Below are 72,089 nucleotides of genomic sequence, written 5' to 3' on the forward strand. Positions count from 1 at the left end.
CCTATGAAGCTTATGGAACTCGAAGACTTAGATCCTTCGTAGTTTTATTTCATTTATGTTGTGTCATAGGAACCACTGTACTGTTAAGTGGGGTCCAAGAGAACCAGTCAGAATGACTGAAGTGATGCCTAATTCAAAACCTATGTCTTCGAGCGAAGACTATGAGAGCAAATCTTGTCCAGAGTCGGACAAGTCAGCTTTACTTGCAGCTCAAGTAAAGTTGCCATGAGAGTTCGAAATCTGACCGTTGGAACACGTGTCAGTTCCTTAGTGACCCAGGGTCATTTCGGACAAATCAGGTCGGGTTGCCAAGTGGCTATATATAGCCCACCCCCTACAACCATAAACGGTTGGCTGCTCAGATTTCAGTGCACGACTTTTGTCGTTTGAGAGCAACCCACCTCGAAGCCTTTGAGAGAAAATTCCTAGCGAGGAGAAAAGCCCTAACCACCCAGTGCCAGAGTAAATTGGGCATCACTTAAGTCTTCGTGTCTGAGTGATCTGAAGACTTATTACACTTGAGGACTGTGCATCCTCCAGACGGTTAGGCGTCTCGTTCTGAGCATCCAAGAGAAATTGTGGATTGCCGGTGAACGAAGTCTGTGAAGGTTTGGGAGTCTACCTTGAAGACTTACCAGAGTGATTGGGCGAGGTCTGTGTGACCTTAGCTCAAGGAGAAAACGGTGAGGACTGGGTGTCCTGAGCTGCGTGTTCAGGACTGGGTGTCCGGGACTGTGTGTCCTTTGGTTTAAATACCTAGCCGCTCCAACCAGACGTACAGTTGTCACAGCAACTGGAACTGGTCCAACAAATCATTGTCTTCAACGTGTCACTGGTTTCATCTTCACTTCCTTTGACTTACTGTTATTCATTGTGAAGCCATTGCATGCTTGCTCTATCTTTTGTCTTCACAACGTAACTGTATGAGTTGTTTGGCTTCATAACTTCTTCCTACCTGATCCTTATTACACTGAAGCTGTTTGTCACTGTGCTTTCACTATATTGAATACTTGACCATGGCTTGCCTTGTGTAATCTAACTTCCGCTGCATAGTGATAGGCTTATCTATTCTGTTTGTCTTCATAACTTTCACGTTTTGAAGACTTTCACAAAAATCGCCTATTCACCCCCCCTCTAGTCGATATAACGCACTTTCAATTGGTATCAGAGCAAGGTGCTCCCTTGTTCTGTGTGATTCGGTTTAACCACCTGGAGTTTTAGCTATGTCGACTGCAGGGATAATCAAAGTCTCCGCTGCGTGCCCCGTCTTCGATGGAACTGAATATCCCTACTGGAAGAATAAGATGCGCATGCATCTTGAAGCCATTGACGTCGACCTATGGTATGTCGTCGGAAACGGCGTTCCCAAGGCTGGAGAAGGTGTCACTGCTGCTGATGTCAAGAAGTTCACTCAACTGGACTCTACTGCCAAGAATATCATCTGTGGTCATCTGACCAAAGGACAGTATGGCCGTGTGAGTGCTTTGAAGACATCCAAGCTGGTCTGGGACTGGCTCTCCAAGGTCAATGAAGGCATCTCAACCCAGAGAGATCAGAGAATCAGTGTTCTTCGCAACCTCTTCAACCGCTTCAAGCGAAATGACAACGAGAATGTTCAGCACACCTTTGACCGGCTCACTGACATCACAAATGAGCTTCAAGCCCTCGGCGCCACTGAGATCACCAAACATGAAATCGTCAAGACGCTGCTGAGATCACTTGATAGTTCGTTTGACATCCTAGCCCTGATGATTCAAGAACGTCCTGATTTCAAGACACTCGATCCGTCTGACATACTTGAGAGGCTCAACACACATGAGTTTCAGTTTTCTGAGAAAAGAGATATCTACGGTCCAAACTATGGGCGAACTCGTGCCCTGAAGGCAAAAGCTGTGTCCTCATCCGAAGAAGAATCTGACAGCAGTTCTGATGATCCTGAAGACATTGGAAGAGAACTTGCAATGCTAGTGAAGAAGTTCCAGAAATTCACCAAGAAGAAAGGCTTCAGAAAGTCCTCACGATCAAGCTCAAGGAATGATGAAGCTTCTGCTCATGACTACAAGAAGAAAACATGCCACAAGTGCAAGAAAACTGGACACTTTATCTCTGAGTGTCCACAGTGGGACAATGAGAACAGAAGGAAGACGAAGAGCAAGGAATATGACTCTGACGACAAGAAGAAAAAGAAATACTCCAAGTCTTCATCCAAGTCTTCCTCAAAGTCTTCATCACACAAGAAGAGCTCATCTGGCAAGGCACGTGCGTTTGTTGGCAAGGAAATGGATTCTGAGGAGGAGTCCGCTTCTGAGGAGGCAGAGGTGGAGTCTGAGGAGGAATCTAATTCTGGCATTGCGAGTCTGGCTACAGCATACGTTGCCAAGTCCATCTTCAACACTGAAGACAATGACTTCATCACCAACACCGATGCAAATGACAAGGACGACTCCACTCCTACCTACTGCTTCATGGCCCGTGGTGCCAAGGTAACCAAACGCACTACTCACTATCAAACATCCAGTGACGATGACTCTGATTGTGATTCAAAACCCAGCTACAAAACACTTGCTAAAATTGCAACTGAACAAGAAAAGGCCATGGAACATATTCAAAAACTGTTAGACAGAAGCGATGATCTGTTGGGTGCTAAAATGACTCGTTCTGAATCCTTAATTGAAGACATAAAAAATCTTCACGTTAAGTATCAGGAACTTGAAGATCGTCTTGAGACTCTCTCAACTACTCATGAAAAGCTTTCCTATGATTATCTTCAAAAGAAGCAAGATCTTGAGAAGTTGAGAGCGGATCATGAAGATCTTTAAAAGGAAAATGAGTCACTTCGAGCCGAACAGATCAGTTCCTCTCAGGAAGGATTTGAACCACCATGCCTTAAATGCATTGAGTGTGATAATGCTACTTCTGTTGCTGAATGTTCCACTGCTACTGCTGGTGCAATATCTTCAACTGTTGAAATGGTAACTAACCCCCCTGCTGAGGATACCACTGCTATTGCTGATGAGAATGCTAGGTTGAAGACATTGCTTGAAACAGGGATGTACAAAAGTCTGAAAGGGCATCAGACACTATGTGATGTCCTTAAGAAGCAGATTCTGAACCGAAACCCTAGGAAAGAGGGTGTTGGGTTCGTGAGGAAAATTAATGCAGATGGCTCTTACTGGAAAGCTGAGCAGTACCCCAAAACCACATGGGTTGCTGCAAAGGAATCCTCAGCAGATCCATCCAATCTATCTGGCTTCACTTGTGCTAACCCCATTATCATTGATGAATCCTTTGATGCAAACTACAAACTATTTAAGAGTCAGAATGGTGAAGTATTTGCCAGGTACATTGGTACTAACTGCAGGAATGGACCGCCTTTGAAGAAGATCTGGGTTCCGAAAACATGTCTGGAAAATCTTCCTGTGAATGTCTTCTTGACACCTCACTTGAAGAAGACAAACCTCAGACCAAAGGCTTCATATGGTCCAAAGGCTTCATACAGACAGAGGACTCACCAGAGTCGCACTAATGCAAATGTTTTGCAGGGAAACCATAATCAGGCATATGAAAATGAGAACGGTTCATCAAACCGCCATGTTCATATGAATAAGAACTATTCTGCCTATTCTTATGATTACTATTATCCCCCTGCTAGACTGTTTGCTAGGGCTCCAAAGCCAAAGTTCTCAGATGCTGCACTTAGACTTATTGCTTCTAAGCCACCCTTGAAGATGTGGGTGGTTAAGAAAGCTTAACTCTCTTTTGCAGGGAAAGGTCTCCAGCAGAAAAACAAAATCTTCTGCGCTATTGCTGGGGACCTTAAAAATCTTGCATGGCGCAAGATAAAATGCCCTAATGGCATCACTATGTATTTCGTTCCTGAATCGCATGCAACTCTCCCTATTAGTTCTAATCTGGATCTAAGTTTTCATAACCCACTGGTTCGTCAAATGTTTTTGCTTCACAATTCTCTTCGTGAAGCCTATCCCCCTAACTGCACTCTAGGGTACGACACCAGCGTCTTCAGAGTCTTTAGAATGGATTATTGACAGTGGGTGTACAAATCACATGACTGGCAAAAGAAGCCTCTTTATGGACTCAACCTTACGTCCATCCGACAAGAGTCACATCACATTTGCTGACACTGGTAAAAGTAAGGTATTGGGTCTAGGTAGAGTTGCAATCTCAAAGGATCAACACATGGATAAAGTCATGCTTGTTGAATCCCTTGGCTTCAACTTAATGTCTGTTTCAATGCTTTGCGATTTGAATATGGTCGTAATATTTGGAAAATATCGTTGCCTGGTACTAATGGAATCTGACAAGTCTCTAGTGTTTGAAGGGTATTGAAAAGATGATCTGTATGTGGTAGATTTCTCAGCAGGGCCACAACTTGCAGTGTGCCTTTTGGCAAAGGCTTCAGAATGCTGGCTTTGGCATCGGAGACTTGGACATGCTGGCATGAGGAATCTCCACACCCTTGCAAAGAAGAAGCATGTCATAGGCATCGAGGGCGTCAAGTTCAAGAAAGATCACTTATGCGGTGCCTGTGAAGCAGGGAAGATGACAAGGGCAAAACATCCTTCGAAGACAATCATGACCACTACTCGACCCTTCGAACTGCTTCATATGGATCTTTTTGGTCCCACTCACTACTCAACCTTTTCCACTACTGCTTGCCTCTATGGCTTCGTAATTGTTGATGATTATTCTAGATATACTTGGGTGCACATAATCCTTTTCAAGACTGAAGTGCAGGATGTCTTCAGACGCTTTGCAAATCGAGCCATGAACAATTATGGCGCCAAGATAAAGCACATCAGAAGTGACAATGGCACTGAATTCAAGAACACTGGCCTTGACACATATCTTGATACATTGGGCATCACTCATGAATTCTCAGCTCCGTACACGCCACAGCAAAATGGCATCGTCGAACGCTAGAACAGAACACTCATTGAGATGGCCAGAACAATGCTAGATGAATACAAGACTCCAAGAAAATTCTGGACTGAAGCTATTGACACTGCATGCCATACAATCAACCGCGTTTATCTTCACAAGCTTCTGAACAAGACATCTTATGAACTCCTAACTAGCAAGAAGCCAAATGTCAGTTACTTCAGAGTATTTGGTGCAAGATGCTGGATCAAGGACCCACACCACACCTCAAAGTTTGCACCAAAAGCACATGAGGGATTCATGCTTGGATATGGAAAGGATTCGCACTCCTACAGAGTCTTCAATCTCTTCCACTACAAAGTGGTTGAAACTGTGGATGTGCGGTTCGATGAAACCAATGGATCACAAAGAGAGCAATTGCCCAATGTGCTAGATGAAGTTCCAGCTAGTGAATCAATCAAGCTTATGGGAACTGGAGAGATTGTACCTTCTGAAGCTCATCCTGAAGAAGAACTTATCATCTCAGCACCTGATCCACATGAAGACAATGCTCAGCCTGAAGATATACCTCCAAATGACAACACACATCAGCAAGAGCAAAGTCTTCGCCCTATACATCCTCGTGTTGCCAATGAAGTGCAGATTGACAGAATAATTGATAGCATCAATGCACCTGGTCCCCTCACTCGTTCAAGGGCAACTCAACTGGCAAACTTCTGTGGGCACTTCACATTCGTCTCAATTTCAGAACCCAAGAAAGTTGAAGAAGCCTTTATGGAACCTGAATGGATTCAAGCTATGCAAGAAGAGCTTCAACAGTTTGAGCTGAACAATGTATGGGAACTGGTTAAGCGTCCTGATCCACGGAAGCATAACATAATAGGCACCAAATGGATATACCGCAACAAGCAAGATGAGCATGGTCAGATCGTCAGAAACAAAGCTTGCCTCGTTGCTCAAGGATATACTCAAGTGGAAGGCATTGACTTTGATGAAACCTTTGCTCCTGTGGCTAGACTTGAAGCCATACGTATACTGCTGGCCTATGCAAATCATCACAACATAATTCTGTATCAAATGGATGTGAAGAGTGTCTTTCTCAATGGCAAGATTGAAGAAGAAGTGTATGTTGCACAACCACTAGGGTTTGAAGATCCAAAACATCCTGACATGGTTTACAAGCTCAATAAGGCACTGTATGGCCTCAAACAAGCCCCTCGGGCCTGGTATGATACACTCAAATACTTCATGAAGAGCAAAGGCTTCATACCTGGTTCCCTCGATCCCACTCTCTTCACGAAGACATATGATGGTGAACTGTTTGTGTGCCAAATATATGTGGATGACATTATCTTCGGCTGCACCAATCAGAAGTACAGTGAAGAGTTTGGCTATATGATGCAAGAGCAATATCAGATGTCCATGATGGGGGAGCTGAAGTTCTTCCTCGGTCTTCAAATATGGCAACAACGCAACGGCATTTTCATATCTCAAGAGAAATATCTTAAAGAGTGCCTGAAGAAGTTCGGTATGCAAGACTGCAAAGGCTTCACAACACCAATGCCAGCCAAACATCATCTGGGTCCCGACGACAATGGTAAAGAGTTCGATCAAAAGGTATACCGCTCCATGATTGGTTCTTTGCTTTATTTATGTGCATCTAGGCCAGATATTATGCTTAGTGTTTGCATGTGTGCTCGATTCCAAGCGGCACCAAAGGAGTCGCATCACTTAGCTGTGAAGCGAATTCTTTGATATTTGGCTCACACACCAACTCTAGGATTATGGTATCCAAAGGGCTCAGAGTTTGATCTGGTTGGATTCTCGGATGCTGATTACGCTGGTGACAAGGTTGATCGGAAGTCCACGTCAGGCACATGTCACTTTCTGGGCCGATCACTTGTATGTTGGTCTTCAAAGAAGCAGAACTGTGTATCTCTCTCCACTGCTGAATCTGAATACATTGCTGCTGGATCCTGCTGCGCTCAGCTTCTATGGATGAAGCAAACTCTCAAGGATTATGGCATTCATCTGAAGCAAGTGCCACTTTACTGCGACAACGAAAGCACCATCAAGATTGCCAACAACCCAGTTCAGCACTCGAAGACAAAGCACATTGAAATTCGTCATCATTTTCTCAGAGATCATGTTGCAAAGGAAGATATTGATATCATACACGTCAACACTGAAGAGCAATTGGCAGATATCTTCACCAAGCCTTGGATGAGAAGAGATTTTGCAAGTTATGGTGTGAGCTAAATATCTTGGAATCCTCAAATGTCCTGTGATCAGGCACACATCCTAACACTTATGCATATTGATGATTTAGATGTGCAACACACGAAGTAACGTATATCTTCAATCAATGAAGACATACATTCTAAGTGTGAATACATTAATGTGGAATTTGACTTTGGAGCGCCACGATAATTGTGCGCCATGTCTGGGTCTAATACTTCCTATACGGTGGGTAACGCCACCACCAAACGTTCTATTTTGAAGTGTTTCACTCATGGCGTTACCTCGCAATGTCTTCACATTTGGTTTGGCTTCAATCTCAATATGTCTTCATGATTATCTTCACTGCGTTGATTATATAGATATATATATGTACTGGTGTTCTGTCCTCTACAGCATTCACTTATAGCTATGTCTTCTTGTTTGAATCTTTTGAACTAAGTGAATGTGATCGGACCCTAACCTCTCCATGCTTTCTACCTCAAACTCTATCTCTCCAAGTCGTATGCATTCTATTGAAACTGTCGAATGTCTTCTCTGCATCCTTGTCAGCAGAAGACACAGAGACAAACTTTAAAACCGTTTTGAATGCTCATTCATCCACAAGAAATCCGGAGAAGTAGGAACGACACCCGACAATCAAGGCATGCGTGGGATGTGGAACTGCCCCCAAAATACCGCATGATGGCCACGTGCTGTTCAGATGCGAATCGCCAGGGGAACCTGAGTAATAGCACAGTGCCGCCTCTATCCCTATAAATACACGATTCACTGCGGTCATTATCTCTTCTTCCACCCTCGCACGAACCCTAGCGCCACCGCTAGCTCTCGACGACGCTGGCGACGAAGCGCTTCACTGCCGCAACCTCTCCGACGCCGTTTTCACGCCGACAGCGGACATCGCTCTCTCCGCCGTCGCCGTAGGTGTCTTCCGTCTCCAAGTTAGGGCACGGAGGATCGAATTGCTCGGCCTCAACTCCCACTTCGTCTAGCAGTTCCAAGTGTGGTAAATAAAACCTCTTTTTACAGCCTCTCTTGATCCTATAGTTCAGTCACTTTCTGCCATAAGAAGTTTCTGCTCTCACAAGTTACATCTCTCTCAGTCTGCATCTCATAACCTGCCTAGAATATTCACTTGTGCATTACGAAGTAGTTAGATTCCTCACTTGTACTGATCTGTGGGTTCGTACAAATCTGGAACCAACTTCTTATCTATGAGTGAATGTCTTCGCACGATGAGGTCAATGTCTTCTAAACCGATTTATCTTCAAAATCTTCTGAGAATGCATATGACCTCTTCCCCTTCCCTCGTACCTTAATGCTGTGACAGGTACATGTCCGTGGGAGAATCCTTTGGTTCTCACAGTCTGCATTCATTTGCAGAGTACTTGCAGCATCACATCAACTCTCCTGAAGCCAGTTCTTGTTGGTCAAGCAAAAGGAAGCCTTTGAAGACTTTGAACATCTTGAAGCCTTCCAAGTTAAGATTCGTGGCTTCAGAAACAGCAGCAAGGAAGGGAGGCAGACAGAGACGTGGTGGAACGTCCAAAGATCTGCCCGATGAATTGGCAGAGATGTACAAAACTGATCCTGAAGAAAACTATGGTCAGCGCAAGACACGAATCCAATGGATTCGAAGATATTGGGCAGAGCAATGGTTTCAATACTGCTTCGTCACTCAGGAGTATGCCGAAAAGTGCGCCATCAAGAGACCGTGGGGAGACGTATTATACAAAAATCTCGTACCCAGGTCCAGAGACGAAGCCATTGCTCAAGGCTTCTATCCATGCATGGTCAGAGGACCACAGCCAGCTGAAGCACATCCGTCATCACTTCTCTGGTGTCGCGATGACAATCTGTTCAAGCGCAACTTCCAATTTGCTCAGAACTCTGCAACGCAAAACAAGAAGAAGCTGGGATTAGACTTCAACCCTGGTCCCTCTGAACCAAGGGCAGATGGCACACGCGACGCCGATCCCAATATCATCGGGCTGTATGCCAATCTTGCAGGCCTCATCACTCGCATCCTAGTCCAAGGGACTGCCGTGAATGACCCTCCAGCAGATACTGAGTTTGATGACGCCCCTGCTGCGCCGAAGCCAAAGCAGAAGAAGCCAAAAGCTTCAAAGCCAGCCGCTTCTCCCAAAATCTCAAGAGCGAAGCCATTGGCAACTGCACCTCCTGAAGCCAGTGTGCAGTCTGAAGACTTATCACGAGTCTCCAAGCCCCAAGAAGCCAAGAAGCCTCAGCCACACACAGGCAAAGAGCTCACAGCTGCTGCCAGTCTGCGCTGCGAAACCATTGATCTATCAAGCGATGAAGATCTTGGAGATGACGCTCTTGAGCAGCTCATCAAGAGCAAGGAGGAGGCTGAAATCTTCAACAATCTGCCTCTGTTTGATGTCGCCATCATCCACAACTTCATCGATGAATGGTTTGCCTCACCGGACATCAGCTTCAACGATCTGCAGCTGCCCATAGGCCTCAGCGTTGCCTTTCAAGGCGCAATTGCTTCAGAACTTGCAATAGCCCAGTGCATTGTTGAACTGAAGCAGAAAATTGATTTTGAAAAGGCTCAGTTCAAGAAGCACGTGGCCAAGCTCAGCGTGCAAGAAGTGAAAAACTTCAAGATCATGTTGCACGAGCTGAAAGAGAACTTTCTGAAGACGCGTGCCGAAGCTCAAGGCTCGCGAGAGCGCATGAAGACTCTGGCTGATCGCTGCGTGCAGGCCTACAATGAGGCCGAGAAGCGCAAGGCACTTGGGCGTCCCGGCATTGACCCCAGGGTGGCCGCGAAGAAGAAAAAGAAGCCTGCTGTGCCTGAACCAGAGGCGCCAAGGTCAAAAACTGCTCCGATTGTCTTCCCCACTGGAATGATTGGCTCGAAGCCAAAGAGTCGATCAACCGCCTCAGAGCTCAAGAAGACACGGACTACAAAGGCTGAAGCTAGGAAGAGGAAACACTCTGAAGCCTCTCCTTCTGACCCCACCATCAAGAAGCGCAAGACCAAGAAACCTCGGGCTCCTCCCACAGAGCCCTTGATAGTTGAACCCCTCTCCGTCTGCTATCCTGACGCAGATCGTCAGTTAACAGTGCATGAGCCTGCTTTCATAGAGGCTCCGCACGCTGAAGACATTCCAACAGCCGACCCCAACGCTGCTGAAGACATTGGTCTCCAAGACAATGTCCAAGGTGATGCAGCCCTTCCTCAGCTTGAGACAAGCGAACTGATCAGCATTGGTCGTCCATTGACGCCAATCACACAAGATGCATCGTGGGCAGATCGCCCACAGGAGGAAGATAATGAGCCCCAGCCCACTGCAACTCCACCGGCATCGCCTACATTCCGTAGGCTTCGCAAAGGGCCAAGGGCTCAGGCTGCTGACGACATTCCGGCTGCATCAGCCGAAGAGCATGCAGAAATACCACAAGCTCCAACTCCCCCGCACCAACAAGAAGCAGTTCTCCAGGAGAACGTGCCTGAGTTCGTCCCTCCCACTACACGTGTGGAGGCTGCAAATGTTGAGGCTGCCACAAACAACGGCGAAGCAAATGTGGAGCCCTCCCCAACAACAGCTTCAGAAGACACTGAAGCTACTGCTCCTGAACCTTCTGTGCCTGAGTCTGCTGCCGGTCCCCAATTCAACTATCATGTTGCGCACAGGCCCCAGGTCCAGAAGCCGATCCCACGACTGCCAAGGTTCCCAGGTCCTGCATCAGCTCCTGGCTCCTTCAACATCAACAGCTTCAGGGTAGACAACACGTTTTTCAACAGCTCCAAGAACCCTTATTCAAGGGAACGGATTGTATCAGATAGGTTCTGGAGCTATCAACAGCGCAGCTATTATTCATGCATCCTATACAACCAAGGCCGCATCTTTCCTCACAAGCGCCTTGAGGTTGAAGCTGTTGCTGGCCTGCCTAGCCTGGAAGACGCACTGGATTGCTTCAAGCAAGTGGGTCTGCTGCCGTTTATCACCGATGAAGAGCACTGGAATGAAGAGCTTCTGCTCCAGTTCTATGCCACCCTGCATATCAAAGTCTACAACAGAGATCCGAAGACTTGGGTCCTGGAGTGGATGACCGGCAATGTCCATCATGAAGCCAATGCTTTCGATATCATTGAGCTTACCGGCCTTCCCACTCCTGGCGAATTCTTCGAAGAAGGCTGCCAACCCCATGCTGAAGCAATTGAGAGCATATTTCAGCGTCCTGAGCCAAATATGAGTCAAATGCTCTCAATGATGAAGCCATTGCCTCATGATGCACCCTATCCAACTGAGTTCTTCGTTGAAGACTTAGAGTACCTGCCCAGAACCATTAAGGGGCACTCTCCATATGCCAAGGTTGAAGGTGCAATGAAGACTCTCATCTTCTGTATTCTGCATGGCAAATGCTTCAACGCACAGGATCTCTTTATACGCCAACTTGCAGCATCCGGCTCAGATCTCTTTGGTTTGAATTTTTATGCTCCTTGGGTTATGAGGCTGATCAAGATTCACTCTGCAACTTCATATCAGCCCTCAGCCCGCAACCATCGGATCTTCTTGCCAGTTGTGGACACCTCTGCTGAAGCAATATACCCTGAGCCTGCCAAGCAACCATTAAGTCTTCAAAATGCCGAACACCAGAGCTTCACTCAGAATGTCGAAGGTGTTGAAGCCATCTCAAGAGTGTATCCGTTGGCTGGCACCACACGTGCCCCTGCATCAACTGAAGCCACTGACAGCACAGCTGCAAAGAGACCCAAGAAGCGCGCTCGTGCACTCAATGACCGAGAGCTTCTTGTGGCTCTTCACCAAAAGCAAGATAGGCATCACGACTGGCTCAAGAGGCAGATGAGAAGCATCATGAAAGACGTCAATCGCATCAGAAATCTGGCAACCAAGAATGCATTCATCGCACACGAAACCTGTTGCCGTACTTGGAAAGGCCTCACCATGATGTGCACTGAAGCTGAACTTCAAGAGGATGGCTTCAAAGATCGATTCAAGTTTGACTCCACACCTCCTAGAAGAGCTGTGATGCGAAGCACACCATCTCTTGAAGATTCAGAGTTCTCTTCCTCTGCTGCCATGGTGTCCGCCCGGATTATCGAAGAAGAAGACGATGCTACATCACCTCCACCTACTTCAGCGCGCGTCGAATCTGCACCAAGCTCGTCTGCACCGCCACCCACCTCCACCGACCCTGCTGCGCCTGGGAACGCGTAGAAAACTCTATGTCTTCAAACCTTTTTGGTCATCACTGACAAAAGGGGGAGAAGCATATGATGTTTATAGTCTTCAAGCGGGTCACTATGGGCGGCTGCCTTTATATTTTGCTACATTTTGCTTCGTGCTTACAACTCCCGTTCTGCTACATTTGCTTCTTTGAGTTCTAACACTTAGACTCGATGGTCGTCTGCTACCTGTTTGTCACTCTGTCATGCGAAGATAAATTCCGCATGTGCAACGATAAATTCCGCACTTAGATCACTCTGCAGACGTCCATTTTCCATTACGCATGTCATTATCTTCGTATACTCTTACATGCACAGTGGATTGTCATCATAAGTTGAAGTGGATCTCCACAAGTACAACCTGCCATGTGCATTTGCATTCAAGAAGCAAACTACTTATATGCACATCTTCAGGGGGAGCCCTTGCATCTTATGAAGACAATCCCTTTACAATTTCACAAATTATATTCCCCGTTGAAAACTTCAACTAGTTTGTCATCAATCACCAAAAAGGGGGAGATTGTAAGTGCATCTAGTGCCACCCCTAGTTGGTTTTGGAGTATTGACGACAAACCTAGTTGAGGGACTAATGTGTTTGTGAGAATTGCAGGATAACACAGGTAGAAGTCCCTCATTGATTCGGTTTCACTACCAGAGATGACCCCTAAAAATGTACGAAGACATTGAAGACAATGGTGGTTTATGAAGATATTCATATTGAAGACAATGACTTGAGAAGACTCCCTATGAAGCTTATGGAACTCGAAGACTTAGATCCTTCGTAGTTTTATTTCATTTATGTTGTGTCATAGGAACCACCGTACTGTTAAGTGGGGTCCAAGAGAACCAGTCAGAATGACTGAAGTGATGCCTAATTCAAAACCTATGTCTTCGAGCGAAGACTATGAGAGCAAATCTTGTCCAGAGTCGGACAAGTCAGCTTTACTTGCAGCTCAAGTAAAGTTGCCATGAGAGTTCAAAATCTGATCGTTGGAACACGTGTCAGTTCCTTAGTGACCCAGGGTCATTTCGGACAAATCAGGTCGGGTTGCCAAGTGGCTATATATAGCCCACCCCCTACAACCATAAACGGTTGGCTGCTCAGATTTCAGTGCACGGCTTTTGTCGTTTGAGAGCAACCCACCTCGAAGCCTTTGAGAGAAAATTCCTAGCGAGGAGAAAAGCCCTAACCATCCAGTGCCAGAGTAAATTGGGCATCACTTAAGTCTTCGTGTCTGAGTGATCTGAAGACTTATTACACTTGAGGACTGTGCATCCTCCAGACGGTTAGGCGTCGCGTTCTGAGCATCCAAGAGAAATTGTGGATTGCCGGTGAACGAAGTCTGTGAAGGTTTGGGAGTCTACCTTGAAGACTTACCAGAGTGATTGGGCGAGGTCTGTGTGACCTTAGCTCAAGGAGAAAACGGTGAGGACTGGGTGTCCTGAGCTGCGTGTTCAGGACTGGGTGTCCGGGACTGTGTGTCCTTTGGTTTAAATACCTAGCCGCTCCAACCAGACGTACAGTTGTCACAGCAACTGGAACTGGTCCAACAAATCATTGTCTTCAACGTGTCACTGGTTTCATCTTCACTTCCTTTGACTTACTGTTATTCATTGTGAAGCCATTGCATGCTTGCTCTATCTTTTGTCTTCACAACGTAACTGTATGAGTTTTTTGGCTTCATAACTTCTTCCTACCTGATCCTTATTACACTGAAGCTGTTTGTCACTCTGCTTTCACTATATTGAATACTTGACCATGGCTTGCCTTGTGTAATCTAACTTCCGCTGCATAGTGATAGGCTTATCTATTCTGTTTGTCTTCATAACTTTCACGTTTTGAAGACTTTCACAAAAATCGCCTATTCACCCCCCCCTCTAGTCGATATAACACACTTTCACTAAGCAATGGCATGATAAGTTTAATACAACTCTGACATCTGTTGGTTTCGTTGTTAATGAGGCTGACAAATGTGTATACTATCGCCATGGTGGGGGCGAAGGAGTTATATTGTGCTTGTATGTTGATGATATACTGATATTCGGAACTGACCTCAAAGTCATTGAGGAGGTCAAGTCGTTTCTGTCTCAGAACCTTGAGATGAAAGACCTTGGTGTGGCTGATGTTATCTTGAACATCAAGCTACTGAGAGATAATGAGGGTGGGATTACACTTTTGCAATCCAACTATGTTGAGAAGGTGTTGAGTCGTTTTGGATATTCGGACTGCACACCATCTCAAACACCATATGATCCTAGCGTGTTGATTCGAAAATCCAAAGGCACGGCTATAGATCAATTGAGATACTCTCAAATCATTGGTTCACTGATGTACCTAGCGAGCGCAACGAGGCCTGACATCGCGTTTGTTGTGAGGAAACTGAGCCGGTTTGTTTCCAAACCGGGTGATGTACATTGGCATGCTGTTGAAAGAGGTATGCACTATCTGAAAGGTACTATGAACTATGGACTTCACTATACCGGATACCCGTCGGTACTTGAAGGGTATAGTGATGCAAATTGGATCTCCGATGTTGATGAGATGAAGGCCACAACTGGGTATATGTTTACTCTTGGAGGTGGCGCCGTTTCCTGGAAGTCTTGCAAGCAAACGATCTTAACGAGATCGACAATGGAAGCAGAATTAACAGCATTAGACACATCTGGTGTCGAAGCAGGATGGCTTCGAGATCTTTTGATGGACTTGCCATTGGTTGATAAACCGGTTCCGTCTATCCTTATGAACTGCGATAATCAGACTATCATCACCAAGGTGAAAAGTTCAAAGGACAACATGAAGTCCAACAAACACATAAGAATGAGATTAAAGGCTGTCAGAAAATTAAGAAACTCCGGAGTGATAGCGTTGGAGTATGTCCATACGGCTAAGAATCTGGTAGATCCCTTTACGAAAGGGCTATCACGTGTAGTGATAGATAATGCATCGAGGGAGATGGGTATGAGACCCACATGAGTTGCCATGGTAGTAACCCAACCTATGTGATCGGAGATCCCGTGAATTAGGACCTGAGAAAACAAGCCAGTGGTGAACTGAGGATAGTAACTATACTAACCCACTCCGTTGGAGATGCAATACTCTCGATACTGTATGGTAGGATGACTACTATCTTAATGTGTTCCGAAGCTTATATAAGCAAGATGCTATCCTACAGAGCGATCTTTGGAGGAACACACCTATATGAGCCCGACTGCTAGTCACAGTCTATGAGATTGGGGTGATCTCTAGTAAGCTCATGAATAGGCCCGGAGTGTGACTTATATGCTCAATCCGAGGGGTCAGCCTTCGACAGCCTAGTACTAGTAAGACATGTGGTGACACTTCTTTACGCCAAACTGACAATTCAAGGCATAGTCCATTGTTCAGTTGTGAAGGAGTGTAACTACTTGCTCTAGGTGAATCTCAACCTTAACAGGTCTTCACTGAAACACTGGTATATCGAAACAGTAATTGGAATAGAGGACACAATGGGCCCTCGAGATCTGGTGGGGGATTGCTGAAATTTGAGATGGGCTCTAGGCCATATAGCAATTTCTGAAAAATCTCTAAGGGCCCATGTGGGTTATATGGCACTAGGTGTAGTGGGAAGTTTAGTCCCACCCCGAAAGTGGAAGAGGAGTTGGACCTCCTTATAAGGGTTTCTCTTCTACATGCTATTGGAGCTTGAGAAGAGAAGAGGCCCTCGCGCACTCCTCCGCCGCCGCCCGCCTCGCCTCGTCACGACGCGCCGCGCCGCGCCGCGGGTTGCGAGATTGAGCCGAGCCGAGCTCACACCTACGCGCTTATTTTTGTCAGTCACTAACGGAGAGTTCTCTGACAGCTGGGCCACGATCTGAGACGTCGGATCATGGGCTGTCACGGACTCGGGCGTGAGTTGAGCCCACGTCTCTCCACCCGTCTGCGCCTATATAAGTGTGCGGTGTCTCCTAACCCTAGCCGCCACGAACAGATCACATCTGCTCCCACGCGCACGCCCACCGTCGTTCCCTTGCTGTTGCCGCCGCCGGTGACTCCATCCGGTCCGCCGCGTACACGGTCGACGGGAGAGCAGGTCTCCGAAACCACACCCTTCTGGTTCCTGTACGGGGTGAGGGGCGAATAGGTTTTTGGTCAGCGATTACGCGACTGCTCGCTTCCGATCGTCTACTTCCTCTACGTCTGCGTCGCCTTCATTATCACCATGTCCACCGACGCCGAACGTGCCGCCGCCGAGAAAGTTGAAGCCGACAAGAAGGCCGCCGAGGACGCCGTTTCTGCCACCAAAGCCGCGGCCTCTGCATGGCCTACTGGAGGGTATAACTCGTTTATCCCGCTCCTACTGTTTTCTGTTTTAGCCATGCTAGCGTTATACGTAGATCTTTTTGTAATTAGCGTAGTATGTGCTAGCTTGACTGAATATCAGTATGTGTTTATTTGTGTCAATGCCATGCTAGTGATTTACTCGTGGATTAATTTAATCGAGAAATTGCCTGTTTACTCAACAACTGTTTTGAACCTTCTGGATCAACATACAACCATTCATATCATGGCTCGTTCATATGTAATCAACATACTAAGATCGATTGCAGTACATGTTGATAAGTTGCACTGCTCTTATACTTCAGTTTTACAATAAAAATGTACAATTTTTTCAGGAGAGAAGTGTAAAATTTGAAGAGATAATCAACTCAGAAATAAGAAAACTAAAAGAGTAACACAAAGTAAAAGAAAAGGAATTAGGGCACTATGGAGAGGTACCACCCATACAAAAAAGACCATGGAATAAAGACAATTCACACCTGTAACTTGAACTGAGAAATCATTAGGCAACAACTCTTAATCCGACTCAACCACAGAGGCAATTTATGTCAGATCATCTGTACTCGGGCTCGAGAGGTTGGATTCAAGCTCATGGGACGAATGCATAGCCGTGTTATCCATGGTCGGCCTTCCCGGCCGATTAATCAGCGAAGCAGTGCTTGTTAGCATGGCGACAATTGTAGACATGGTTGGCCTGTCGCTGGGAATATCCTGGACAGAAAGAAGTCCAATCTGTATGCATCGTTTGAGCTCAGACAAGAGCTCAGGCTCAAACTCAGAAAGTGGCAATGATATTGTTGTGTCGAGAAGTTCTATAGTCTTGTTTTGTTCCCAGAGACCCCAAGCCTGCAAAAAAGAGATTTCCTTACTTTATTTTGAAAAATTGTGGAATCTTATATAATGTTCATAGTTCATCCCAAATGAAAATGGTTAATTATGTCAGCCAATATCGGATTTGGGTGCATTGATGCTCATTTAGGTCCACTAAAAGTTCAAGGTATTATACCTTTACCTTAGAAGCATTTGTATAGCTTATAAATTTTTTCTACTTTTGTGTGGCAATTTGTAACAATATGATATAAATAAATTCACGACAACATGGTTAAGAAACCGCAAACAAGACCACGCTTACGTTCAAAAGTAGCCTCTGCATGCTGCCATTCCTTTGCCCACTTAGTGTCTCCAAGAGGATAACTCCAAAGCTATAGACATCACATTTTAGCGTCATCTCTCCTTGCCTCTCATACCCTGGCGCTGCATATCCCCTTCATGAAAGTCAACAATGTGATATATATTTGGTTCTCATATTCCTCCTATTTCTTCTAGAAAAGATAAATTTTCTTACGGTGAAACAACGACTGTCTGATCAGGCCCTGTTTGATCAATGGCGAATAGCTTGGCAGTGCCGAAGTCCGCTATCTTAGCCTTCCATTCATCGTCTAGAAGAACATTGCCTGGTTTGAGATCCCTGTGGATTACACTCTCGCTTGATCCACCGTGAAGGTACGAGATACCATGCGCGATACCATGGATTATTTCAAGTCTCTTTGCCCAGTTCAATGAAGTACGAAGGCTAGGTGTGCCTGTTAGTACGAAATAAATTGATATGCGTTCCTGAATATACTTGCATCTCGTAGTCTACTCTAGTACAAGTGTACAACAACAACTAGAATTAAAGCAAAGGAATTTCGAACAAAAGTGAAGTAAGAGTGCATGATGTGTTTTGAACGCAGGAATATTTCATGAGATAGTTGAACGTCCATAACACAATTGGAAAGAAAATTCTTTAGTTTCAGCGAGCAGCGAGTACCAAATATGTAGACGTTCAAGCTCTTGTTCTGCATGTATTCGTAAACTAGTATCCGCTCTTTTCCTTCATTGCAGTATGCGAGGAGACGAACGAGATTGTTGTGCCGGAGCCCGGCCATCACTTCAACTTCTCTAGCGAAATCTTTCTTTCCTTTTCTGGTGAGAGCCGACTGTTTAAGCCGCTTAACAGCAATCATTCTTCCGTCAGTGAGCTGGCCCTGGTGAATCAGCAAATTAGAGAAATTATTTATGAAGTGAGTCCTCAGTTTGTTGAGGGTTGTTCTCTATATGTCAATGTAACCATAACGAAATCCCCTCCCCGCCCGCGCGAAGTGCACTTACGTCAATTCAAGACCAATTTTATTAAGTCACGCATAAAACGTCCAGTTGATATGATGTATGTCACGATGTCTAGAATGAGTAGTGGAGGAAGAGCGAAACGAGCCCCGTGTCGCTCCCCGCGAGCTAACCCTAGCTGCCGGTCGCCGCCGCACCTCCAGCCTTCCTCTCCCCGCCGCCGCCGGCGAGCGCCGCCGGGCAAAGCATGCGCGGTGTCGGCGGCGGCGGGTTTTCCTCCCCTGCAAGCGAGGCGGGCTGTGCGGGGCTGCTGCGCTTAGCGAAGGCGAGGGGCGCTGCGGCGTGTGACTGGGCGAGGGCTGGCGCTGCCCGGCGCGCCATGGCGGCGAGTGGTGGAGCGGGCGCTGCCGGCGAGAGAAGGTCGCGGGTCCGACAGGCGCGGGGTCCCTGCGGTCGGTCGGGGCAGATCTGGCCTCTGCTGGCTTGTGGAAGGGCGAGGCAGGGGTGCCAGCGCGCGTCGTTGGCGCGAGGAGGCCTCTGACGCCATAGGAACAGGGTCGGCCGGCCAGATGTGGCCGTTAGCTCGCTCACGGCGGGATGGTTTGGCGCCGCGGGCCTGCTAGTCGGATGGCTGCGTTTCGCGCCTGGGTCGGCTGCGTTTTTGGCGTGTGGAGGCAGTAGCGGTGGAGTCGGGGTTGCTGGTGGTGTCTCTCCTTCAAGTGCGTACACGCCAGCTCCCTTGAGTGGTGGCGCCTTCCAGTTTGCTTGGTGCTTCACGAGGCTTGCGCAGACCAAATCCAGCACGAGCACTCTTGGCCTTGCGCGCGGTGGTGCGGACGGCACAATTTGGCTTGGATCCCGCCCAGTTCTGCGCGCTGCGGTGCGGACCGGCTATGTCCGGCTTTCCCTCTGCATTCTTTGTGCGCTGCGGTGCGGAGGATCGCCCAGTTCTGCGCACGGAGATAGAGAATGGCCAGATCCGGCTTGGCTCGCCTAGGGTTTGCGAGCGGCTGTGTGGACCGGCCAGGTTGGCGTGTGCTCGCCGAGTTTCTGCGTGCGGCTTCGACATACTCGTTATTGGTAGTGTTCGCATGCGGATGTGATGCTCCGTGGCGCTGGTGGCCTCAGATCCTGGATTTGTTGGTGGAAGACTCGGCTCCGGATGAAAATCATGCATCGACATTGTCATTGCCGGCGGTAGCGGCATCCACGGATGTCGTCGTCCTCCTTGAAGGTATCGTTGTGGAGCCGCTTGCCCTTCCTACCCAATGGCGTGAGATCTCCGGGTGAAAACCTAAGATCAGGCAGTGCCAGATCGGGTGACGGCGGTGTTCTCAACATCGTTTTCCTTCTTGGGGGCGTCACCTTGGAGAATCCCGACGATGGATTCGATGGTGTTCACGATTGATGGTAGAGTTTGGGTTCATGGTGCTGCCGACAGGTCCTTTTTATTTCTTTTCTTTTCGCACTGTTTTTTCAGTGCTTTCCTCCTCTGAGGATTCTTGTAACACCTTCTTCTGATCAATGAATTTGGCAGTTCTCCTGCCAATATTCAAAAAAAAAAGAATGAGTAGTGGAGGACTAACCTTATAAACAACGCCAAATCCACCTTGACCAATAATGTTACTTTCGGAGAAATTTTCAGTGACATGGTTTATAGTAGCTAGATTAACCGAAGGGACGACTCCCATAGATAGATTTTGAGGAATAGCGCCTGAAACAAGACAATTATGATTATTAAGTCCTTTTCAAATGGAATGATTAGTTTATCATTAAGTTTGAAACTGTCTTATATATATAACAAAATATTGGGTCTCATTATCTGGAAAAAAGTAAATATTAGGCTAGCTTCACTGGTAGAAAAAGGGCCTGTTGTCCCGGTTCTGGAACCGGGACTAAAGGGTCGGTACTAATGCCCTGTCCCTTTAGTCCCGGTTCAATCCAGAACCGGGACAGATGTGCCTCCACATGGCCTGTGCGCGGAGCCCAGGCAGGAGACCCTTTGGTCCCGGTTGGTGGCACCAACCGGGACCAATAGGCATCCACGCGTCAGCATTTCTGTGGCTGGGGTTTTTGGTTTTTTTGAAAGGGGGGGATTTGGGGGTTTTGGGGGGTTAATTTAGGTGTTTCATATATTGTGTTAGCTAGCTATAATTAATAGAGAGAAGTGTCCTCTCTTATGTCCGTGCTTGGTCGACGCTACGTACTATACATATGTATAGAGAGGACTAGACACGCTAGCTAGCTAGTAAGCAAACGAAGGAAACAGAAGATCGTCATGAACATATATGCATACAGAGAGAAGTGATATCGACCACCTCTCCTTCTCCGAGAGATTGGTCGAACAACAAGTTCTCGTATATCTATCCGACACTACCGGCTACATATATACAATAATTATCTCTTACAAATATAATCATACGGACTCAGGGTCCACATAGTATTCTCCGTCTTCAGCGATCACGTGGTCAAGAAAGAATGCCGCCAATTCCTCTTGAATTACTCGCATGCGAGCTGGTGCTAGGAGTTAATCCCGCTTCCGAAACATCTAATTTAAAGAAGGGGGTCAATACATATATATATGAATGAATGAAACTCAACACAAATGATGGTAATAAAATAAAATTGTGAATGTTGTTATTTACGTACTTCATATTGTTCGTCAGTGTAGCCCCGCTCACAGGTCGTGTGGCGGATGGACTCGCAAACGTAGTATCCACAGAAATCATTCTCTTGTTCCTGCCACAACCACTTTACAAGAAATAGAGGTCAATCAAACTGATAAGCAAGAATGCCAAATGGTATTGATGAAACTAGCGCTTGAATCACTAGTAGATGCGCGGAACATGCTACTATAGTACTTACTTTCGGGTGTCTAAATTGCAGCTCCTTCGACAGACCCAGAGCTTTTCTAGTGAATTTTCTCCAAACCCTGCCGGACAAAGAAAACAATTACTTAATATATCAGGAAATGAACAAAGTTGCTGATATGGTGGATAATGATCGATTTAACTTACTTCTCGAGTATTTGAGTCATGTCTGCATAGTCCTGGGGATCTTTTCGTCTTGAGTCTAAGACGGTTACTAGTCCCTGCTCAAGCTTAATCTCTAGGAGAATGTAGTGGAAACTGCACATGCATGCATAACTCATCAATTACATTACTATAACCTTGACTAATATATAAGGGAAACCGAATACGCACAAGACAGTAACACTCACTTGAAGTTGTAAGGAAAGAGTATTATATCTTTGTTTTCATTTATTACCAACGATCGTAGCAAGTTGGCCTCGGTAGCTGCGGCATGAAATTTAACCTGAGTTGCATCTATGAGATATGTGTTAATGAACCCAATATCACCGACTTGTCTTTTCTTCAATTCGGCGATCTTCAATCTGCATAATATAGTGAGGATGATTATAAATACATACAATGAAAGGGCTGAGCTATATAGAGAGACTTAATGACAGAAGTAGTACTACTTACAGACATTAGCAGGCGACCGTTGTTTTATCGAGGGCCAATTGATTGAAAAACTGAAAGAACTCCTCAAATGGAACAGGCAACAGTTCAATTCCAACGAGGTCATGCTCCTTTTTAACTTTCACATACAAAGTACTCCTCCCCCTAGAGTCTCTGCAGATTTTCAAGTACCAATCATGCAATCTTTGCATCATCGTTGATAGAGATCTTTCATCTTTAACGAGAGGCTTCCCGTACTCGTATCTTTGTATCTGCACCTCCATGAAATCATAATGTACATCGTCGGGCAGGTAATCGCCAAGATTGCTATAACCGGGCACCATCCTCGGATCATTAGCGACGTTGTCGCTAGGCACCTTGAGCGGGCGGCACGATTGCTTCGCTTGTTCACCGAGCTGGGCAATTTGTTTCCCAGCTCGTCGTTCTTTCAGCCTTTGATCACTGACAGTACTTCCCGACCGCTTCGCTTCGGCAAATTCCTTTCCAATAATGCGCTCATAGTTTCCTTTCGGCGGAGACTTGGGTGGTTTTGTCAGGGCAGCCAGAGTGCGCTTCGCTTTCACCGGATCTACCTTCTCCTCCGGAGGTGGATGTTTCTTTGCTTTCACCCCTTCAAAGTAGTTCCTCACTTCTTCTTGTGCGATCTTGGCTTTCTCCTCCGGGGTCCTCTCGTATGGTAACTTCTGTGGAGTCTTCAGAGAAGGACCAAATCTATATTTCCTCCTGCCTCTGGCTGTACTGCTAAACGCCGGTCGAGCAGACAGAGCGGCTGTCTTCTTTACTTGCTTACGAGGCGGAGGAGAAGGACTACGACGCGCCGGAGCAGCCGGAGCGGCGGCAGGTCTCTTCCGTCCTTGTTGACAAGGCGGAGAAGGAGGAGGCTGGCTTTTCGGGCGCGTCGGCGCAGACGGAGAAGGAGGCGGAGTGCCGCCACACGCTGGAGAAGGAGCCGGTCGAGTGCCCTGATCGTCACTCGCCGGAGGAGGAGGCGGTGGAGGAGGCGGAGTGCCCTGACTCGTCGGAGGATGAGGTGGTGGAGGAGGCGGAGTGACCTTACTTGCCGGAGGAGGAGGCGGAGGCGTCTAGTTCGGAAGGTTGATGAGCTCCTTCCACCATAGGCATGGAGTCTTCAGAGCAGACCCCAGCCTAGTCTCCCCTTCACCGGTAGGGTGGTCAAGCTGGAGGTCCTCAAATCCCTCCGTTATTTCATCCACCATCACCCTAGCATATCCTTCTGGAATCGGCCGGCAGTGAAAAGTTGCGCCGGGTTCAGTAGGATAAACAGAGCCAAAACAGCCGCCTTAACCTTCAAATTCATCCATTGCGTCATAAGGTGGCAATTTTGAGACTCCGTGATAGCATCCACGGGATAGCTGGCAGGAGCCGTCAAGGCATGCTCCGGCTGAAGCAGCTCGGCGGAAGCCACGCTGCTTCTCCGCTGAGATGGCGGGGTAGCTTCTGGAGAAGCTTCGGCAGTACGTTTGCTGCGATTTGCTTCTCGTTCCTCTATTGCTTGTACCCTTGCTTGCAGCGCCTGCATTTGGGTCTGCTGCACTTTTTTCCTCCTCTCATGGGATTTGTAACTGCCTGCGTCCGGAAACCTAACCTTCCACGGAATGGAGCCCGGCGTGCCTCGTGTCCGTCCAGGGTGCTCAGGATTCCCGAGGGCCATTGTGAGCTCGTCGTTCTCTCTGTCTGGAAAGAACGTCCCTTGCTGCGCTGCTTCGATATAGTGCTGAAGCTTCCTGACTGGTATGTCCATTTGATCATTCGTCCAAATGCACTTCCCTGTTACAGGGTCCAAGGTTCCGCCAGCCCCGAAGAACCAAGTCCGGCAACAGTCTGGCCAGTTAATTGTCTCTGGTTCGATCCCTTTATCAACGAGATCATTCTCAGTCTTGGCCCACTTAGGCCGGGCTACGAGGTAGCCACCTGACCCCGTGCGATAGTGATGCTTCTTCTTCGCAACATTTTGCTTGTTTGTCGCCGACATCTTCTTACTCGTTTCCTATGTATTGTGTGCCACAAATGCGGGCCAGTGATCTTTGATCTTCTCATATCTGCCCTTGAATTCTGGTGTCTCATTATTTTCGACAAACTTATTCAGCTCTTTCTTCCACCTTGAATAGTTCTGCCATCCTCTTAAGAGCAAAATACTTGATTAATTGCTCTTTAACTGGCTTCTCTGGATTATCCTCTGGCGGTAGGGTGAAATTTGACTTCAGCTCAGTCCAAAGATCATTTTTCTGCATATCATTGACATAAGACACCTCAGGGTCTTCTGTAGCCGGCTTAAACCATTGTTGGATGCTGATCGATATCTTGTCCCTAACCAAAACCCCGCACTGAGCAACAAATGCGCTCTTTGTTCGGAGGGGTTCAATCGGTTGGCCGTCGGGCGCGATTGCTATGATCTCAAACTTTTCATCCGAGCTCAACTTTTTCTTCGGGCCTCGTCTCTTTACCGAAGTTGTGCTCGATCCGGAGGGCTAGAAAAAAGAACAAAGACTTAATTAATATGTGTACATACCAAAACAATGAATGCATCAATTAGCTAGTCACCAGAAGCTTAACTAATATATATACCTGGCCGGACTCGGTTCGGTCACCGGAGACGTCATCACGGTCTCCTTCTTGCTCCGGCATTGGGTCACCGGAGCCGTCCTCACGGTCTCCTTCTTGCACCGGCATTAGGTCACCGGAGCCATCATAATCATAGCCAGCTGCTTCCAGACCATCGGTGTCGTTGAGAAACAACGAGCAGACGGCATCACTTCCTCGTGCGATTATGTCCCCCAACAACTCTTCTTGTACTTCGTCTCGGGCGGTGTCCATAGTTTCTACAAATATTGACAACATGGCAATTATTATTCAAACATGACAGATGGATATATTAGTGGCAAACGTAGAACTAATATTAATTAGTGGCCTCGACGCTGCTTCTCTAGGGTTTGGGGTGGCCTCGACGCTGCTTCTCTAGGGTTTGGGGTGGCCTCAACGCTGCTTCTCTAGGGTTTGGGGTGGCCTCGACAACGCTTCAAGGATAAAAAAAGAGGAAGAAGAAAAAAAAAGAGGAGACGAAAGAATAGAGGTATTTCTTCTCCTCTTTTTTTCTTCTTCTTCCTCTACTCCTCTATTCTTTCTTCTCCTCTTTTTTCTTCTTCTTCCTCTTTTTTTTATCGGGAACGAGGGTCGTCGAGGGTCATCGAGCGGTAGAGGAAACCCTAAATAGCAAGTATCGTGGGTGTGAGATACATGTGGCCGTCGGTGTCGGACACTACATCCACGTCCCACAAGTGACGTGGGCGTCGAAGCCCGCGCCACCTGTGGGACGTGGATGTAGTGTCCGACACCGACGGTACATGTATCTCACACCGACGATACTTTCTATTTAGGGTTTCTCCTCTACCGCTCGGCGACCCTCGACGACCCTCGTTCCCGATAAAATAAAGAGGAACAAGAAGAAAAAAAGAGAAGAAGAGAAGAAGAAGAAAAAAAAGAGGGGAAGAAAGATAGAGGGTCATCGAGGGTCAGGGTCGCCGAACGGTAGAGGATACCCTAAATAGAAAGTATCGTGGGTGTGAGATACATGTGGCCATCGGTGTCGGACACTACATCCACGTCCCACAAGTGACGTGGGCGTCGAAGCCCGCGCCACTTGTGGGACGTGGATGTAGTGTCCGACACCGACGGTACATGTATCTCACACCGACAATACTTTCTATTTAGGGTTTCTCCTCTACCGCTCGGCGACCCTCGACGACCCTCGTTCCCGATAAAATAAAGAGGAAGAAGAAGAAAAAAAGAGGAGAAGAAAGAATAGAGGAGTTCTTTTTTTATCCTCTTCTTCCTCTCATGTTCGAGAGGATCGCCGAGGGGTCGGGAGGTTGCCTAGTGTCAAAGGATTCAACAAAACCATGTCTTCATCATTAGGCGAAAGTAACAGGTGCATGATGGTACGAAGCTCTCCAAAGTTATTTTGGAACGGAGTCCCAGATAGGATAATTCGCTTTTTGGTACAAAGTTCAGCAAGAACCTTCCAAATATCGTTATTTGGAAGGCCTTTGCTGAAATTCATACAAAAAGGCAAATTATCCTATCCGGGACACCATTCCAAAATAACTTTGGAGGACTTCGTCATGCCCTGGTTACTTCCGGCTAATGATGAAGCCATGGATTTCTTCAATACTTTGACACTAGGAAACCTCTCTCGACCCCTCGGCGATCCTCGACCCCTCGAACCCTCGACGACCCTGGAACCCTCGGCCCCTAGACTGCCCTGGAACCCTCGACCCTATAGAACCCTCGACCCTGAAACCCTCGACCCTCGACCCCTTAAGAAGAGGAAGAAGAAGAAAAAAATAGGAGAAGAAGAAAGAATAGAGGAGAAGAAGTTTTCTTCTCCTCTATTCCTTCTTCTTCTCCTCTTTTTTTTCTCCTCTTCTTCCCGACCCTCGCCCCCTCGAACACTTGGCGACCCTCGACCCTCTACCCTAGCTAGTTCCCGACCCTCGCCCCCTCGATCCCTCGAACACTCGGCAACCCTCGACCCTCTACCCTAGTTAGTTCCCGACCCTCGCCCCCACGAACCCTCGAACACTCGGTGACCCTCGAACCCTCGGCGACCCCCTCCCCCCATCATGTCGAAGTTATCGGGGAGGGGGTATATCGACCCCCCTCATGTCGAAGTTATCTGGTAGGGGGTATATCGACAATGACATACCCGATACATACATACATACATAGCCACATGCATCCATACATATATGAACAAAATTAATATCTACTAATTAAAAACCTAAATAAAAAACTAATACATATCTGCATGCACACACATATACACTGCACACACATACACATACATACACATATACACTACACACATGCATACATATCTCAAAAAAACTAACAGAGGCGGGCAGCGGAGGCGGGGTGCGGCGGCAAACCGGCGACGGTGCGGCAAGCGAAGCACGGCCAGGCGGCGGCGTCGAGGCAGAGTCGGCGGGCGGCGGCGGCGAACCGGCGGCGACGCGGCAAGTGGAGCACGGTCAGGCGGCGTCGTTGGGGTAGAGCACGGCGGGCGGCGGTGTCGGGGCGCGGCAAGAGAGCACGGCTGGTGGCGGCGGCAAGGCGCGGCGGGGGGAGAGGAGGAGAGGAGGGGAACGGCACGGCGGCTCACAGTGGGAACAGGTCGGGAAGGCATCGGGGTAGGGCTCGGCGGCGGCGGCGAGGACGGCGAAGTGGAGCAGCCTGACGGCGTCGGGGCAGGGCTCGGCGGTGGCGGCGGCGACGACGCGAGAGGGGCAGGGCTCCGCGGCGGCGACAACGCGAGAGGGGCAGCCTGGCGGCGTTGACGATGAGGAATGGGAGCAGTTGGCGGAAATTTCCCAAGTGTTGTATATATAGCCAGAGCATTGGTCCCGGTTCGTGGCACGAACCGGGACGAATGCCTACCTATGGTCCCGGTTCGTGCCACCAACCGGGACCAAAGGCCAATTTTCAGCAGCCCAAAGGGCGGGAAGCGGCGGCCTTTGGTCCCGGTTGGTGACTCCAACCGGGACTACAGAGGGGCATTGGTCACGGTTCGTGGCACCAACCATGACCAATGCCCCCTTTAGTCCCGGTTGGTGCCACCAACCGGAACCAAAGGCCTTGTGCTGCCCCGCACCCAAATGTTTAGTCCCACCTCCCTACTTGAGAGGGAGCCGCACCTGTTTATAAGGTGCGGTGCGCCTTCCCTCTCGAGCTCCTCTCCAAAGCAGGCTTTCGGGCCTAACCGTGCAATGTGTGCCTGTGGGCCTACTAGGCCTCCCGCGGGCCTGAATCCTGGCCCATGGTAGGGTTTTTAGTCGTATTCAGGCCGTGGGTGCCCACTAGGTGGCACTTTTTTTTTGTTTTTTTGTTTTCTTTGTTTCTACTTACAACAAAATACTTATTGTTGCTATATTTAATTATTTTCCAGTTTTTTGTTTTGTTTTTCTGCATTATTTATTTTGTTTTGTTTTTGCTTTATTTTTTAATTCTTTTTGCTTTTAGTTTTAGAAAAATTATAAACTTTCTGTTAGTGACATTAGTTTTCAAATTTGAAAACACTTTTTTTGTTTTTTTTGTTTTCTTTGTTGCTTTATTTATTTTATTTTGTTTCTACTTACAACAAAATACTTATTGTTGCTATTTTTATTTTTTTCTAGTTTTTTTGTTTTGTTTTCAGTATTATTTATTTTCTTTTGTTTTTTTTAATTCTTTTTGCTTTTAGGTCAGCAAAATTATAAACTTTCTGTTGCTTTATTTTTTTATTTTTTTCTACTTACAACAAAATACTTATTATTGCTATTTTTTCCAGTTTTTTTGTTTTGTTTTCTGCATTATTTATTTTCTTTTGTTTTTTGCTTTATTTTTTAATTCTTTTTGCTTTTAGTTTTAGAAAGTTGAGAGTTGAAAGTTGGCATGGGCCAGGGACTAATGGTCATGGTATTACGAGGGCCGAACCATAAGACATGAAAGCATTTCAAATGAACTCTGAAAAAGTTGAAAGTTGGCATGGTATCATAATTTCACCCACATAGCATGTGCATGTATAAAACGGACAATGGTAGCATGTTCGTGTGTTACAAAGTTGGCATGGTATCATCATAATAGTTGCGGGAGAAAGTCTTCACTTTTTCTTCGCTTGTTTCATTTGCTTATTGCGCCGTAACCATGGATAATCTTCATTGTTTATCAGGATGCTTGGGTCAGCCTTGACATTGAAGGGAGGAATTTCATGAAACTTTTCATAATCTTCAGACATGTCTGTCTTGCCGTCCACTCTTAGGATGTCCCTTTTTCCTGAAAGAACTATGTGGCGCTTTGGCTCATCGTATGATGTATTCGCTTCCTTATATTTTTTTTTCTCGGTTTGGTAGACATGTCCTTCACATAGATAACCTGTGCCACATCATTGGCTAGGACAAACGGTTCGTCAGTGTACCCAAGATTTTTCAGATCCACTGTTGTCATTCCGTACTGTGGGTCTACCTGTACCCCGCCGCCTAACAGATTGACCCATTTGCACTTAAACAAAGGGACCTTAAAATCAGGTCCGTAGTCAAGTTCCCATATGTCCACTATGTAACCATAATATGTGTCCTTTCCGCTCTCGGTTGCTGCATCAAAGCAGACACCGCTGTTTTGGTTGGTGCTCTTTTGATCTTGGGCGATCGTGTAAAATGTATTCCCATTTATCTCGTATCCTTTGTAAGTCAATACAGTCAAAGATGGTCCCCTGGACAACAAGTACAACTCATCACAAACAGTGTTGTCACCTCTGAGACGTGTTTCCAACCAACTGCTGAAAGTCCTGATGTGTTCACATGTAATCCAGTCGTCGCACTGCTCCGGTTGTTTGGAGCGCAGACTGTTCTTGTGTTCATCGACATACGGGGTCACCAAGGTAGAGTTATGTAGAACTGTGTAGTGTGCTTGAGACCAAGAACATCCGTCCCTGCATATTATTGAGTCTCTTGCAAGAGTGCCTTTTCCAGTCAGTCTCCCCTCATACCGCGATTTAGGGAGACCTATCTTCTTAAGGCCAGGAATGAAGTCAACACAAAACCGATAACATCCTATGTTTGATGGCCCATGGAGATGCTTCCTTCTGGCCTAGCGCGGTTACGGACATATTTCTTTAGGACTCCCATGAACCTCTCAAAGGGGAACTTATTGTGTAGAAATACGGGCCCAGGATGACAATCTCGTCGACTAGATGAACTAGGACGTGCGTCATGATATTGAAGAAGGATGGTGGGAATACCAGCTCGAAACTGACAAGACATTGCGCCACATCACTCCTTAGCCTTGGTACGATTTCTGGATCGATCACCTTCTGAGAGATTGCATTGAGGAATGCACATAGCTTCACAATGGCTAATCGGACGTTTTCCGATAGAAGCCCCCTCAATGCAACTGGAAGCAGTTGCGTCATAATCACGTGGCAGTCATGAGACTTTAGGTTCTGAAATTTTTTCTCTGGCATATTTATTATTCCCTTTATATTCGATGAGAAGCCAGTCGTGACCTTCATACTGAGCAGGCATTCAAAGAAGATTTCTTTCCCTTCTTTCGTAAGAGGGTAGCTGGCAGGACCTTTATACTGCTTCGGAGGCTTGCCATCTTTTTCGTGCAAACGTTGCAGGTCCTCCCGTGCCTCAGGTGTATCTTTTGTCTTCCCATACACGCCCAATAAGCCTAGCAGGTTCACGCAAAGGTTCTTCGTCACGTGCATCACGTCGATTGAGGAGCGGACCTCTAGGTCTTTCCAGTAGGGTAGGTCCCAAAATATAGATTTCTTCTTCCACATGGGTGCGTGTCCCTCAGCGTCATTCGGAACAGCTAGTCCACCGGGACCCTTTCCAAAGACTACGTAGTGTAAATCATTGACCATAGCAAATACGTGATCACTGGTACGCATGGCGGGCTTCTTCCGGTGATCTGCCTCGCCTTTGAAATGCTTGCCTTTCTTTCGACATTGATGGTTGGTCGGAAGAAATCAACGATGTCCCAGGTACACATTCTTCCTGCATTTGTCCAGGTATATACTTTCAGTGTCATCTAAACAGTGCGTGCATGCGTGGTATCCTTTGTTTGTCTGTCCTGAAAGGTTACTGAGAGCGGGCCAATCGTTGATGGTCACGAATAGCAACGCCTTAAGGTTAAATTCCTCCTGTCTGTGCTCATCCCACGTACGTACACCGTTTCCATTCCACAGCTGTAAAAGTTCTTCAACTAATGGCCTTAGGTACACATCAATTTCGTTGTCGGGTTGCTTAGGGCCTTGGATGAGAACTGGCATCATAATGAACTTCCGCTTCACGCACATCCAAGGAGGAAGGTTATACATACATAGAGTCACGGGCCAGGTGCTGTGATTGCTGCTCTGCTCCCCGAAAGGATTAATGCAATCCGCGCTTAAAGCAAACCATACATTCCTTGGGTCCTTTGCAAACTCATCCCAGTACTTTCTCTCGATTTTTCTCCACTGCGACCCGTCAGCGGGTGCTCTCAACTTCCCATCTTTCTTTCGGTTCTCACTGTGCCATCGCATCAACTTGGCATGCTCTTCGTTTCTGAACAGACGTTTCAACCGTGGTATTATAGGAGCATACCACATCACCTTCGCAGGAACCCTCTTCCTGGGGGGCTCGCCGTCAACATCACCAGGGTCATCTCGTCTGATCTTATACCGCAATGCACCGCATACCGGGCATGCGTTTAGATCCTTGTATGCACCGCGGTAGAGGATGCAGTCATTAGGGCATGCATGTATCTTCTCCACCTCCAATCCTAGAGGGCATACGACCTTCTTTGCTGCGTATGTACTGTCGGGCAATTCGTTATCCTTTGGAAGCTTCTTCTTCAATATTTTCAGTAGCTTCTCAAATCCTTTGTCAGCCACAGCATTCTCTGCCTTCCACTGCAGCAATTCCAGTACGGTACCGAGCTTTGTCTTGCCATCTTCGCAATTGGGGTATAACCCTTTTTTGTGATCCTCTAACATGCGATCGAACTTCAGCTTCTCCTTTTGACTTTCGCATTGCGTCCTTGCATCGACAATGACCCGGCGGAGATCATCATCATCGGGCACATCGTCTGTTTTCTCTTGATCTTCAGCAGCTTCACCCGTTGCAGCATCATTGGGCACATCGTCTGGTTCCTCTTGATCTTCACCAGCTCCCCCCGTTGCAGCATCACCGTATTCAGGGGACACATAGTTGTCATCGTACTCTTCTTCTTCGCCGTCTTCCATCATAACCCCTATTTCTCCGTGCCTCGTCCAAACATTATACTGTGGCATGAAACCCTTGTAAAGCAGGTGGGAGTGAAGGATTTTCCGGTTAGAGTAAGACCTCGTATTCCCACATTCAGTGCATGGACAACACATAAAACCATTCTGCTTGTTTGCCTCAGCCGCATCGAGAAACTCATGCACGCCCTTAATGTACTCGCAGGTGTGCCTGTCACCGTACATCCATTGCCGGTTCATCTGCGTGCATTATATATAATTAAGTGTCCAAATTAATAGAAGTTCATCATCACATTAAAACCAAAGTGCATACATAGTTCTCATCTAACAACATATAGCTCTCCAGAGCATCTAATTAATTAAACCATACATTGAAGCCACCAACCGGGACCAATGATGGTGGGCCAGGAGCGAGGCCCATTGGTCCCGGTTCGTCCCCCCAACCGGGACCAAAAGGTCCAGACGAACCGGGACCAATGGCCCACGTGGCCCGGCCGGCCCCCTGGGCTCACGAACCGGGACCAATGCCCACATTGGTCCCGGTTCTAGACTGAACCGGGACTAATGGGCTGAGCCGGCCTAGACGATAGCCCTGTTTTCTACTAGTGAATGCAAAAACAAATGCGATCATAATCGCAACCAAGGTAACAATTGATCCAACGGCATAATGATACCAAGCCTCGATATGAATGGCATATTTTCTAATCTTTCTAATCTTCAAGCGCATTGCATCCATCTTGATCTTGTGATCATCGACGACATCCGCAACATGCAACTCCAATATCATCTTCTCCTCCTCAATTTTTTTTATTTTTTCCTTCAACAAATTGTTTTCTTCTTCAACTAAATTTAACCTCTCAACAATAGGGTCGGTTGGCATTTCCGATTCACATACATCCTACATAAATAAAATCTATGTCACGTTGGTTGGCATAATTTTCATAAACAATAAATGAACCAATAGTTATAAAGATAATATATATACCACATCCGAATCATAGACAGGACGAGGGCCGACGGGGGCGGATACCAAAACCATCGCACTATATAAGATGCAATAATAAAAGTAAGAAAATAATACAAGTATCTATGTAAACATACAAGTAAGAATATTTTTCCTTTCAGAAAGAGGATAAGAACAAGAGGCTCACCACGGTGGTGCCGGCGATGAGCTCGGCGCGGGTGATCGACGGCGGTGAAGACGGGGACGGGGCGTGACGGACCGCTAAACCTAGACAAATATTATGGAAAATGGAGTTTGGAGGTCGAGCTTGGAGAGGAGAAAGCTTAAGTAGTGTGGCTCGGGCATTCCATCGAACACCTTGTGTGCATAGGAGGTGAGTTAGAGCACCACCAAGCCCTCTCCCCCTCGGCCAGAGAAAAACAGAGCACTGGGGTGCTCTGCTCGCGAGCGAGGGGTATATATAGGCACCTCATTGGTCCCGGTTGGTGACATGAGCCGGGACTAAAGGGGAGCCTTTGGTACCGTTTCAAGCCACGAACCAGAACCAATGGTGGTGGGCCAGCAGCGAGGCCCATTGGTCCCGGTTCATCCCACCAACCGGGACCAAAAGGTCCAGATGAACCGGGACCAATGGCCCATGTGGCCCGGCCGGCCCCCTGGGGTCATGAACCAGGACCAATGCCCACATTGGTCCCGGTTCTGGATTGAACCGGGACTAATGGGCTGACCCGGCCTGGACCAAAGCCCTGTTTTCTACTAGTGCTTGTAAGGGCATGTACAATGATTGATAAGATAATCTTATCTTAAGTTTTGCATGTAATTTAGAGATGACAAAGAAAAATGTCTACAATGGGTCATCTCTTAGCATTATCTTCAATAACTAGCAATTCCTAAAAATGTGGTGAGACATATTGTGCTAAGAGATCATCTCTTGTCTTATCTTAAATAAGAGAAGACAAGCCTTCTCTTATGAGTTCTATCTCCTCCACCTCATCATTTATCCTACGTGGCACTCCTAAGATAGCATCATTGTACATGCCCTAATGAGCACGGACTTCAGCATTGTACACCTATTTACCATGCATTTCCCCTTTTTTTCTCATGCAAAATAAGAGCAAAAGGGAGGTATACAATTTCGGTTTTGCTAAAACTCATTCAGCTGAGAAAACTTTTGGTCTCATTCACTTTTTCCATCGTCGGATCCAATCACGTTGTGATTCGTATTTTCTCCAGGTGGAGAGCTTCCTAGCCACAAGCCCACAAGGTGCAGCCCATCTGTTGGTTGGCTCGCAGCCCATTCTTTTTTCTGTCACTCTTTTTTTCTTGTATCACGCTGAGGGAGAAGACTCCGTGATGGTTCTTTTTTCCTTCGGCCTTGTGTGGGCTTGTGACATTGGGCCAGTTCTTTTTTTCTTTTTGTCCTAGGCTAGCTACAGGGGTGCACAGGAGATAACAAGATGGGTTTTTTCTGCATTTGGTTTTTCTTTGTAGTTGTATTTTTTGTCCATTATTCCTATTTAACTTTCTATTTTACCATCTTTTTTTCTATTTTCACTTTTCTATTATTTTTTGGTTGGGAGAAAACATGTAAAGTTTTTTAAAACTGATTTCTACTCAGATGAGATTTTGGTTAATTTTTTAAATGTATTAGAAGATAATTTTTTATACTTTTTGTGTTCCTTTTTTTTCTCTTGTGTTTTCTTTTTATGATAATCATTATTTATATTTTTGACTCACGGAGAGGGTGATAGCTAGATCCATTCTACTCCATCTGTTCCTAAATATTTGTCTTTTTGTAGATTTCAAATGGACTACCACATACGGATGTATATAGACATTTTTTTAGGGTGTAGATTCATTCATTTTGTGTGCTGCTTCGTAATTGCCCCACTAGCATGTTCACAATCGTCTCGCAACTGCGAGGGCCCTCATGCCACTTGCAAGTAGACCATCGACTCGCAACTGGTCTTTTATGTTGTTGTATGTTGTTGTATTTGTTGTTTTTGTTCTTGTTGTTGGTTGTTGTTGTTATTTTTGTTGTGTTGGTTGTTGGGGTATTTACTCGATGCCACTTGCAGCTTGATCGTCTACTAGCAAATGGTCTACTTGCAAATAGACCATCGACTCAAAACTGGTCCGTTTTCTTTTCTTTTGTAATTGTCCTACTTGCAAGTCCACCATCGAATCGCAACTGTGGGTACCCGCATGCCAGTTGCAAGTAGACCATCGACTCGCAGCTAGGGTTGTTTTACTCGATGCCACTTGCAACTGGTTTGTTTTTTGTATGTTGTTTTTGCAATTGCCCAAGTTGTAAGTCCATCATTGACTCGCAACTGTGAAGGGCCCGCATGCCAATTGCAAATAGACCCTCGACTCGCAACTGGTATGTTGTTTTTTGTAGTTTTGTAATTGCCTTAGTTCAAAGTCCACCATCGACCCGCAACTGTGGGTGCCCGCATGCCACTTGCAAGTAGACCATCGACTCACAACTAGAGTTGTTTACTCGATACCACTTGCAACTCGACCATCAACTTGCAACTCGGCTTTTTTGTTGTTGTTTGCAATTGCCCTAGTTGCAAGTCCATCATTGACTCGCAACTGTGGGGGCCCGCATGCCACTTGCAAATGGACCCTCCACTCGCAACAAGTCTGTTTTTGTTTTGTAGTTTTGTAATTGCCCTAGTTGCAAGTCCACCATTGACTCACAACTGTGGGTGCCCGCATGCCACTTGCAAGTAGAACATCGACTCGTAACTAGGGTCGTTTACTCGATGCCACTTGCAACTCAATTAACCATCAACTTGCAGCTCGGCTTTTTGTTGTTGTTTTGCAATTGCCCTAGTTGCAAGTCAACCATCGACTCGCAACTATGGGGGCCCGCATGTCACTTGCAAATTGATCCTCGACTCGCAACTGGTCTATTTTTTGTATGTAGTTTTTGCAATTGCCCTAGTTGCAAGTCAACCATCGACTCGCAACTGTAGGGGCTGGGCCTGCATCCCACTTGCAAATAGACCCTCGACTCACAACTGGTCTATTATTTTCTGTAGTTTTGTAATTGCCCTAGTTGCAATTCCACCATCGACTTGCAACTAGTATGTTTTTTCTAGTTTTCTAATTGCCCTAGTTGCAAGTCCAACATCGACTCGCAAATGTGGGTGCCTGCATGCCACTTGCAAGTAGACCATCGACTCGCAACTAGAGTTGTTTACTCGATGCCACTTGCAACTCGACTTTTTTGTTGTTGTTTGCAATTGCCCTAGTTGCAAGTCAACCATCGACTCACAACTGTGGGGCCCGCATGCCACTTGCAAATAGACCCTCAACTCGCATTGGTCTGTCTTTTTACTTTTCTAATTGCCCTAGTTGCAAGTCCACAATCGAGTCACAATTTGTGGGTACCCGCATGCCACTTGCAAGTAGACCATCGACTCGCGACTGGTCAGTTTTTTTCTTGTTGTTAGGTCTTTTTGCTGTACTTGCGACTGCTCCAACCACAACTACAGAACATATAATGTGACCGCAACAGGAGGTCAGGGGATAGTTGTTGGTGCCGATGAAATCGGTTCCAATTTTTTGTTAGGTCTTTTTATTGTAGTTGCAACCGCTCCAACCCGGAGCAATTTGCAACTCAGCACACCCCAGCGCAACTGCAGGACATATAATGCAACCGCAACTAGGGGTTGGGGGATGGGTTGTCGACGTTGATGGAATCCAAGCAACTGTGAGGCCCGCATGTCACTTGCAAGTGGATCATCGACTTGGAACTTTGGGTAGTTACTCGATGTCAGTTGCAACTCAACCCTGGACTTGCAACTAGCCAATTTTTGTGTGCTGCTTCGTAACTGCCCCAGTAGCATGCCCACAATCGTCTCGCAACTGCGGGGGCCCGCATGTCACTTGCAAGTAGACCATCGACTCGCAACTGGTCTTTTATGTTGTTGTACATTGTTGTTTTTGTTGTTTTTTCTTGTTGTTGTTGTTGTTGTTGTGTTGGTTGTTGGGGGTGTTTACTCGATGCCACTTGCAACTTGACCGTCTACTTGCAACCATCGACTCGAAACTGGTCTATTTTTTTTTACTTTTGTAATTGTCCTACTTGCAAGTCCACCATCGAATCGCAACTGTCGGTGCCCGCATGCCAGTTGCAGGTAGACCATCGACTCGCAACTAGGGTTGTTTTACTTGATGCCACTTGCAACTTGACCATGGACTTGCAACTGGTCTATTTTTTGTATGTAGTTTTTGCAATTGCCCTAGTTGCAAGTCCATCGTCGACTCACAACTGTGAAGGGCCCGCATGCCAATTGCGAATCGACCCTCGACTCACAACTGGCCTGCTGTTTTTTGTAGTTTTGTAATTGCCCTAGTTGCAAGTCCACCATCGACTCGCAACTGCGGGTGCCCTCATGCCACTTGCAAGTAGACCATCGACTCACAACTAGGGTTGTTTACTCGATGCCACTTGCAACTTGAACCGTCAACTTGCAACTCAGCTTTTTTTTGTTGTTTGCAATTGCCCTAGTTGCAAGTCCACCATCGACTCGCAACTGTGGGGGCCCGCTTGCCACTTGCAAATGGACCCTCCACTCGCAACTGGTCTGTTTTTGTTTTGTAGTTTTGTAATTTCCCTAGTTGCAAGTTCACCATTGACTCGCAACTGTGGTTGCCCGCATGCCACTTGCAAGTAGAACATCGACTCGCAACTAGGGTTGTTTACTCAATGCCACTTGCAACTCGACCATCAACTTGCAACTTGGCTTTTTGTTGTTGTTTTGCAATTGCCCTAGTTGCAAGTCAACCATCGACTCGCAACCGTGGGGCGCTGCTTCCCACTTGCAAATAGACCCTTGACTCGCAACTGTGAGGGGGCTGCTTTGCCACTTGCAAATAGACCCTTGACTCGCAACTGGTCTGTTTTTTGTATGTAGTTTTTGCAATTGCCCTAGTTGCAAATCAACCATCGACTCACAATTTTAGGGGCCCGCATACCACTTGCAAATAGATCCTTGACTCGCAACAGGTCTGTTTTTTGTTTGTAATTTTTGCAATTGCCCTAGTTGCAAGTCCACCATCGACTCGCAATTGTGGGGGGCATGCATCCCACTTGCAAATAGACATTTGACTCGCAACTGGTCTGATTTTTTTGTAGTTTTGTAATTGCCCTAGTTGCAAGTGCAACATCGACTCGCAACTGTGGGTGTCTGCATGCCACTTGCAAGTAGACCATCGACTCGCAACTAGGGTTGTTTACTCGATACCACTTGCAACTCGACCATCGACTTGCAACTTGGCTTTTTTGTAGTTTGTTTTTGCCCTAGTTGCAAGTCCACCATCGACCCACAAATGTGGGTGCCAGCATGCCACTTGCAACTCGGCCATCGACTTGCAAACTCATTTTTTTGTAGTTTGTAATTGCCCTAGTTGCAAGTCCACCATCGACTCGCAACTGGTCTGTTTTTTGTTTGTACTTTTGTAATTGCCCTAATTGCAAGTCCACCATTGACTCGCAACTGGTCTGTTTTTTGTCTGTACTTTTGTAATTGCCCTAGTTGCAAGTCCACCATTGACTCGCAACTGGGGGGGGGGGGGCACATGTCACTTCTAAATATACCATCGACTTGCAACTAGGTCTTTTTGGTTTGATGCCACTTGAAAGTCGACATTCCCCCTGCAACTGGTTCATTTGTTTTTTCATGCCACATGCAAGTGGACACTCGACTTGCAACTTGTTTTTTTTATTTTGATGCCCACTTGCATGTGGACACTCGGCTTGCAACATTTTTTTGTTGATTCCAGTTCAAGTCAACGGTCAACTTTGCAACTGGGTTTTCTTGTTTCATGCCACTTGTAAGTCTAGGGTCGATTAGAAACTGTGGGATCATATTTTTTTGTTGCCACTTGCAAGTAAAGTGTCATTATTTGCATTTTTTGTGTTTTGTGATCTTAGGGAGTCCACCATTTTTCTTTTTGACTTGCAACTATGATTCTTTGTGTTCATGCCTCTTTTTTTGCTAGTCCAACCTTTTTTGATTCGATAGTTTATATTTCACAAACACTTTTTTCCGTATCTTTTTGAAGCTAAAATTTTGCAACCAAGCGCCAACTAATAACTTGAGAGCCCCTAGTTGTTACTCCTTAATGAACACACAACTATGTTTTTTTCCTTTTTTTCGTCTATTTTTTGTTGATTTTGTTGTAGGCACACTAGTGTTTTTTAGTGACCCTTTTTTAATCTCAATTTTTAGTTTCACAATTTTTTACAAGGACAGAACCCCAAAATGCTTTGTCTATGTGTATTTAGACTAAACACAGTGTTCAGAGAGACATACTTCAAGTTCAGAGAGTTTGACTCATCATGTTCAGTAATCGTTCAGATTGTCCCCACATCTTTTCCATGCTAGTGTTGAATTGTGTATCACTTATTCAGAGAGTTGACTCATCAGTCAATGTTCAGAGAGTTTGACTCATGAGTCAATGTTCAGAGAGGATGCCTTCATTTTTCAGAGAGTTTGACTCATCAGCCATTTTTTGTCATGGTTGTCACATAGGCAGCAACCATGTTTTTAGTCATGAAAGAACGAAACTCCCCTAATGTAGTGTTTGTCAGCATCCAGGTTGTGCTAGTTTTAGAGAGATGTGTGTGTAGCTGTGATTTTTTTAAGGTAGGTCGCAACTGCAAATTTTCTAGGTTTGTCGCAACTGCAAGCCCAAAGGGTGAGAATCAGAACCGCGTGGTTTCTAAGGCATGTCGCAACTGCAAATTTTATGGGGGTTTCCCCGCAAAAAATAATTTTATAGGGGTTTGTCGCCATTGCATGTCCCCAAGGGGGAACCGCAACAGCACGCTTTCCAGGTTTTCTTGCAATTGCATGTCCCAAAGGGGGAATCACAACTAGACGGGCCACCAAGGCGGCTGCAAGTGTTGCAACCCACACTACAACTATGGTGATGCCCCAACACGACTACAACTGGTGGTGGATTTCATTTCTATTTTTTTATTTTTAATCATGATTTTTTTAAATGGTGAACATTTTGGAGAAATTGTGTTTTCTTCCAACTTCATGATTTTTAAATGCTAGTGAATATTGTTTTTTGTATTTGACAAAATATTTTAAATATAGGGAAATTTTTATATCCGTGAACAATTTTGAAGCCGAAAATCACATGTTTTATGGTGTAAGGGAACATCAAAAAATCTACATGGCTCCGTTAATATACTTGCAACAACATTTGCCAACGTATTATGGTGAAATGGAGTAATAGAAAATCGACAAAATGTCATGGCTAATCAGTTTGTGACGTCAATTGTTGCATCAATATTTTTTTCTACAAGCTTCCACCTAGCTCCCATGTCTTCAAACAGCAAGTACTAGTTTTTTTTTCTTTTTTTCAGCGGTAGCAACTACTAGTAGCTCAAGCGTCTTGGCAAAATATATTAGTCTTGCCGCACAACACGAGAACTGGCTAAGCCGAGTGCGGCCCAACAAAAATCAAGAAAGCGCACTAGGCCAGCCACCCACAAAAAACGAAGACAACCAGATCGGAGGGGAGCGAGAAACAAACTCACTAGAACAGGCTGACATCATAAGTGAATGAGACCATAGGTATGTCTCAGCTAGATGAGTTCCAGGTGCTCCCATACAATTTACCTAAGATTCTGCTCCTCCATCTCCACCAAATCACAAAAACGACCAGAAGAATAGCTGTTGCAGAAGCTAGAGGTGCCACAACCGGTACAATAGGAAACCTCTTACGGCCATCTGCTACATCTGTGGCAGCCAAAGCAAATCTAGTGAATTATTTCAAGACAAAAAATGGCCATGCTCCGTAGAATAAAATGGATAAGAGCACGAGAATGGATGTACATACCAAATTCTGATTCGGACAACCTCAAGTAGAGACTCTGCTCGCTGACAATGAGTCGAAGATCAACGATGGCATCCGCCCACATGACGCAGCCGCTACGATTGCCACCGCCTCGGATATCGGCGGCGGCGTAGGACAAGCACGAGCAGTCGGCGAGGCGCCTGTCCCGGCACTCCTCCAAAGTAGCCATATCAAGGTCCACCGTCGCATTTTGCGTGTCGGGAAACCTCACACCTGGCACCTCCCTGAAGCGGTCCGTCGTCGTCCCGCCGCCACAGTCCAGACGGGCATCTCGCCGGCACCCGCCCGCATATTGCTTCATTTGCCACGCCGCCGGCGACACGGGGCTGAACCCCGGCACACAGCCGCAGAACGACGAGGACGCCGCCTCGGGGTCGCAGAGGCCAAACGCCCCGCACTTGCCGTAGGCATCGCAGGTACTGTCCCTCGCCCCCCTGCTGAAGAAGGAGACCCACGCCTGGGTGCTCGCGTCCCACACCAGCCGCCCCGCCACGCCGGTGTGGTTCACCACGACGCGAGTCAGCGGAGCGCCGGCCACGGCGGTGTACCCGTAGGTTATCTCCATCGGCCTGGCCGTGAGGCCCGTCACATGCAGCGGGTACCTGTCCTCGTACGTCAACGCCTCCGGGACGCCGTTGAAGTAGACCCCGTTCCAGGGGCCCGTGCGGTACGTCTTCACGCCGCCGTACGTACCACGTGACGATCTCCGGCAGTCCGCTAGATTCCAGCGTGCGGCGGTAGTCTCCCGGAGACGGATCGTCGGCCGAGCGCCACGATGTGAGCTGCCACTCGGCTCCTGTCCAGAAGTTCCTGCCGAGCTTCATGCCGGACAGCAAGGTGTCGGACGGGTGATCGAACGACCGCCACAGGTAGGTGACACTGCTGCCGTTGCGCACGACCAGATTGCCGGACTCAAGAAGCTGGGCCGCCGCAGCAGTAGCGCCGCCGGAGAAATCCGATGACCAGAGCGTCCGACGAGAGCCGTCTAACAGGAGGAGGGTGCCGCCGCCGTTGAACACCAACATGCCGGACATGTCGCCCAGCAGAGGGTCGGCGCGGTTGGCTACCCAGTAAACAGTGTCGTTGGACACCGAGAACCATATGCCCAGGCCCAGGTATCTCTTGGTGGACGCCCCGGGGGAGAAGAACCCCAGGGTGAACGAGCCGCCGGCTGAGACGAGCGTGTCGCCGTCGGTGAGGTTCTGGCCTATCTCGAGCTTGTCAGAACCGGAGGTTTGGGTGGAAAGGAGCGAAATGCATGCCAAGAAGAGCAGCAGGACGAGCTGGCGAGTTGGCCTCATGACGGAGAAGTTTCTTTGTGCTCTTCATGCACAAAGCAGGGAAATGCTAGTGATGTACATGGACTGCTTGAACCGGGAACGGGATGCCTTTTCTTCTTCTTCTTCCAAATAACAGAAGATAAATTATTGTAAACTAGTTCACCTTACGTACGGTTAACCTGGTAGATATTTATTTTTTACACGTCAATAGCGGGATTACGCAGGCCTGAACCTTATATTATTACTGAACTAAAACAATAGCATAGAGTTACAGTAAGTGGGAAAAGGAGAAGGAAAGTAAAACTACATGCCGGCAATAATCTCGCAGCAAGATGAGACAACACGGCTCCCCAATCACGCAACAGGGATGTTTATCAGCATTTTTGCATCGGTGAGACCAGAGCATCAGATCGTCCGCTGCTGCGTTAGCAATGTGGTGGACTCCAAGAGTTTCATTTCTGAACACCTTTGTGTTGCAACGCTTCCAAGTATTCCACAGGATAACAATGATCACAGTGGAGCGACTTATTTGGAAGTGCCCCAAGCGACATTTCCCCTAGGTTGGCCGGCCTTACCTCGAAGATATTGCTTAGGCCGTCCCAAAGAGGAAGTAGATGATTGTAGCAGAGCGGTAGGTGAGCGATGCTCTCGGTTGCACCACAGAAAGGGCATGCATCTGAAGTAGCGACCGATGCCCAAAGTCTTTGTTCGTTGGTGGAGACACGGCCCTTGTTAGCAAGCCAAATGAAAAATCGACATTTGTTTGGGACTCCGGTATAGCTCCCCACGTTTGTCTCGGATTTGCTTGAAAACGGACGTCCGGACCACTTTGTGGACTGCTGGGAGTCCCCATTAAATGAAAAAAGTTGATACAAATGGCCCGGACACCACAATCCGGATATATACATGAGCTTTGAGGGTCTCCTTTAGAGATGTCCTTACTCCAGAGAGAAAGAAACCCTTTAGCGCACATAACAGCGGCAAAGGCGTCCTAGGAGACAGAGTCGAAATCCTTATGAAAATCCAGTTTAAAGACAATGGAAGGAGATTTTCTTTTGAAACAAGTTTCAACTAAAGATGCGCCAAAAAAGAAATTCTCAGCAATGCCTCGCTCCCGGTGAAACCAGTTTGACTTTGGTGAATTAGATCTGACATGAGACAATGAACTCTGTTTGGCCAGGCATTTGGACGCAATTTTTACGACGCAATTCTGAAGGGAGACATGCCTGTAATTTTCAGGGTGTTTAGCGCCTATTTTCTTAGGGAGACGCTCAATGTAGGCTTTGTTGATACGGCGAAGATGGGCAAAACAGGCGTGGAAATCCGTGAGAAGACTGAAAAGGTCATCCTTAACCAGAGTCCAATTGGAATTAAGGAACGCCGGTTCAAACCCATCTGGGCCTGGGTTAGCATTATTCAAATTTCAATTATTGATGTGACAGAAGGACAGGCCGATCATGCATTTTAGAAATATAAGCTCCAACAAGTGGCTAATTAATTCCACCTAGATTCATTACAATATTCGATCAAAGCAAGCCTCATGGGATGTGCTTATCTATAAGCCGTAATGTCAACGCAATACTTAAAAAAAATATTTTTCTGATTTTATGTTATGAGATGTCGAGGTGACATTGTAATGCCAGACCAACAACTCGATTTGGAACAATTCTTTGTCAATCTAGGCTTTGTTTTGATTTTATTTATTTATTTGCGAGATAGTTTGAATCCCCCTCCTTACATAGCAAACTATATATGTTGGCCTTATGGTTATCCATAGGGACTAGACATAAATTCTCTCAATCAATTAAAGAATGACAAGATATTATTTTATCACACATAACTAGATTTACTTGCCTTCTCCAAAATTCCAGTCAAATTTAGACCATGACTTCAGCAGACCTGAGTGGGGTGGCTGTACGTTGGGAAGGGGGTCAGCGCCTGCATAGGAGGACCCGTTTGGGGAAGGAATCGTCTTTTTCTTTTATGAAAGACAGCAGCACCCTTTTTATTTCACTAAGTAAATGCCCTTTCATATATTGCCATCAGAGTCAACCAATTTTCCGCGCAACAAGAGTGTGAAAAAACATGGTGTTTTAAGACACTACAATCTGTCTGATCTTTTAAACACGTTTAATCTATTGCAGAGAGAAACATATGAATTTTCTATGCAAAAATATTCTATCTCTATATACTTTTTGCCGAATTTTTTTCCAATCTAATCATCAACTGTCAGGGTAGCAAGACCAGAAGTAAAAAGTACATCCAGGTTCATAGACCACCTATCGACGACTACAAGCACTGGAGCGAGCCGATGTGCCGCCGGCATCGCCCTTCCCTCACCGGAGCCAGGCAAACCTTATTGTAGTAGACAGTCGGGAAGTCGTCTTGCTAAGGCCCTATAAAACCAACGCACCAGAATAACAACCGTCGCCGATGAATAGAAGCGTTGATAGGAAGGATCGAACCTGTAGACACACGACCACTCCATCTTGTTTTTTTTTTGAGCATCACCACTCCATCTTGTGAGAAGTGCCAAGAGAGTCTTGCTGTCCAAGAGCCAGAGCAATATCATCGAGATGTGGGGCTACCACCGGTTGTTGTTTATTGCTTCCTTAACAGTTATGTTTTTTCGGATGGAGATTCTGAATAGGGTTCGTGCAATAACTAACTACTGGTTGGGCATGCTATTGCGGGACGCTTCAGAGGAAGTTCTGCGTGTGTTTGCCTATCTTAAAGAAAAAAAAGGAAAAACAACCTTACCTTCATCTAAAATAAAATCCTCGCACATGGATATCGCATCCATCTCAAAAAAAGGAAAAACCTAGAAAAACTTTTCTCAAATATAAAAAGGAAAAAAAGTCCCAAATCCATCTTCCAAAAATAATCTCCAAAAATTTTAAAAAATTCTTCCCGTCGCTAACCAGCATGCGCCACATGACATAGCTTGTTGGCCGCCCTTCCCGTGCACCTTAATGGGTTTGATAGCTCAGAGATAGTTAGAGTCATAATCATGTAATATATTATTATGAACTTATGATTCAGAATTAGAAAAAAATGCTCTTCTTTAGTCCGTGCTGCCCAACTTTTCTTTGATGCTCCGGCATTGGGTGTCACCCGTCTCATTTACACTTGATACATGCACAGTCCTCACACTCCCCGTGTTTCACTACACGAAATTGCTTTACACACGACACTACATGCACGATCTGCGAACGATGCATCCTCCCCAACAGCGATTCCTGCATGCACGCTAGCTTTTGATGCTGCAAGTAGGATCGTGCAGGCGTCGGTTGTAAAACTGTCGTCCGTGTAGCAGTGCTGATTGTCGTGACAAAGGCGACAATGCAGTTAAACTAATCAAAAGAAATAATTAAGTAATATGTATAAGGTCAGTTGAACTATTAATTAGTGAAGGAAGCTAAGCGCCTCAGGGAAGGCAACTGGATGGTGAACCTCATTAAGATGGATCATAGTAAAAAAAATGTGCTAACCATGGTATGGCTGCAGCAGTTAGATGTCAATAACACATGGCCTATTGGCTGCGAAATATTTCTTTCGAAGTTAGGGAAGTTATCCCGCAAATGACGAAACCCTTGTGAGTGACAAATTTGATCTTGACGCACCATAAGGATATGCGATTGACAGAGCGAGCGACCTGGGGTCCCGGGCTGTGGTGAAGACCATGATCTCCATGACATCTAGCATGATAGAGCCAGGATGAAGACAGCGGTTATTTTTTGCCAAAAAATCAGAGTTCATACATATTATATACCAGAGCAGTATACGTTAGTGATGTTTTGTTACTGATAATTAACATAATTTTTTATTGAGTGCTCTCAAAATTAGAATATCATATTAGAATTCTAAGGTTAGTCGGTACAATAGAATATATGGAAATGAAGCACCGAAATCACACACGTCGTGGTTCCCTCATAAAAATGCATTGTTGTGGACAAATCGAATCATTGGCACGGTTATTAAAGGATGTAACCCCGTGAACCAACATGTGCTTGGATGATTAGGTGGACAGTGGTATTTCCAGCCCACCAGAATTCAAGTCCTGGTGCCCGCATATATTCTGGATTTATTTCAGGATTTCCGGCTATGCGCGTTCAGTGGGAGCAGACATTTCCGTCGACTGCGAGACGCCTACGTATATATGAGCGCTTTGCGTTTGTACTGTGTTAAAAAAATGTAACCCCTAATTTAACACAAAAACACGCTAGTCCAGTTGGTTATTGACTAGGTGTAACAAGCCCAGCGGTGCAACTACGAAGTGATACATGAAAATTGTTAGTCCATGTAGCAACCGGTGAATAGTTTAGTACCACCTCGCACATTGCCGGACGAAAATCTGGACATTGAACATAGGACAGATGAAAATTTCGGAGAAAGGCGCCGTCGTTTAGTAGTAAGTATAAATTTAGATTTCAATTGGATTTGGATTTAGATTTAGATAGTAGGGATATAGCGATAATAGACAAACATTAATGTGCCTGTAATTGCTAGCATATTCCCAAAGCAAACAGGCTAGTGTGCAAGGGCCAAAAGTTATTATAGACCTTGCAACATAGAAATTCTATAGGAGTACTAATTTTGGAGGACCGATGCTATGTGATTACACACCATGTCTCATTTACGAGCAGACTCGAAGGGGGATGCCGCATGAGGTGATGGTCTTGCGGGCTTGAGGCCCTTTGATGTAGTACTTGTACCTCGGATGTTGCGAGTACGCACAAAAGCAATCCTGTTGTGCCCGAAGGGTTGATCAGCAAAATGCCGCTGGCGCCGTACCATAGCTGATAGCTGGATTGCATTCCGCAAGCCTCAATGTAACGCATTCCGGCTCTGCCGCCACCACCACCAACACCACACACATTGCGACTGCCGCTGTCCTAGCCATCATCTTCGATGTGGGCAACTTCTCACTAAACACAACGTCCTCAAGTTTCTGCGTCTATTATCGAATAGAGAGTTTGTGTGTGAAAGTAAGCGAAAGCGCATTGCTTCCATTTATAGGCGTCAAGAATTATTGAGTACCAAATTTGACCCTGATATTCTACATATAGCAATTATACGTATAATTGGATGTAGATGACTAGCTAGCTAGGAGTACTTTAATTACGATTGGTTGGCTATGTACATCACGTTAGAAAATTAAGCAGCTATTTGCATCGTAGTACTATCATTTTTAATCTCAACATTACATTGTGCCAAATAAGGCCGCACTGAGATGGATGGCCAGCTAGTATCCTGTAATTATGTTTTGTTTGCTACAATTAATTATGACGCATTCCCTCAGGCTAGTACTACTATATTTGTGGCGTTTTTTTCTCGTATATATTGTTTTCTTTACGATTAGTTAGAGAGAGAGAGAGAGATGGAGAATGCAAAAACGTACTGAAATAGCGTCTAAATTATGTCTTTTTATGTACATCTTCCTATGTATATAGTGAGAATATCTCATACATTTCATATGACAATATGTATGCAAGTATATTCCTGCTCTTTTGCTATGGTCATATTATAAATTTAAAATTATAGGTTTTACATAAAAAATGGACCCATAATATTTCTTTTCATTCTCTACATGGACAATACAGTAGTCAACCTCAACCATACGTTTTTTTAGCGGTAACTCAACCGCATGTAGAACGGTAGAAGTCCCTTCCTTTTTATGAGAGATGTTGCGTGAAAACCGTCCAGCATGTTAGAATAAATTCGAGGCGCTCCGTCGATTTACCGAGGACCAAGTAATCACACGAGGCACGACATCGAGATTTGTTAACGAGGTTCACCGATATGGCTACGTCCCCGGGGCATGACTACGGGCGCTCCTCCCCATGACACCGTTACAATACCGCACCCTGGCCGCCCGGCCGCCGGCTCCCCCCGCATGCTCGTGCTATTATGTTGGCATAGGTTACATCGTGTGTCTACCTCTGATATATATGAGAGGCCTAGGATACAGGTGTCCTATTAGGACACAACTCCTATCCTGTCTACACACAGTCCAAAACCAAGTCTAACTGTAACCTACCTTGTACAACAATATTCGACACATTTCTAACAAACTCCACCTTGGCGAATATTCTTCACCACCTTGAATTCATCCATGCATCGAACCTCCTTGTACATTGGACTTGAGATACGCCATGAGCACGGCTGCTACTCCCAGACTCCATGTGACTCCACCTGCAACTTGTAGTCCCTCCTTTTCTTGACCACAATCAACACTCGAGCAAAATTAAGTTCCTTTATCTCTAGTCCGCGTGCTCCCAACTTCCGAAGAATCCGCTCAACGCCATCACACACCGACCACTGTCTGCGTGAAAGTGAACAACTCACGTATTGGACGCCACATATAAGAGTTACCTGAACTCAACATCACCGCTCTTTCTTGACCGTCTGTCTGAAACTTGAAGGAATTTCACCGTCGCCTTGTGTCACCCTGAGTCAAATTCACAGTTGTCTCATCCTTTTTCCCGGATAGTCTTTGCCATGTCCCATAGCTATAGCACTCCGCCTCCTTCTGTACTTGTCACCGGCACTTTGCCATGTGCATTGAACACCACAGAATATACGGCCATGTACTCTCTCAGCTTTTGACAATTTCAGACTTTCCGTCACTTTCTCAGATTCTTCATGGTCAACTCTTGTCAATCAATCGGCACCGATAGACCCAGTCACCAACTCGAATCTGGTACTCGTCAACACTGCTTCAGCACCCCCTGCATAATTTGTCTGACCACATGTCTGACCACCAGTGCCTTGGCCTGTCGCTGTGTCCCGTGCTTACCGCATCCCTCGCCGCTATCACCGCGTCGAGCCTCTGCTGTCCTGGTTGAGTCTCCCGGGTAGCTAGCCCCCACTGCCTCAACCCCCACTACAGAGAACCATCGATCACCGACCGATGCCGAGTATCACGTCTCCATCAGACCACTGGTACCCAGTCTGAAACCACGTGTCTCTCGCTATCCCGCTGAAATAGGCTTCGACTCTCCATTAACTTACGCCGTAGCCCCTCCATCAGCTCAGAGTGAAATCATCCATCAGACTCCAACTCCACCTTCAACATGACTCTATGTAGCTGGCCACGCTACCCCGCGCCCTGTCGACTTCAATCTTCCTTGTGTGCACTGTATTGAATCAACCCTGCGCAATAGTCTGTCGAAGCCGCACATATCCGTGCATTGCTTGACGCCCTGTGTATGCATGATCCCGCACGATGCGCTCCAGACTCATGCTTCGAGCCTTATACGCACATCGCTAACCTCGCCACACACCACAAACCCTCGCGCTATCATCCCAATACACATCATGTGTACAAAGAAATAAAGCCAAAATCCACCACGTAAGCCTTCCTGTACGCACTTAACCGTGAAGATCAAAAGATCAAAAATCTCCAACTCCACCATATGCTCCTGTTGGCTGAAGGTCCATTAGGCTTCCTATCTCTTCCTCCCAATGACTAGCCTTAGCCTGTTACGTAGCTTCCTTTTTTTCATCCAACAAATCTCTTGCTTTGCCGTTTCCACGTGTCTCTGGACTGCCTCAATTCCTTCGGAACCAACAACACAATGCAGCAACACCATGCCACGTCTTGGTCGGCTTGCACAGCTCCTTGCCCACGATGCCACAGCCTGCACAACCGGCCCCAGCGCCTATCACACTTGCCTGCAGCGCCGCCAGCCCACCAGCCGGCCTTGCTCGGCCTGCTAGCTGGGCCGAAGCAGCCTCATCCGTGCGTTGCACGCCCTGGTGTCTGCCTTGCCTTCGAATCGATCTGGATCGATTGAGACGCCGCCACCCCTGCACGCTTGCACAATTCCGAGACACACCTTGCTCCGCCCGCTGCCCGGGTTGCATACGCACCTGCATCGCTGCCCTAACATGTCACGCCATGTGTGTGCGATCCGCTGAATCGATCCGCTGCAGCCACCTGATCCGATCCGACCAGCTGCCTCGCCCTGCGCTGCTTGCACGCGTCCCCATCGGATTCAACCGATCTCGCCGAAAGCCTTCGCACAGAACACGCCGCCGGCTGCATGCAAAACACATCTCGCCTAGGGCCACATGTTTCCGATTGCTTCTAATCCGTTGCAGAATTTCCTCGCCGAGCATCGACCGACCGATGTTCAGTAACGATCCTCTCAATGAATTCTGCTCCACCTCTAAATCAACAACCGCAACCTCCGAACAACCTAGCTCATGATACCAATTGTTAGAATAAATCCGAGGCGCTCCGTCGATTTACCAAGGACCAAGCAATCACACGAGGCACGACACCGAGATTTGTTAACGAGGTTCACCGATATGGCTACATCCCCGGGGCATGACTACGGGCGCTCCTCCCCATGACACCGTCACAATACCGCACACTGGCCGCCCGGGCGCCAGCACACGCCGCCGGCTCCCCCCGCGTGCCCGTGCTATTATGTTGGCATAGGTTATATCGTGTGTCTACCTCCGATATATATGAGAGGCCTAGGATACAGGTGTCCTATTAGGGCACAACTCCTACCATGTCTACACACAGTCCAAAACCAAGTCCAACTGTAACCTACCTTGTACAATAATATTCGACACATTTCTAACACAGCAGAACCCACTTACAAGATGATTTGACAAAAAAATGTCGTCTTGGCCTCTCATGTCTCCTCTTCAAGAAAAGTTTAGGGTTCGTCCACCTACCGCCGGCGCTGTTGTTGGTCCGCCTCGGTGGCCTTAGGGCCATGGGGGCGTGGTGGATCCCGGTCCTTACCAGCGGGAGGGCAGTGTATTTAAATGTTTCTTCGTGTTTTGTTAGGGTTTGTGTCTTGCTCGGGAAGATGAGACGGTCGCGACTTCTGAAGATGGAATAAAGTTTTCCCCACCCAGCCTTCGTCCTAATGGTATGTTTAGCATTGTCGGTGGGCGTGTGGATGTGTGTCTCCAGCGGATCTGTCTTCAGTGGATTTGGTCGGATCTGGTCGTTGTTTGTCTACATTCGTGTGTCTTCAGATTGGATCCTTTCGATTTACGCTACTCTTTATCGGCGGCGGTTGCTGTTCTGGTGCGCTGGTTCTACGGGGTCTTAGCACGACGACTTCCAGACTGTCTACTACAACAAGTTTTTCCCCGGCTCCGGCGAGGGAGGGGAGATGACGGGGGCATGCCTTCGGCTCGCTCCAATGCTTGTAATCGCCGCTAGGTGGTCTATGGATCTGGATGTAATTATTATTATTTCTTGTGTTCGTTGTACTGTCATGATTGAATATGAATAGATTGGAAGTTTTCACCCCCCAAAAAAATGAGATGTTGTGATTTGGGGGACTCCCTATGCAACGCTCTATGTGGCAAATACACACCCTTTTGCACAGTGCTCACCCAAATGGGCTGGCCCATTCACGATGCGGGCGGCAGACTGTACCGAGCAAGCGGCGCAATTTTGTTTGGATGACCGCGAGAAAGTACTGTCCTGAACCGGAGGAAGCACTGTAGTGAACCCAAAAAACATGTAGCACCTCTTTTTGGTCAGTTTAAAAAAAATATTGTAATGAAATTTTGGAAACCTGAACATTTCTAGGAAACACGAACAGATTTTTAAAAGAATCGAACACTTATTGTACAGGCGCAAATTCTTTGAAGAGATGAACAGTTTTCAGATTACGAACATTTTTTTTAAAAAAGTGAACATTTTTTGAAACACAAAAAAATCTTAAAATTTTAAACATTTTCTGAAAAATTTACCTAGAACAGAAGACTGTCGATTGTAAAACAAAAAAATTTCGGGGACGAGCGTCCGTTAGAAATTTTTGTGACTTAGCTTGGTCCATAATGTTGATAACCCCTCTGCTCGTATGAAACCTGGTACAATTCAATTCAACCCAACCTGTTCAATTACTTCAGCTTATTTTGTAATGTCTTCTTAATTCAATTTGTGTTCTAAAACAGGCCCATTTTTTGTTATCGGTTCATGCATTATACTCTGTATTAAATTGGCAATATTAAAGATAAGTGGGCCACACAAACCCCACAAGAGATATTCCTCCCTCAAACAGGGTGCTTCACCCACGATAGAAAAAAAAACCTCAGGGTCACCCCTGGGCAAGGTTAGTGAAAAACATAATGTACTAAAATTACAGACACAAGTTGCAAGTTTCAGAACTTTCTACTACCAAAAATTACAAAAAAGGGGAGTTGCAAGTTTCAGAAAGTACAAAATTTGGAGCTTTCAACTTTCAGACTAAAAAAAACTTTATATGGGCCACAAATATTCCTGGACATTCAACATAAAACACATGTTTCAGATAATTCCTTGAATCTTTCAACAAAAAATTTAGCACTTCTCAACATTTTTTTATGACATTCAATAATATTAAGTACATAAATTTCTTCCAACTAGTAAAAAAAGAGACAAAAAAAAATGAAATGTCAACACCCAGCTCCAAGATATGGTCGCACCCACCTAATGTCCACTCATATCTGGCAGAGGCCTGCTCACTGTCACCTTGATGAAGTGAAGACAGTCTCAAATTGGTCTCTGCTGCAAATCTCCTTGTTGGCGCTGACAGCACAACTCTTCTTTACAATTGGACGACGTTAGGGGAGAATGGTGGTTCATCAGCTCATCATTGTAAAGGAGAAGTTAGGATTAGGGTGGGCCGGCGAGAGAGACAACATGAAATAATTATAGAACATAAATCACTTATTCTTTTTAGATTTATTCTTTAATGTGGAAGGTCGAAATATCATTTCTTCATTTTTTTATATCCAAGAGATAACAAACCTTTTTGTGAGTCCTAGTAAATGGTAGGCGCAATGCACGTTGATATTAGGGAGAAAAATAATTAGACTTTAATATTAGTTGGGATATCAATTATGGATTAATTATATGGATAGTGTATATGTTGATATAGGATATGATATTAAGCGCCCACCATGGAGCAATATAGGTCGTTGGATTGACACGGTTTGATGGCCAAAATTTGTTGGATCTGCCCCTTTGGTCCCGTTATGTTGCTATATTGGTATATAGGTCTATACTCCCTCCGTTCCTAAATATAAGTCTTTTAAGAGATTTAACTATAGACCACATACAAAGCAAAATGAGTGAACCTATACTCTAAAAGGCGTTTATATACATCCGAATGTAGTCTCTATGGTGAAATCTCGAAAATGACTTATATTTAGGAACAGAGGGAGTAGATAATTAGATATAGATATAAATTTAAAAAATAATAAACTACTCCCTCCATAAGATTGTTTTGCAAGCTGAAACAGCTCACAAAAGGATCTTATATTATGGGGCAGAGCAGTACTCCCTCCATTCCAAAATAGATAACTCTACTTTGTACTAATTTTAGTACAAAGTTAATATAAAGTTGGGTCATCTATTTTGGGACGGAGGGAGTAGAAAACAATCTAGGCATGCATTACCATTTATTATTGTAACAGAGATGCAGAATAACATATTCCTAGTATTATGTAAATAGACACTCAAGATGTATGCCGCATGAGGTGATTGTCTCTGGGAAGTAGGGGCCAGGGATGTAGTGCCGGTACGTCGGATCCTGCCGGTACTTGCAGATGCACACCTCCTCCGCTCGGAGGTTCGAGCAGCACAATGTCGTAGGAGCCGTGCCGTCTCTGATGGCTGGATCGCAAGCCGAGAGCAACTGCGGCTTGCACTTCAACTCCGCCACCACCGCGCTCAGCGGCACCACCACTACGAATACCACACACATAATCACCGCTGCCGGTCTAGTTATGATGTTTGATGTCCGCGACTTATCTCTAAACAAAACACAATGTCATCAAGTTGGTGTAGTGCAAGGTAAGCAAAGCACACCACTCATATTTATAGGCAGGAGAGCGAGGCAGGAGCCTTGGGCATAGGCGTCATCACCAAGCGTCTTTTCCGCCTGAAACAAAGTAGCCATTAGTGCCGTGCCATATTTGAACCTGAGATTTACGGCAATCCTCTCATTCCAATTAATCTCGCCAAAATCGCTCGCTCAGTTACAATGGCGTCATTAATTAAAAGATAACACGTCTGGAAAATCGCTGGTGGACATGCGGCCCTAGCAGGAGTCCATCAGGGCATGTACAATGGTTCTATCTTAACAGTGCCACGTAGGATAAATGATGAGGTGGAGGAGAGAGAAATCATAAGAGAAGGCTTGTCTTATCTTATTTAAGAGAAGACAAGAGATGATCTCTTAGCACAATTTGTCTCAATATGTTTTTAGGAATAACTAATTATTGAAGATAAGGCTAAAAGATGACCCATTGTTGACATGTTTTTTTATCATCTCTAATTTACATGCAAAAATTATGATAAGACTATCTTATCAATCATTGTACATACCCTCACGGTAACCCATGGGATGAGGATGGGAGCCACCTACTGTTCCAGTGCAAACAGGTACGGTACCTTTGGACTTTGGAGAGCGCTGGGACTGGAACATGTCCCAATTGCTTGCATGGTTCTGCATGATCCAAAGGAGGCTGTGAAGATCTTATTGCAAGGCACTCTTGACCAAACTACTAGTATACTTGCACTGCTATGGACTTGGTGGAACGCTAGAAACAAGCACAGGACCGAAAACAAAAGAATTGATGTCCATGCTTTGCTCTGGCAAATTAGGAGTACAGCAGGTGAGTATAAAAATACTTTGGAAAAGAGAAAAAGGCTACAACAAAGATGGCGGAAGGCTGGACTAAACCTAGTGAGGGCACACTCAAAATAAATGTTGATGGCAGCTTCAGTAAAGAAACAACATCTGGAGGATGGCGATATGTGATAGGGGACCATGAAGGTGACGTAGTTGTGGCTGCTGCTGGGTGTCTACACCATGTTCTTGATGCAGTCCAATCAGAAGCTGAGGCCTGCATCCATGCACTGAACAAAGCACAAGAACTGGGCATTAGTCGTGCGGTGGTGGAAACTGATGCTTTACTACTTGTTCAGGCGATCAAGATTTCGAGTTACGACCTCGCTCCAAATGGTGTCTTATTTAGGGAGATCAAAGCTTTTTCTTCGTTAAACTTCACCTTTTTTGATATTGTTCATTGCCCGCGGCCGGGGGCTTGTAACAAGGTTGCAGACGCTTTAGCGCTGTATGGGTCAAAGATGGAGCTCGAGCCCCAAGCCGCATGGCCGGGTCAAGCCCCTACCTTTGCCCAGTCTTTCGTTGCCAGCAATTTAGTTCGGCGCGTTGCTTAATGGAATGAAATGTTTCAAGCTCAAAAAGACAAAAAAGAAACTATCTTTCACTATTCTTCTTCGATGCACTGCCTCCAATAACCTCCCTTGCATGACACATACATCTTCACCTTGCCTTAGACAGTAAAATCACAAATGCCGGCCAGCCCCAAACCATAAACTTAACTTAGAGCAACTCTAGCAGACCTCGCATCCCGCCCCGATCCGTAAAATAACCGCCAAAATACGGGTCGAGGCGGAAAAACCAGCTCGATCAGACCCTGCATCCCGCCCCGGTCCGCAAAAATTTTTAGGGGGGCGCCAAAATCCCGACCCTAACCCAGGAAAATGCGGGTTTTTCCCTCGCGGTTGCGGTGCCCTGCATCACAGAGAAGTAGTTGGCGGGACAGACATTTCAGCCCGCGCACTTTCGCCCTCCTTCCGCCACTGACCGCCCTTGCTTTCGCCCGCCCGCCGCCGGCGATTTCCAGCCAAATCTGCGGGGGGCGGAATCGGTCCGCGGGGCCACGCACACCCTCCCGCCCCGAGACGCTGCCCCCCCCCCCCCCCCCCCCGATCCGGCGAGGAGAGCCGCCCTCGTCGCTGCCGCCGCCGGGGATCGCCCACCGTCATTCCCGCCTCCTCGTTGCTGCCCGGGATCACCCGCCGCGTCCGCCACCGGTGAGTGAATTTGACGCGCCGGTGCACATGTAGATGGAGTTGAGCCCGTGCGAGAAGTTCTTGCTCTCTGATTCGTCTGATTCGGACGACTCGGATGTTGAGACCATGCTTGCGAATTTTCGGCAGCAAACATTGGTCATGGCACTTGCCGTGAAGGAGCACGAAGACGAGAACCGGAAGAGGAGGCGAGGATCGACCGTCGGGCGTCTTTGCATTCCCTGGAATCGTCATCTTGGGAACGAGATATTGATGCAAGACTACTTCGCGGAGAATCCAACGTATCCACCGCACCTCTTCCAGAGAAGGTACCGAATACGCCGATCCCTCTTTGTAAAAATTGTTCAAGCTTGCGAGGCAAATTGCCGGTATTTTACTCAAAGAAGAAATGATGCAGGCTTAAAAGGATTGCATATGGTGTTCCGGCTGTGAAAGGGCATTTCCCTACTTTATGTTTTGGATGATGATGACAACCCTATGTGGTCTAATCGTGTGCTATATGTTTCAGGTTCTCGATGCTTAGGCTTACATCGGATTGCTATTGCCTCTCGAAGGAAAAGATCGAAGACGTGTCCTCTACGCTTTTATTTTCTTTGGTCGTAGAGTACCCGTACTATCAAGAGGGAATCCTCATTAGGAAGCTCTGGGGGAATCAGTTCACGTACACTTTTCTCACCCTCTCTTTGCCTTCTTCAGGTGTGTGTGGGAGAAAGAGTTTTCCTTGCCTCTTGCCCTCTTTTCTGCTCACTGTTTCTGCCCAGCGGTTGTACCGCTCTCTAGAGCGGTTGTACTGCTGGGTCTTGTCGCTCACCAGATTTGCTCGAGCGGTTGTACCGCTGCCTCCGGGCGGTGGTACCGCCACCGTGCTCTGCAACAGCTGGGGTAGTGGTTCCGTCCATGCACCGCTCAAGTACCGCTCTCGCTTCTGGTTTGATGCGGTTCTTGGGCGGTAGTGGCCCGGTTGGTCCGGTCGTTCCACGATGACCGGTACCACCGGTGGTCCGAGTGGTTCTTCCTCTCAGTACTTAGCCGCCCAAGAGCTCAAGGCCATGCGATTGTTCTGGCCAAGCACCGCCCAAGTACCGGTCAAGCTCCTGTTTTGATGCGGTGGTTGTGCGGTAGCCAGGCGGTTAGTCCGGTTATTTTTCTTAGCCGGTACTACCGCCCGCCTGTCCGGTTGTACCGCTTGGTAGGGTTCTACAGTTACACCGTGAGTCCCGGTTGTACCGGGACGAGGACCGGTTGTACCACTGCAGTGCAAAAAACGCAGTAACGGTTGGAATTGTGGGTGACTATTTAAGGGTGCTTCTCCCACCTACCACTCCCACCTTTGACCTCTCTCACTCCACCATTAATGCCCTTCAAGCTCTCTTGTCCGATCTCTCTCTCTAGCCACTCAAACTTGTTGATTTTCTAGGGATTGAAGGAGGAGACCTAGATCTACACTTCCACCAAAGGATATTTGCTTCCCCCATACTTTCTTGTGTGGATTTTGTTACTCTTGGGTGTTTGAGCACCCTAGACGGTTGAGGTCACCTCGGAGCCATATTCCATTGTGGTGAAGCTTCGTGGTTTTTGTTGGGAGCCTCCAATTAAGTTGTGGAGAGAGCCCCAACCTTGTTTGTAAAGGATCGGTTGCCGCCTTCAAGGGCACCAATAGTGGAATCACGGCATCTCGCATTATGTGAGGGCGTGAGGAGAATACGGTGGCCCTAGTGGCTTCTGGGGGAGCATTGTGCCTCCACACCGCTCCAACGGAGACGTACTTCCTCTCAAAGGGAAGGAACTTCGGCAACACATCCTCGTCTCCACCGTCTCCACTCTTGGTTATCTCATGCCTTTATTTGAGCAAGCTTACTTGTTTCATATCTCTTGCTTGCTTGTGTACCTATCCTCGTTGCATCATATAGGTTGCTCACCTAGTTGCATATCTAGACAACCTACTTTGATGCAAAGTTTAAATTGTTAAAGAAAAGATAAAAATTGATAGTTGCCTATTCACCCCCCCTCTAGTCAACCATATCAATCCTTTCAATTGGCATCAGAGCCTCGTCTCTTTATTAAGGACTTTACCGTCCAAAGAGTATGGTTGATACCGTGAACGGTGTGGAGGAACACTCCGGTGTGAATCCGATCTCGTCTACGGGAGATGGGCGAACTTCGGTCTCTCGTGAGGAGTTCAATGTGGCCTTGGAGACATTGAAAACCTCCATGACGACCGAAGTCGAAAGCATGTTTACTAAATTTCTTGAGGGGCTTAAACTATCCACCGCACCATTGAAAGTGGGTGATCCCGCCAACAAGGTGACGGATGCTATCCCCGACAAGGGGGAAGCTAGTAGTGAAAAGGCTCCTTCTTCTAGTGGCAAGAATGGCACCGGCATCTTTGCCCATGTGGAACCACCACTTGTTTATGGTGGACCGGTTCCTTCCACTTATTTGAATCATGCCGGTCCTCCCCCTAAGATTGTGAAAAATGAGGATTTTGATTCGTGGGTTTACCGCTTTAAACGTCATTTAAATCATGTGAACACTAACCTTTGGAGAATCATTGAAGAAGGTTTCCATCCACATGATCCAAGCAACTTCACTCCTCGAGAAGCCGCGGATAATCAATTCAATGAGAGTGCTCTCTTCATCATTCAAGATGCAATTCCACCCGAAGACCTACCTCATCTTCGTCCTTTCGCATTGGCCAAAGATGCATGGCATTGTGTCGGGTCTCTCTACCGGGGAAGCGCAAGCATTCAACGCTCCAACTATGAAGTGGTACAAGATGAGGCCGATGAGTTTGCAATGAAGGAAGATGAATAACCTCGTGAGCTCTATCGGAGAGTAACCAAACTCGCGGTCTCACTACGAGATCACGGGAGCAAGGACACGGATGACAATTGGATCAAGCGCAAATTCCTCAAGGCAATGATGCCCTATCACAAGGCCATGTCCTCCGTCATTCGTCAAAGACCAGACTTCCACACTTTCACCTCAAGCGAAGTGTTGGATGAGTTTGTGGCCATGAACATTTTGGACAAGACCGTCGACAATGCGGTGCTCCGTTCTCAACGTGCAAAGAAGCCTAACCTTGCATTGAAAGCCAAGCTCATTGTGGAAGACGAAGAAGAGGAAGAAGAGGAGAGCAACCCCGAAGATACGAAGTATGAATATCATGAACACATGGCACTTGCTTCAAGGCAATTTTGGAGCAAGAAAAACTCGAGGCCAAACTTTAGCAAAAACAACTCGAGTGGTACAAGGGGCAAGCAACGTGTAAGGACTTGCTACAATTGCGGCAACGTGAGTCATTTCGTTGCGGAATGCCCGTATGAGAAGAGGGAAGACAATGGTGGCAATCTCATCCGAAAGGACAAGGCCAAGTCGTTCCCCAACAAGAACAACTTCTCCAAGAAGACTCCTCCCAAGGCTTTGGTTGTGCAAGAAGAGTACAATGAGGATGATGACGATGATGAGTCGGTTGCCATGGCCTCCGTTGCCATTGCAACAACGTCACGGGTGTCTCTCTTCGACTCACCCAATGAGAGCATCACTGCCCAAGTGCCTCATGGCTAAAGCCACCAACAAGGTAACCTCCAACATCAAAACTACCATCATTAATCATCCTTCCCCGACGGATTGCATTAATGAACTTGAGGGAGCTAATGTGGAGGCTAACGAGTTTGAGGCCTTTATGGACAAACTCAAGGGAAAATCCAAGAAGCACTTTGTTGCTCTCTTGGAACAACTTGGTGAAGCAAATGACATGATCGAGGCTCACGAGGACACCATCTCTAAGATGGAAGGGCATAGTCGTGACTATGCCGATGAGTTCTCGGATCTTCCCAATGCTCTTGAGAAAGAGCGTGGTCTTCGTTTGGCTCTTGAGGAGTCACACAACGTTGATCATGCTAAGTTAAAGAAAGATTATGATCATGACCTCATTGTTTCTCGTGTGCTAAATTCCGAGAAGGCCAAACTCGGGGTTGATCTTGCTAGACTCAAAGAGGAGTTTGATATACTTGACAAGGCCCACAAGGACTTGAAGGGTATTCACGCTAGTCTCAAGGAGTCTCATGATCAACTCCAAGTGAAGCTAACTAAGGAGAAAGCAACTTTTCCTCATATGGTTTTAATTGATAATGCAAATGCTACTAACCCGTGTTGTGAGCATATACATCTTGTTGAGGAAAATGCTAAGTTGAAGGGGCAACTTGAGAGAGGTCTTGCGACTTGCATACAAGGCAAGAAGAACCTCAACGATCTCTTGACCAACCAAAAGGGAGTTGTGGCCAAGGAAGGGGTTGGGTACGTGCCCGACTCCAAGAACAAGAAGAAGAATGACAAGACCAAACGACCTGCTCCTCTCATGCAAACCTTTGTGAGGGAGGGAGAGAGTGCCCCCGAGGAGAAGAAGAAGAACAATGTCAAGAAGGGCAATGTCACCCCTCCCAACAAAGCCGGCAATTTTAATCCTTCTTATGTGTTATGTCATGCTAATGATGGGCATGTTTATGCCAAATTTGTTGGTTCTCTTCATGAATACATTGAATGGTCTATTTGGGTTCCTAAGACCCTTGTTACTAACATCAAAGGACCCATTACAAAATGGGTACCTAAAACCAAGCATTGATCTCTTGTAGGTGTTTTCTTCCGGTGGTGGATCATGGTTGCTCGATAGCGGAGCTACAAATCATATGACCGGAAGCAAGGACTTGGTGGTGGACGTGCACAAGGTTCCATCTATGCCCACCAATGTCGAGTGGGGTGACGCCTCATATTCTAAGGTATTGGGACTTGGAAAGGTGGTCATCTCTCATGATCTCACGATCGAGAAGGTCATGCTTGTTGAGTCCCTTGCATACAATTTACTTTCCGTTCGTCAACTTGCAATCATGGGCTTTGCCACTTTCTTTGATATCAATACCGTGGCCCTCTTGTGGAGCAAGACTCTTAAAGTAGCCTTTGTTGGGCATGTCAAGAACGGTCTATATGTGATTAACTTTTCGGAGCGACCCACTAATACCGCGACATGCCTAATGGCTAAAGTTGATGTGGGATGGCTTTGGCATCGCCGTTTAGCCCATGTCAATATGAGATCTTTGCAAAGTCTCCTCAAGGGGGACCATGTCCGTGGACTAACGAATGTTAGTTTTGCTAAAGATCGTGCTTGCAGTGCCTGTATCAAAGGAAAGCTACATGAGAGGGCTCACCCTCCCACGACTATAATTTATTCAAAGAGGCCTTTGGAGCTCCTTCACATGGATCTCTTTGGGCCTCCATCCTTCGATAGTCTTGGAGGTAGGAAGTATTGCTTGGTGATTGTGGATGACTACTCAAGGTACACGTGGGTGTATTTCTTCAAGAGGAAGAGCGAGACCCAACAAACCGTCATTGACTTTGCAAATGAAGCACAACGTCAACACAATGCAAAGATCTTGACAATAAGAAGTGACAACGGCACCGAGTTCAAGAACTACACCTTGGATGAATTTCTTAGTGATGAGGGAATCAAGCATCAATATTCCGCACCATACACCCCTCAACAAAACGGTGTTGCGGAGAGGAAGAACCGGACGTTGATGGATGCGGCAAGGACCATGATGGCGGAGTTCAAGTCTCCGTACAACTTTTGGGCCGAAGCCATCAACACCGCGTGTCATGCATCCAATCGGCTCTACCTCCGCAAGGGCTTGAACAATACCCCATATGAGATACTCACCGGTAACAAGCCCAACCTCAAGTACCTCCGGGTATTCGGGTGTAAGTGTTTCATTCTCAAGAAAGGTGTTCGGTTGTCTAAATTTGAGGCTAGAGCTCATGAGGGCATATTTGTTGGTTATGCTACAAACTCTCATGCTTACCGTGTCCTCAATAAATCCACGGGACTTATTGAGGAGACGTGTAACGTGGAGTTTGATGAGAATAACGGCTCCCAAGTGGAGCAAAGTGGCACTTGTGATGTAGGTGATGAAATTCCTCCTCAAGCCATAAGAAGAATGGGTGTTGGTTTTATCCTACCCATTGAGGAACCCCTTGTGGCCGAAGGAGAAGGACAATGCTCCACTCAAATGGAGCCATCACCAACCCAAGGCCCACACGCTTCCGAAGAACAAAGTGAAGGCCCTCAACCTCATGAACAAGACCAAGGGCAAGATCATACTCAAGACGGTGTTGACACACCAAGTGATGCCCAAGGTCAAGTTCTCTCCCCCGAGCAAGTTCAAGATCTAGAACAAGTTCATGACGACGCTCAAGATGATCAAGTAACCGCTCCTCAACTCACCACCGAGGAGGAATTAGAGCGTCGTGCCGCCAAGATTGCATCCAAGCTCTCCACCAAGGATCATCTCATGACGAATGTGCTTGGAAGCCTAAGAAAGGGGGTAAGCACTCATAGACAATTAGCAAATTATTGTGAGAATCACGCGTTTATCTCTTGTGTGGAACCCCACAAGGTCTATGAGGCGCTAGAAGATCCGGATTGGCTCAATGCCATGCATGAAGAACTCAACAACTTCGAGCACAACAAAGTGTGGAGATTGGTGCCAAGGCCAACGGGGAACCACAATGTCATTGGAACCAAGTGGATATTCAAGAACAAGCAAGATGCCCATGGGATTATCATTCGCAACAAGGCTCGTTTGGTAGCACAAGGCTACTTCCAAGTCGAGGGTATCGACTACGGTGAAACCTTTGCTCCCGTTGCTCGTCTTGAATCCATTCGCATGTTGATTGCATATGCTTCTCATCATAATTTTAAGTTACAACAAATGGATGTGAAGAGTGCTTTTATTAATGGTCCCATTAATGAATTGGTTTACGTCAAGCAACCCCCCGGGTTCGAGGATCCCTACTTTCCCGATCATGTGTATCAACTCGATAAGGCGCTCTATGGCCTTAAACAAGCCCCACGTGCGTGGTATGACCACTTTACCGAGTTGTTACAAGACCGTGGTTTTGAAGTTGGGCTAATCAACCCCACTCTTTTTACTAAGAAGGTCAAAGGGGAGTTGTTTGTGTGCCAATTATATGTTGATGATATTATCTTTGGTTCTCCTAACAAAGCTTTCAATGAGGAATTTGCCGCTCTCATGACCTCAAAGTTCGAGATGTCCTCCATGGGAGAGTTGAAGTTCTTTCTAGGGTTCGAAGTGAAGCAAAGAAGAGAAGGAACCTTCATCAATCAATCCAAATACACTCAAGACATGCTCAAGAGATTCAAGCTAAGTGACGTCAAGCCGGCTTCCACTCCAATGCCCACCAAGTGCCAACTTGACTTAGATCCCAATGGTAAAGTGGTGGATCAAAAGGTATATCGTTCCATGATTGGATCCTTGCTTTACCTTTGTGCATCTAGACCGGACATCATGTTGAGTGTGGGAATTTGTGCACGGTTTCAAGCCGCACCTAAGGAAAGTCACTATGTGGCGGTCAAACGAATCTTTCGATATTTGGCTCATACCCCAAACTTTGGCCTATGGTACCCTAGAGGATCAAACTTCAAGCTTGTAGGGTACTCGGATTCCGATTGGGCAGGAGACAAAGTGGATAGGAAGTCCACTTCCGGAGGGTGCCAATTCCTTGGTTGCTCTTTGGTAAGTTGGTCTTCCAAAAAGCAAAGTTGTGTGTCTCTTTCGTCCACTGAGGCGGAGTATGTTGCCGCCGGTAGTTGTTGTGCTCAACTCCTATGGATGAGGCAAACTTTAAAGGATTACAGTGTCACTTGTGAAAAAGTGCCTCTTTGGTGTGACAATGAAAGTGCCATCAAGATCTCTCTCAATCCGGTGCAACATTTCAAGACGAAGCATATTGAGATCCGGTATCACTTCATCCGGGATCACATTAGACGAGGAGAGATCGAGCTCAACTATGTCAACACTCATGAAAACCTTGCAGATATTTTCACGAAGCCCTTGGATGAAGCAAGATTTCGCGAGTTAAGGCATGAGCTAAATATCATTGATTCGAGCAATGTGGCTTGAACCCTTGCACACCCTACCACGCTCAATTTGTTGTCTAGTTTAGGTGTAGGCATGGACATAGGGGGAGTGTTGTTCTCTCAATGAACTCTCCCTTGCCCCATTATGCATAAATTGATTGTGTCTTTCACATTAGCCATATTTGATGGTACTTGTGCTTCAAAGACGAGTTTTGGTCATGGACCCAAGGATAATTCTTCGCGGTGCCATACCAATTGACTCAAACATAGGTGGCCTCGGCCACCGTCCTCTCTTCCGGAGGTTGGAGTTAGCCTTGTTGTTCTCGTATTGTTTTCTCTCTTTCTCTCTTTGCTCTTTGTGTTAGGTTCTCCTAGGGTGTTGTTTCTCTCCTATTTTGTGCCCCTTCTTCCTCCCTTCGGATTGCACTCATTTGATCTTGGCTTGGGCTTAGGTGGTCGGACGGTACAACCGGTACCACGAGCGGTTCTACCGCTGGTACCGGGTTGTGCCGTCCAAAGGGTCTCCGTTCGGTGCTTGGGCGGTTCCACCGCACAAACCCATGGTAACCCACGTCCGGTACTACCGGTTGATGCCGTGCGGTACTACCGCTGCCTCCCAGGCACCGGAAGTACCGCCTCCATCCACCGGTCTGTACTAGACGAGCGGTACAACCGCTCCCCTAAGCAGTTCTACCGGGGCGTGTGTACGGGCCTATATATACTCGACGGGGCTGAAGGGTTGTCTTTTTCCCTTCGTCCTCGTTCCTCTTCTTTTTTTCCCTAGCCGCCGGCCATCTCTACCCCTGCCCCGGAGTGCGTCTCGCGCTTAGGACCCTTGGCTCTCCATGTTCTCTCCGTTGAGGCCTCCCGATCTCTTCCCATGGATGGTGGTAATGCCTCGTGTTCTTTGCCTCTAGATTTTTTTAGGGTTCTTCCTTGCCCAGGGCTTTACTTATCTTTCCGCGTTTAGTGTTCGATCTATGGCTTAGAAGAGTTCTTTGTTAGCCTCCTGTCTTGTTTGCAGCACTTAGAATTCAGAATATTACTTGTGTGATTCGTATGCCTCGGTTAGATCTATCTTCCCTGGTAGTGCCACTGTCAGCGGTTCTACCGCCCCTACGGGCGGTACAACCGCTGGAGCGGTACTACCGCCCTTAGGGGCGGTACAACCGCTGGAGCGGTACTACCGGCGGAAGATCCGGTACAACCGGAGTATATCAACCACTAAGCACTGTTCTATCTTCTCTGTTGTTGCAACTTGTTCCTTTTCTGCTAGTGGGTGCAATCCTCTCATCCTTGTTGGGTTTTTGTGTGTTCTTTTCGTGTGTGTGTTCAGGTGGCTCTAGTTCTCGCTCTGCTCCTCACAAGACCAAGAAGAGGGCACGAAGGACCTTGCGCCCGGTTGTGTCTGATGATGAAGAAGAAGTTGTGATTCCCACCAAGCCCACTCGCCGTGAAAAGTCTGCAGCTGCTATGCAACGTGTGGTTATGCCGTTGCATCGTTGGAAAGCCAAGGATTGGGAAGCCTTCCGCTCAAAGAATTCGTATGAGGTTCCAATTGCTCCCCGTTGGACCACTGTTCAGTTCCGGAATGAGATGCAAGTGCGGATTGTTCATGAACTCTTTGAGCACAACAAGAATAGATATGCCAAGCAGTGGACAATTGATTTTGATCATTGGAGAAACAACATGGAGTATTTTGGTGAGGTGCTAGCTCTCTGCGAGGAATTTGATCTTGTCAAGATCATGTCAGTCAACTGTGACTTTGATGTTCAACTTATCCATCAGTTCTATGCCACGGTTCATTTTGGGGAAGATGATGCGCGCACTCTCACCTTCATGTGTCGTGATGAATTGTTTCACATTCCCTGGAGGGCTTTCTGCAATGCTATTGGGTATGAGGATACCGGTCTGGAAGGAAGGGGTGGCATTCACCCTCATGATTTTCCTGAGTCCATGCCTAAGGAGAAGCTTGCCCCTCTGTACATTCGGGGCTGTGGGATTATTGGAGAATCCAAGGATTTGGAGAAGGTCTATGACATCATGCACCGAGTGTTCCGCAATGTGCTCTTGCCCAAGGTGGGCAATCAAGATGAGATTCATGGCTATCTAGTTGATTTGATGGTTGCTATGAAGACCATGGTGGGGACAGGGGCAACGTTTGATGTGTCAAATTGGCTGTGGCATGAGATGTACAACATGGTCATCTACCGTAAAGTCCCAATCTACGCTCCGTTTGTCATGTGCTTTCTGAACTCTGTGTGGGCTGTTCGTCGTCCTGGAGAGCTCCTCACTTCTCCAGACAACCTCACTGTTCATGAGGTCAAGCTCCTTAAGAAGAAGAAGAAGCATGCCGAGCCTCGCTTCCCTGAACATGCTCCTGAGGATGTCTATGCTACTTCTGACGATGAGGACTTTGAGCTGGAGCCAGGGGCCCAGCCTTCGTGGGTGGCCAAACTTACTGCCAAGGTGAAGAAGACCTTTTGTCTCCAGGCTGACATCCAGAAGAAGATGTATGAGGCACATGTCAATGAGAAGCTTGCACGGCGTCGCCAAATTGCAATGATGAAGCACCTCAACATGCAGGTTCAGAGTGGCTTTGAGAAGAGCATCACCCTAGATGAGCGTTAGATCTCTACCCATAGCACCTAGACTGATGATGAAGTCCCTCCCCAGCCATCATCCTCGTTTGCAGCAGCTGACAATGCCATGGAAGAATCTGATCACGACGACGATGACGACTCTGATGATGAAGATCCAGATGCAACCGAGGAGTCAGAGGAGGACGCCTGAGCTTTGGGTCGCTAGCTTCGCTCTTTTCCTTTTTGGTGTCTTGATGCCAAAGGGGGAGAGGGTTCTACAGGTCTCGGGGATTTGCTTGGGTTTTTCTCTAGATCCCGTGTTTTGTGTTTGTTTGTGGACCTGTTTCGTTCCGTGCTGTGTGTGAGACTTGTTACTCCGTTTACCTTTCCGTTCGTAGGTCATTATCGTTATTATTGCCTCTAAGTATTATATTGTCTATCCTGTTGAGCTCAGAGTGATGAGTCTATAAAATCTAGGGGGAGTCCAGTCCTGAAAGTATGCCCATGCTTTCTATCAGCTAGTACTTGTTGGGGCACACATTCAGGGGGAGTTCCGTCTAGATTTCATTGACTTATCTCTTGCAAATCGTGTTGTTGTCATCATCCACCAAAAAGGGGGAGATTGAAAGGGCATTTCCCTACTTTATGTTTTGGATGATGATGACAACCCTTTGTGGTCTAATCGTGTGCTATATGTTTCAGGTTCTCTATGCTTAGGCTTACATCGGATTGCTATTGCCTCTCGAAGGAAAAGATCAAAGACGTGTCCTCTATGCTTTTATTTTCTTTGGTTGTAGAGTACCCGTACTATCAAGAGGGAATCCTCATTAGGAAGCTCTGGGGGAATCAGTTCACGTACACTTTTCTCACCCTCTATTTGCCTTCCTCAGGTGTGTGTGGGAGAGAGAGTTTTCCTTGCCTCTCGCCCTCTTTTCTGCTCACTGTTTCTGCCCAGCGGTTGTAGAGCGGTGGTACCGCTGGGTCTTGTCGCTCACCAGCTTTGCTCGAGCGGTTGTACCGCTGCCTCCGGGCGATGGTACCGCCACCGTGCTCTGCAACAGCTGGGGCGGTGGTTCCGTCCATGCACCGCTCAAGTACCGCTCTCGCTTCTGGTTTGATGCGGTTCTTGGGCGGTAGTGGCCCGGTTGGTCGGGTCGTTCCACGATGACAAGTACCACCGGTGGTTCGAGTGGTTCTTCCGCTCAGTACTTAGCCGCCCAAGAGCTCAAGGCCATGCGGTTGTTCCGGCCAGGCACCGCCCAAGTACCGGTCAAGCTCCTGTTTTGATGCGGTGGTTGTGCGGTAGCCAGGCGGTTAGTCCGGTTATTTTTCTTAGCCGGTACTACCGCCCGCCTGTCCGGTTGTACCGCTTGGTAGGGTTCTGCAGTTACACCGCGAGTCCCGGTTGTACCGGGACGAGGACCGGTTGTACCCCTGCAGTGCAAAAAATGCAGTAACGGTTGGAATTGTGGGTGACTATTTAAGGGGGCTTCTCCCACCTACCACTCCCACCTTTGACCTCTCTCACTCCACCATTAACGCCCTTCAAGCTCTCTTGCCCGATCTCTCTCTAGACACTCAAACTTGTTGATTTGCTAGGGATTGAAGGAGGAGACCTAGATCTACACTTTCACCAAAGGATATTTGCTTCCCCCATACTTTCTTGTGTGGATTTTGTGACTCTTGGGTGTTTGAGCACCCTAGACGGTTGAGGTCACCTCGGAGCCATATTCCATTGTGGTGAAGCTTCGTGGTTTTTGTTGGGAGCCTCCAATTAAGTTGTGGAGAGAGCCCCAACCTTGTTTGTAAAGGATCGGTCGCCGCCTTCAAGGGCACCAATAGTGGAATCACGGCATCTCGCATTGTGTGAGGGCGTGAGGAGAATACAATGGCCCTAGTGGCTTTTTGGGAGCATTGTGCCTCCACACCGCTCCAACGGAGACGTACTTCCTCTCAAAGGGAAGGAACTTCGGCAACACATCCTTGTCTCCACCGTCTCCACTCTTGGTTATCTCGTGCCTTTATTTGAGCAAGCTTACTTGTTTCATATCTCTTGCTTGCTTGTGTACCTATCCTCGTTGCATCATATAGGTTGCTCACCTAGTTGCATATGTAGACAACCTACTTTGATGCAAAGTTTAAATTGTTAAAGAAAAGCTAAAAATTGTTAGTTGCCTATTCACCCCCCCCTCTAGTCAACCATATCGATCCTTTCAGGCTGACTATGCCGATGAGTACCTTCGCATTGGTGAAAATCAACAATTGAGTCTGTGCGTAGATTTGCAAAGGTGATCATCCATGTCTTTGGTCCTGAGTATCTTCGGGCACCCAATGAAGATGACACCAAGAAATTGATGGCAACTAATGAGAGGAGAGATTGGCCTGTCATGCTAGGCAGCATTGATTGTATGCATTGGACTTGGAAAAATTGCCCCAAGGCATGGCAAGGAATGTATTGTGGCAAGTCTCGTGATGCAACAATTGTGCTTGAGGCCGTAGCATCCGAAGATTTATGGATTTGGCATTGCTTTTTTGGTATGCCGGGCACTCTCAATGATATCAATGTGTTGCAACAGTCTCATTTGTTTGCTAGGCTTGCTAGTGATGATGCTCCTGCTTGCAACTACACTATCAATTGGCATGAATACGCAAAGGGGTATTATCTTGCTGATGGCATATACCCTCCTTGGTGCACATTTGTCAAAGGCATCAAAGAACCCCAAACTAAAAAGCAATGTGAATTTGCAAGGGTGCAAGAGGCAGCCCGAAAAGACATTGAAAGAGGATTCGGTGTTTTGCAATCTAGGTTTGCCATTGTCCGTGGTCCTGCTCGTTTTTGGGATAAGAAAACCTTGAAAAATATCATGACATGCTGTGTTATCCCGCACAATATGATTCTTGAAGATGAGAAAGGAATGAACTTGGAATTCTTCTATGACAATGTGGGTAGTCGTGTCAAATCAGCTAGAGACCCTAACTGCATTAGAGCTTTTCTTCAAACATACAAGGAGATTGAAAATGCAAACACCCACTTTCAACTTTAGAAAGATCTCATTGAGCACCATTGGCAAAGGGCTGGACATTGACTCATTTTTGTATTCATGACCAGTTTTGTATTGCATTTGAATAATTATTTCTAATGTGGATGATTATTGTATTATGTTTGATTTGAATAATTTAGTTTTGCTTTCGATTGTTGTATTATGTTGGATTTGGTATTTGCGGGCCGATGAGATGCGGGATGCAGCGGCGCAAAGAGCAGACCCAGCAAAGCCGACCCGTAAAAAAATATATTCCGGTGCTTTTTTACGGGTCCGTTTAAGGGTTCTGCATTTACGCGAACTGCAAACGCGTTTTACAGGCCGGCGGGATACGGGGTCTGCTAGAGTTGCTCTTAGCAGGTTTGGAGTCAACATTAAAGTAGCAACTCTAGTACTCCCTCTGTTTCTAAATATAAGTCTTTTTAGAGATTTCAATATGAACTACATAGGAAGCAAAATTAATAAATCTACATTTTAAACTATGTCTATATACATGTGTATATAGTTTATTATTAAAAAATTTAAAAAGACTTGTACTCCTTACTAAAGTTAGTATAAAGTTGGATTATCTATGTTGAAACGGAGGGAGTATTTAGGTATGGAGAGAGTACATACAAGCGGCATCATAGGAAACTGAGCACCAACCGTAGAGTAGCTCTTATAATATAACTAGTGAGGGTTATAATAACAGGTACTTTCACTATCCCTTAATATAATAGCGTTCTTAACACCACAATAGTGTCAAACCCTTTTATATTATGGAACGGAGGAAGGGAGTAAAAGACATGATAATAAGAAATTGTCCACCGCGGTTGGCTTGGGCCACTCATGTTTACAGTAATCTGGTGTACACATCCGTCGACGGCGGCGCATGTGTCTGTATGGGACCGCACGTAACAAAGCAGGCAAACCTGAGCACGCTGTGCGTCGAGAAGCAAGATGCCGCAGGCGGCCGACAAGCGCACTACAATCAGTCGGCTGAATCGTACGTACCCTTTGCCAAAAGTATCACCAAACAGGGGCCTATATCACCGGCAGTAGCCCGTTCACTTCGAATTTGTGAAACAAAGCTAAGCAGCAACAGCGATGAGGCCATCTACCGCTGCTCACATTCTCACGGCCGCCGTCCTCTTGCTCGGCGGCGTGGGCGCGACACCGGAGACGACGTGCAGGGCGGCCGCGGGCGCCGACAGGCGCGTGGACTACCACTTCTGCGTGTCCAGGCTGAGCCAGCACCACGACAGCCCCGACGCCGACACGTGGGGCCTGGCCAAGGTGGCCGCCGACGTAGGCGTCCTCCTCGCCGGCAACGGCGTCTACGACATCAAGCACATGCTCGCCAAGAAAGCGGCTGGGGGCAAGGTTCGTGCGCCGCTGGAGCGGTGCGAGGCGCTCTACGGCAGGATGGGGTCCGCGTTCGCAGAGGCCTACGACGGGATCGACAGGCGCGACTACGCGGCCGGGAAGGACAAGGCGCGCGAGGCCGCGCCTCTCATGCGCCGGTGCGGTGAGGCCTTTGCCCGGGCCGGCGTCGTCCCGTCGCCGCTGGCGAGGCAGAGCGCGGACGCGGTGCAGATGGCCATCGTCTGCACAGCCATTACCGGCCTCATCCAGTGAACGAGCGGTGTTGCCAGTAATGCTGCTTGCTCGATCGACTGTCGTGTCATGCATATGCACCTACGCTTGCATGTGCGTCAGGCTGATCGTTGGTAGTGCAATGTTCTTCGGTGATGTAGCGATCATTCACTCCAGAAGAGAATAAAATGCGTTTGTATCTCTTTCATCTAATTAATTGAGTCGCTTGTTTCATGAAATCTCAACTGAAAGACAATTCGGGCGCCAGCTGCCACGTACTAGTAGGTGTTAAATATCTCTAGCGGCGCCCCCAACATATGCCCCCCAAGGCCTTTTTCGTTGCCGGCATAGAAATTTCGGCCAAGTCGCGCCCCCAGAAGCCTAATTTTCGCCGGTTCGAACCGATTTTGGCGCCGGCAGACCCAGACCGAACCTGACGCGCTGGGGGGTGCCGGGGGAAACATTTTTGACGTGAAAAGGAGTGGGCCCGTCAAGTCAGCGACTCGCCGCCTTCGTTGTCCTCATCGCCTCTGTTCCCGCGGGAATCGATGCCAAGGCTGCCGCACCGGTCAGCCTTCCAATGATGCCTCACGGGCGGCGCAGTGAAGGCTCGGCGACGCGCATCCCGCTCGATCCCGCCACGCGGCACACGGCGACAGCTCTCCCACTGCCCATCCACGGCTACAAAAAAGCCGTCCTCTCTCGCCGGTGAACGCACAAAGCTCACCACCAACAGCGTCGAGCCCCCCGGCCGCCACAACTCCGACGAATGGCGCCTATGGTGGGGCGTCCCAGGCCGAACCCTCGAAGCCGTCCTCGAGCAAATCGAGGCCGGCATCACACCGCGCCTGGAGTACCCTGTGCCCCTCTCCTTTTCTCGCCGCTGCAGCAGCTCCTGGACATCGCGGCAGC

The 72,089-nt window shown here is 47.0% G+C and overlaps 1 protein-coding gene and 1 pseudogene across 1 annotated transcript; one reads left to right on the forward strand and one right to left on the reverse strand.

Annotated features, from left to right (window-relative positions):
• Positions 1–17,219: 17,219 nt before the first annotated feature.
• LOC147987340 (G-type lectin S-receptor-like serine/threonine-protein kinase At4g27290) lies at positions 17,220–42,240 on the reverse strand (annotated as a pseudogene).
• Positions 42,241–70,596: 28,356 nt separating this feature from the next.
• LOC147987341 (pectinesterase inhibitor 8-like) lies at positions 70,597–71,388 on the forward strand. Its single transcript, XM_087540309.1, has one exon. The coding sequence runs from the start codon at positions 70,689–70,691 to the stop codon at positions 71,217–71,219; it is 531 nt and encodes a 176-aa protein (XP_087396435.1). The 5' UTR covers positions 70,597–70,688; the 3' UTR covers positions 71,220–71,388.
• Positions 71,389–72,089: the final 701 nt, after the last annotated feature.

This window comes from Triticum urartu, chromosome 2A, assembly GCF_056163025.1.
Source record: "Triticum urartu cultivar PI428250 chromosome 2A, HENAU_Tu73, whole genome shotgun sequence".
NCBI classification, from domain to species: domain Eukaryota; kingdom Viridiplantae; phylum Streptophyta; class Magnoliopsida; order Poales; family Poaceae; genus Triticum; species Triticum urartu.

Excerpts from the sequence above, each read along its gene's own strand:
- LOC147987341 (XM_087540309.1), top strand. The coding sequence starts at position 70,689 with ATGAGGCCATCTACCGCTGCTCACATTCTCACGGCCGCCGTCCTCTTG.